The sequence below is a fragment of the Porites lutea genome, chromosome 11 (assembly GCF_958299795.1).
Source record: "Porites lutea chromosome 11, jaPorLute2.1, whole genome shotgun sequence".
Lineage (NCBI taxonomy): Eukaryota > Metazoa > Cnidaria > Anthozoa > Scleractinia > Poritidae > Porites > Porites lutea.
The window spans coordinates 3158810-3230747 of NC_133211.1; the positions used below are offsets into that span (position 1 = coordinate 3158810).

At 39.5% G+C, this 71938-nt stretch overlaps 4 protein-coding genes and 2 pseudogenes across 4 annotated transcripts; all 6 read right to left on the reverse strand.

The window, feature by feature from the left end:
* Window positions 1–3787: 3787 nt before the first annotated feature.
* LOC140952843 (neuropeptide Y receptor type 2-like) lies at window positions 3788–5627 on the reverse strand. Its single transcript, XM_073402296.1, has one exon. It carries the CDS (start codon window positions 5450–5452, stop codon window positions 4244–4246), a length of 1209 nt encoding a protein of 402 aa, XP_073258397.1. The 5' UTR covers window positions 5453–5627; the 3' UTR covers window positions 3788–4243.
* A 6411-nt stretch (window positions 5628–12038) lies between these two features.
* LOC140952740 (uncharacterized) lies at window positions 12039–14928 on the reverse strand. Its single transcript, XM_073402182.1, has one exon. It carries the CDS (start codon window positions 14911–14913, stop codon window positions 13672–13674), a length of 1242 nt encoding a protein of 413 aa, XP_073258283.1. The 5' UTR covers window positions 14914–14928; the 3' UTR covers window positions 12039–13671.
* Window positions 14929–19999: 5071 nt separating this feature from the next.
* LOC140952424 (ATP-binding cassette sub-family C member 4-like) lies at window positions 20000–27635 on the reverse strand (annotated as a pseudogene).
* A 6856-nt stretch (window positions 27636–34491) lies between these two features.
* On the reverse strand, window positions 34492–35886 carry LOC140952425 (neuropeptide Y receptor type 2-like; annotated as a pseudogene).
* A 4799-nt stretch (window positions 35887–40685) lies between these two features.
* Window positions 40686–50359, reverse strand: LOC140952426 (ATP-binding cassette sub-family C member 4-like). Its single transcript, XM_073401851.1, has 6 exons — window positions 49808–50359; window positions 47309–47691; window positions 45196–46505; window positions 44118–44688; window positions 43139–43275; window positions 40686–41814 (listed from the first exon to the last, which is right to left on the reverse strand). Exons 1-6 carry the CDS (start codon window positions 50357–50359, stop codon window positions 40901–40903), a joined length of 3867 nt encoding a protein of 1288 aa, XP_073257952.1. The 3' UTR covers window positions 40686–40900.
* Window positions 50360–56771: 6412 nt separating this feature from the next.
* On the reverse strand, window positions 56772–61323 carry LOC140952731 (isocitrate lyase-like). The gene is made up of 3 exons (XM_073402173.1): window positions 61072–61323; window positions 57941–58233; window positions 56772–57691 (listed from the first exon to the last, which is right to left on the reverse strand). Exons 1-3 carry the CDS (start codon window positions 61250–61252, stop codon window positions 56894–56896), a joined length of 1272 nt encoding a protein of 423 aa, XP_073258274.1. The 5' UTR covers window positions 61253–61323; the 3' UTR covers window positions 56772–56893.
* Window positions 61324–71938: the final 10615 nt, after the last annotated feature.

The following is a 71938-nucleotide window of genomic DNA, read 5'->3' on the forward strand; positions in this document are numbered from 1 at the left end:
CAGAAGCGGAGACACTAAACCAATCACAAAGCTTGGGAACGTGCATTGTGATTGCTCTATCCTTCGTCCGACTCCGACAATCTGGTTTTCTCTAGATCAGAAGCTTAGAGGAACGTAAGCAACGGAGTCGTAAGCGGAGTCGGAAGAAAATGGAAACGTTTTGGTTCTTCTGATGCATTTCTTGTCCAATCGCTAAGGAAGCTCGAGTTAACGTTTTTACGGCGTCTTGTTTTGTTATACTGTCCTTCCGAACCAAAAACAACTAGATTCCAAGCTAGATATTTTTCTAAGAAAACCAGAAAAAATAAAAAATCTTAAATGGCTAAGTTCACCGCATACGAACAAAATATTCCGATAATATCTTCCTCCTCTCCCAGCATACCTTGCTTGCAATAAATCGTGCGGATGAAATATGTGTCACGGGGGTTCGTGTGTGTGTGTGTGGCTGTGTGTTTTTAGCCATGTTCAAGAGCCATAATAGCCCTTGCTATGTTATTATTTTGCTGTTGTTTGTATGGTCAAACATGCGAATTGATCTGACGATGACGAACCTGGTTTCCATCGGCCTACCCTTTATAAACGAAGTCTCTGTGATCGAGAGTGGGCTCCCTCGCCTCGATCAGTTCAGACTCAGTGTTGAATAATTTCAGGGTCGTAACATGGTATATCCGGGTCCCACTGATCCCTATTTTCTTTCCTTCATTTTGATCCCTGAGACCAATTTTCCCCAAAATTTTGATCCCTGAGCCCTGATAAAAGAATTGATCCCATCCATGTTTTTTACACAAAATTCTAACTTAGGCAACTTTTTTTATCTCCAAATATAGAATATAGAACATGCTCAAATGGGTTGGTGAGAAAAACATTAACTTTAATTTTTTAGTGCTAGTTGAAGGTTCTATCAGAGCTTTCTATTCTGCTATCCCTGTTGATGTTGTAGTCTTATGCAAATTTCCTCTCACACACTGTTTGTGTTACAGTGAGGATCACGATCAATTACCAATGACAAAATACCTGCTTTACATGAAGTAGAAAAATTAAATGATGCAAGCCACAGGTTCCACAGTTTAACAGCTTTTCTGTGTCAAGCCCATTAACGGCTTTTCCTGGCTTCATAACCATTGTAGATTGTCAGAGGACATATCTTGTTGTAGGTCTTCCAGACCTACTCCTTCCAGCTTCAAATCTAATTGGCTCTGAAAAGTTGTCCGCCGGAGCTTGCTCCCCTTCCTCTTCGTGACCACCTGACGTAGGTGAATCATCTGATTCAACTGACCCCTGCATGGAGCAATGCAACTAGGCGTTGCTCTTCAAGGCAGCTCAAACAGAAGTTGTTTCCATCTTTTATTATTTGAACTTTCCCGATGATATACGCTCAGGTGAATTTCTATCGTCACGGTGGCCAGTCTGGTATACATGGGGATCTTCCTCTGACTGTTCCAGCCATGTGATCTTCCAGCAATGCGTTACCGTTATGGTGGAGATCTTTTAAAAGAACTGCAAGGAAGAAAGGATGATATACCTCTTGTAATTGTGCTTGAGAGCAACTACATCGCCTTTTGAATAGATAATCTCATATTCTTCGGCGGCGTCTTGAACTGTAGTTTGTCCTTCACTCCCTTGAACCTCTTTCAGCAGATCGACTTCTCTATATGCCGACGCATTCCTTCTGAACATACTCAGAGCAAGTAGAAGTGTACCAGCACTTTCTTTGGTCTTCCCTCTTGTTCGTTGCTGTCGTACACCCCGTCCGAATTCCTTCGCAAAGCTCTGCAATGCCTTTCTTTGTCGCTCCTTTCCTTCCGCGCTCGTTTCCTCGTCCATATCCTCCTTAAGGTTTACTCTTGCCGTGCGACTTTCGAAGCCATTCCGGTGCCTTTGGACCCAGCTTTCTCTGTGTGTAATGGTTTTGAGGACCGGTATAAAAGATAAACGAGGATTGGTAGAGCCTCTCTATTGATTCTAAAAGGCAGCTGGGCCGCCCGATGCGTATTCGTTCAGAGCTGGTGTTGTCACTCCACTAAAAAATTCAGGCTCCAAATCTAAGGTGGTGATACCTTTCGGGGCCAACCATTGCATAAGCCGAGGCCGAATAGCCCAAAGGGCAGAAAAAATTCTTGTAGATCAATATTGTCACTAAAGTCTGTAAATTTTGTACAAAACAAAATAGCCACTGCACGAATGAGGTCTGAAAAAATCTTGCATGAAAAAACTAATCCATCCCCGGCTCAAAAATCAAATAGTGGGCCCCTTACTGGTGGCCCTTCATGCTGAGTGCTATAATATATTAAATTCCTGCAGACTGCAGACTCTGCTACTTGTACCTAGTATGCAACATTCCTTTCACTAATTCAACCGTTTATTTTATAAAAAAAAAAACTAAAGAAAATAAACTATTAAGGTTTTGTTACTTTTATTTTCACCGAGGTAAATCTTTGGTGTTCCACTTATTTTCACTGATTCTACACTGTAATTTCAGACTATTTATCATACAAGCGTTTATCAGTTATACAGTAATGGAATGTGTCCTTTACTTTCCCGGCCCAATACTAGTACTGGAAGGTGAACCGATCTCGGTTTCTCATCAGAGTTCGAGATGACCCTAAAACTCCATGCAGTTAGAGCAGATTTATTAAATTGCGAGAAAGCATTTATTTTGCAACAAAGCGCGGGAATTCGTTGTACTTTTGTATTCTACTTTTGACGTCCATTCTAATTATTTAAGTACTTTTAAGAGTTAAGTTGCTGGTCAAAAAATACGAACCTTGATTTATTGTCGCCTTGTGACTTGCTTGCGGCGATGAGGCAATCGGGACCTATACAGTAAATTCCACTTTCAATGAATCGGTTTGTCTATTGTCCTGGCGGTATTGTTAGGTTTTGATCGGCCGGAAAACTCTATGCTTGGACCCTTGCCAGGAGTAAATCAGTCAAGGAAGTACTTACGTACCTTTCTCTGTCACAGGATTTCTTTTTGTCCTTTTTCTTCCCCATTTCTCGCAAAAAAAAGGTATGTATAAATCGCTTTCTCTGCCTTCTGGCGTTGACAGCGCGTTGAGGAGTTGCGTTACAAAGCGAGAAAAGTGACTTGAGATTCATATTACGGTGCCCTTAACAATAAATAAATTAAGAATATGATACCATGTTTTCGTCAAACAACCAGGACTTCGTATGACAGGAACTGCCGCCAGCCGGAAGCAAGAATAGGTAATGTACCTCGGCCAGGAAATACTGTGGACACAAACCTTATTATTTAAGCGGAAAAATATTGTGATAAGAGATTTTTAGACCGTGTAATAGACCTGATCCCTGATTCGGCCTCAAAAGCCTTGTGATCCCTGATCCCATTCTTCTGAGCCCTGAGCCCTTTCCTTTGAGCCCTGATCCCAGTCATATTTTGGGCTTTGAGCCCTGAGCCCATATACCATGTTACGACCCTGTAATTTATCAACTAATAAATGTAATTTGTGGCAAAATAATAAATTGTCAAATTATTGTTTTGGGGCATGTGTACTTTTATCGATTTACTTTTATCATCGGTAAAATGTTTGTTATTGATTGTTGGTTGCATTTTACGAGTGCATGCTTTTATCGTATTTATTCATTTATTGTAAAATGTACGGCTGAGCACGAATCTTTGTTTCGGAACTGCAGGACGCCTTCAATAGCTCGGTGCTTAAACAATAGTTTGTTATTTGCAAGACTATGTTTAATAATTTATTAACTTGTAGACTGGACGCCATAATACAAAAGTTATTGTAACAATAGAGGGTTAAAGGAAAAAACAAACAACTGATCATGAAGGGCAAAGTTTTTTTGCTCGCGTTATGTTTGTCCCATAAACCTCTTTAACTCCTGCTGAACAGGTTAAACTTCTCTCCTCATCCTTTGTTAAACTGCTGTTATTGAGTGAATTAAACAATATGCTTTCCAGACTGGCTGCCGAAGAACATTTTGCACCAAAACATATCACTAGCGTCATCTTAAATTTTAAAAATACCTAGCTTCTTTAGTTCGTCAGTCTGCGGGACACCTCGAATAATTCTACCACTCTCGGTGCCTAAACAATGAGCTTCTCACAGGTGCAGGGCAAAATGTACGACTGATTTTTCATTAAATATTTTAGCATAGAAAGGCCTTTCATTTTTTGATGTTTTAAGCCGACTTTGAACGAATGCTAGCGACAGTTTTATATCTCTCCTTATCAAACTCTTATATAGGTCTTACGCCTCAGGCAATATAGCTAAACGTATTGATTTTCACGATTTCTACAAGCTATCACCCTGATAAACGCTTTATGATAAAATCTGCTCATTAAACCATAACAGACAGGATGAAGGGCACTTGGTAAACAAGTCAAAGTAAATACAAGCCTCCTAAAAATGTGACGAGGAGGCCAGTAAAAAAAGACCTTAACTCTAAATTCTAGCAACAGAAACTGAACCTGATATGGGATATAACATACTACGAAAATCATCACTAACACAAAAACTAATTTCATTATATCATTCTCGAGTTCTAAGGTATTCTTATCGGCCGTGTTTGATACTTGGTTGCTTGGTAATAATTTTTCAGAATTAAGATACTGCATTCCAGACTGAGGATTATTGCTCTTCTTTGCATTCTTGTTTTGAGTAATGTTTAACAACTCGATTTGCTCTTGTTTAACATGGCCTGCTTGACCTGCTTGTATCACATGTGGGTCTTCTGAGCAAACAGAATGTCGAGTCAAAGATGACATCACGTTGCTCTGCTCGTTGCGAATCCTTTGAATGACAATAATGTGTTCGCCGATTTTCTTTCTGACCAACGAATACGATATAACCATTATGACAAATGGCAAAGCAAAGTTTATAACGAATAGAACCATCGAATAAACTTTCAAATAATGAGTGAATCCTTCTGGAAACACTTCCGCGCAGAAGCCAAACTCGCATTGGTCGCCCCATGATTGCAAGACACGAAAATGTCCTGCAGGAAAAGACAGACCAATGGATCCCGCCCAACAGATAAGTATAACACAGCACGTTTGTCTAGGAGTTGGTTTTGGGATCATAGGCTTAACAAGCAAAACACATCGATAGACAGCAAGAATGGTAAGGGATGCTGTAATAACAAGAGAACTTGTTAGCTGCAGAGAGGGAAGAATCTTGCACATGGCACTCCCAAGCTCCCAAGACCATGGTGGTTCATATGCGTGGAACGTGAATACTACACAAACCATGTTGATAATTTCAGCAAAAGCCAAGTTGCTGACTAAGTAATGTGCTGTTGGTTTGGTTCCTTTGTGTCTCCAAACAGCTCGACACACCACATAATTTCCAACCAAGGCGAGAGCTGCTATCAAACTGAACAAGACCGTGCGGATAATTCGTAAAGCTTCGGGTTCAGGAGTGAAGGAAACGTCGTCTGCTTCACTTGACTTATTAACAGTGTTAGTGATACAGGCCATGTTCACGAGAAAGTGGCTAAGGATCTTGATACACAGCCAAAACCATGTTCACATTTCGTTTCATTACTCACTCGTGATCTACACGAGAAAGCAAGTCATGATGTTGACGAAGTAAAAACGATTGCGAAGTAAATTGAACTGAAATTGCAATGTAAACTGACTTGTTTTTCCTGACCTGAGAAGACCCGTCGAACTATACACCGCCGTTAATAGATCTTTATCTGAAAAATGCCGGATACATTTATGTTTGCCTCTGGCAAAATGGCTTATTGTTTATGTTATTATGTGGAATTAATGAGAGGGGTTCATTAGAATTCTATTTCTATTATAATTTAGCGTTTTCAGGATAAATTTCGCAGTCAAAGATATTGTTGAAAGAAAACGCAGGGTAAAAAGGAAAGCTCAGTTGGTATCAAAGTGCTGTCAACTCTTTGGTAAGTAGAGGAATTCCTTCACCACGGTAGGCACGGTTTAGGGCGCTTTCTTACTTTAGTTAAAATTCGGATCAAAAGCACGCTTGCAATGAAAAATTTATTACTTTTGCTCACACGGGGTGTCTTATTAATGAATATATATAGTCTTTTAAATATTTGATGGCGACTTCGATGACCTTTAAAGCCTAATAAATTAAAAGAAAACATTATTTAGAGAAATTAATACAAAAAAGTTCATGGGCGCTCCTTATGGTAAAGTGGCAAAAGCAAATCACTCAGTGTAGAAAAGGAAGGGTGACTGGCTTAAAAAATCATCTAAAGTATTAAAATTATAGTTTTATCAGTTGATCAACAAAGCAACAAAGTTTCTATTAAACCATGCAACCCTCTTATCGAAGATATTAGTTAGATATTAGTTTTAGTTTAAATAATCTTCCTTGGTGCTAGGCTAAGTATATGTTTTTAATTAATAAAATCCTACGAAATTTTCAGTGTCGTTTCACCTGTTTCAACCGTCAAACCGAAAAGGGAGGGTAATTGGATTAAAACTGAAAATCATCCTAAGTATACAAATAGTTTTATATAAGCTGATAAACATGTAATATATAGATTTTGACTTCCTCACCAACACAGCACGAAGGTTTCATTTGAAACCAACTCCCTTATCTAAGATATTAGTCTATAAATGTAAACAGCTTTCGTTAGCGTTGGTGTTAGGCTGATTACTTGTTTTTAATAAATCCTACGAAAGTTTTCTTTGTCGTTTCAACCGTCATTCAGCGTAAGGTAAAGTCTTAACGTCTTACGTGAAAGAAGTTTTACTTCATTTGACAATTTTGTATAATGTGTGGACTTGAATAGAATAAGAATACGCCTTTAACCTTGTCATTGCCCTTATAAAACACATGTTTTTGTTATAGAAACGATGGCGAATGAAATAAGTCTTACGCAAACACGGCGAAATGTCCTTAAGATAGAACGACATGCTGCGAGAATTGGCAGATCTGAAATGGCTTTTTCCAATCAGATTTCAAGCGTTTGTAGCCAGAAGTGGCTTATATTTACTTAACAGCTAAAATACAGTTTTTATCGCATTTGTGGGTTTTGTCCAACTTTGCCCAAAATTTTGGACCTTTCGCGGCGGTCGTTCTTATTAATCGCAGAGCAGTGTGATGACTGTTTCAAACTGTATGAAGTCATAACAACGATGGAAAATAGCCACGTTTTTCAGTCACTCAGTAATTAAGCAATGAAAGTTTATATTAACGATCCAACCCTCCAGAATCATTTTTAAACCCCCTGGGCAAGTGTGGCGCTCAACAAAAGCAGGGAAAAAGATCTTTGCTCTTACAGGGCCTAATTTGTACATGCTGGCACTTAAGTCTTGTCTTAAGTATAAACAGTAGTTGTCATTTCTAACGGTCAATGTCATCACTGGTAACCAAGCGGTTAGCCTTCCGTCAGAGTAGACGTAGATAAGTGCTCGGGACTATGTCATGCTATTTGCTACTTTTTTAAAAAAACCAAAACGCGTCTTCGCATCAATTGCATTCCAAAAACTAACAATGGGCCAGTTTTGTTATTTAAGACTATCTTTAGGCATTGACACTGTTTCCTGTCGTCTGTTGCTACGGATGGGAAGGATGAACATGGATCCAAGTTTGAAAAACTTGGATCAACTTTTTCGGGTTTTAATGTAAAAATCACGAAAACTTTATTATGGTTTGTACTCTCTAATGAAATTTAATAATAAAAATAAAAATAAAAATAATAATAATATATACACTTATATAGCGTCTTTCTCTCAGTGATCCAAAGCGCTTTACAATTAGTAAATACTAAGAAAACAAATAATTCAAATACAACATAACAGGATTAAAAACCCCAACTGACAGGAGGCAACCAGTTAGCTATTTTCAAGCGTGACCGAAGATTTGAACTCGGGATGACCGCCGGATTACAAGTCCGACCCGCTGACCACTCGGTCACGCTGCCTCCCTGTTTGATCCTTCTTCATAACTCTACAGGTGTAATAGGTACTAAGGAAGATTCAGACCTTCAGTAAAGAGCGACTCGGTCATCCAGACTATAAGATTAGGGGGGGGGGGGGGGGGGGCGATCCCAGTCTGTTCCCCTCGGCGACAGACGTTTAAGAGTAGTCTCAGGGAGAACGAGGTTTAAAAGTTGAACTTAGGATAAAGGTTTGGGAAATGGCAAGTGTCGCCTATGATACATAGATCAGCGACGAAAGACAGTTATTATTACCTATACCTTTGTTCAGTTTTAGAATATTGTCGTGGCAAATCAGGGTTGTAGTGCAAAGGAGGACACTAAGATTAGCATACGAAATGCCCTGGGTCATTTCTGGATTGTTGTGTGATTTAGTATTGGTTTAAAAATTTTCTAAGTGTCTAAAAATGGCAATAACCAATGATGACAGGAACATTTGCAGCGACCATGCAAAGAAATTGCTTTATTGCAACAAAAATATATGGATGAGCAAGATCCATACAGTCTGACGTTTTGTTGTAAATGTCATTTGCCCCAGAGTGACTTGTGAACTGTTGTCCAACTTCCTCTGACCAAAAACAACGCCCAAACAGGGTTAAAAAACGGACCCGAACATAATAGAGCCCATAAGGCCAAATAACCTTTGAACTAGAAAAATGACTGCCGAAGAAAGTAGCGTAGAGATCAGAGTGGCAAATTTAAAGCGGAGCTCATCCTGTGCCCTGCGTACACATTGTAGTGTAATGACTGAAGTGAAAATTGACATGTTGACATTGACATGTTGTCACCTCTTTTTGTCGGTTAGGGCTGCATACCATTTTTGACCGCGTATTTCTTTTTTTATTTAGAATTTATACGGCTGAAGTATCTCTCTTTCTACTCTCTTTTTTGGCCATAATTCAAGGGCTCGTTTGCGTGCAACTTAAAAGTCAGTTTCTCTCGAAGCGGAATTATACAGAAATAAAAAAGGCCAGCTTTCAAAGAAACTGTATGGCCATATCACCAAGAATCCTTTTCTCTAAAGTCCTTATAATGTATAATTTTGGTGTAATTATTAGCCTGTAAAGCATACATACTCTGTCAACTTAGGCGTTCAGGAATATTCAGATTTCAATGTATCGAACTGAATAAGTCTTCCGGTTTAAAAAGCTATCGCTAGTTTTGAGAAATGAACCCGAATTTATTATCCACCGTCGTAAGTAGACGTTTTGACCGTTGCATTTACTCTGACAAAGGCCTGGTCGGAACTAGTGGAATAAAACGCCAACTGAGGGCTTGTTTAAGTGGAGGGAGCTAGGAAAATCCTAGCACCAGGCCCGGGTTGCTCGAAGCATGGTTAGTACTAACCAGCGTTAAATACCATGGAAACCTATACATTTTGATACCTCTTAACCAACGGTTAGCGCTAACCAGGCTTCGAGCAACCGGCCCCAGGACGATTTAACAGTAGAGAAGTAATTAAAGATTAAAAATTACCCATTAAACGACCCGCCGCCATCTTTGTTTTGTTTGTCCCCAGGACTAGGATCTTCCTAGCGAAGGCAGTTAACATGGTGCTAGAATCTTCCTGGTACTCCGGGGGGGGGGGGGGGGAGGCTATGCATATGAAAGGGGTGGGGATGCTCGTCGGAAATTTTGAATTAAACCAGGAGACCGATCTGGGCGTGGCCCAAGCTTTTTTTGACCCCTAAAAGAGACCATGTTAGAACACAGACAAATGAAAACAATGGACAAAGATTTCTTCTTTTTAATATTGATGTTATAGAAAACTTGGATTATATGAATGGAGTAAATAAAACGAATTAAAAATATACATATCAAATATATATTTTTATATTTTTTCGCATGCAACCCTAAACGAGACCTTCACGGCTAAATATGATGGCGTTTGGCCCAGAACACCCTAAGTGAGACCAAAACCCAAAATTAAAACACTCTTAAGCGAGACGACGAGAATCCCCACCCCTTTCATATGTGGAGCCCCCCCCCCCCCTCCCCCCCGCTTCCGGGCCTGGTACACAAGGATCTCTCAGCTAGGAAGATGCTAGCGCTAGGGACAAGTACAACATTTGCATGTAAACTGAATACAGGAAACATGCATTATACGTACGATGCTAGGATGATCCGGATCATGATCAGTATCTTCCTAGTGGTAGGATCTTCCTTCTTCCAAGTAAGCAGCCCCTTATAAACTTGTACACCTTCAATGGTCAGTGTAACATATCATGGACTACGGGTAGTCTTGATTTTTCTCGTAGAAAGTAGAGAGTGACCGATATAAACGCAAAGAACGCGCGAAGATGATCTTCCACCTCGTGTAGCGTCTCCTCTAGATGGGAGACTTTCCTAGCTCTAGCGTCATTCGCTTGCTGTAATAATTTTAAACCGGACAAAGCTGAACAATTCAGAAAGGTCGCGCTGAGATGATTAGATAAAAAAGACATTAAATATCCTGAAAAGGATTCCATTTGCCTCAAAGTTTCTCCGTAAACTCACCCATAATGATCAAAATACTAAATGCTCAGAGCACGCTTGTGCCAATCTGACAATTAAAAAGACATCGAGACTGGTTTATAAAGCCGGGGTCATGCATGAGTCAGACTACATGCTATTCGCTTTTTTAAGTTAAGTAAAGGAAAGCAACAAGATTTGACTTTGCGCATAAAAGCGGTGGCAGCCTGTTCCAGGTGTTCAGATCGTAGGGACGGCGTGAAGAGATGTGAGCCTCTCTCCACATTATTTTGCCACCTACCCCTTCCCTAAGCCAGCATTAACACTTACTTCTCACTTAGGGCATAGTGATGGCTTAGGGAAGGGGTAAGTGGGCGGTTTCCCAGAAACGTAAGATGATACATTATTTTTTCCCGCAATCTTACTTCCCGCCGCACTCCACAATCCGAACGCCTGGAACCGGCTAAAGCGGTAGGAAGGATATCACCTTCAAGTATTACACACACTACATGACCACTTATCATCTTGACTGTGAAACTAAGTAACTGAAAGCTTTTTAATTAGCGAAAGATGATTGTGTTTTATGGTGTGTGTGGGTTTTTTTCTTCAGCTCCTTTTTCCTAAAGTGAATCTTAAAATCGGCGCTCATTTAAAAAGGCCAGCTTTGCAGGTCATGACTTGAAGGCAGCTGCCAGTGATAATAATAAATATGTTGTTTTAAACTACACTGAATTACATCATCCAATTTTTATGGGTCTGTTGTAAATCACATGTGGTCAAAATATGGATAAAACAGATGATTTACAACGATTTACAGCATGGAGCAATTGCACTCAATTTATTTTTCAGTTCAGCTTTTCCAGTCATCTCTCTCTTTTTATTTTTTTTTGCTGCACACGTACGCGATAGAAGACGTCAGTGTCTCACGAGACAGTCCACGCCTGACAGCAGTAATAAAGATGTTCCCTTTATACTTTTTACTAGATAAAAGTGTAGCAGAAATTCTGAGCGATTAATCCCTCCTATGCGTAACATGGCAGCTCAAATAACTTTAGCATTTTCTTTTTTCTCTTACAACTCTCTCCGACAACGTATTTTGTGAAATCATTTGACCAATCCTGTTACAGTATAGTCAGTGTGATCTTGAAAATTTTAGTATCCTGTTTCACAGAGACTAAACAAAACGTACATAGGTTTTTTAACAGTTTGAAAAAGGGATTTTTTTAAACATTTTTTGTTTCTTTTCTGTACATGCAGTTTTTCCGTCTCGCCAAGATAAAACTACTCCTCCTTGCAAAAAAAAAGAACAAACACACAGAATCTCCCAAACTCCCAAACAAGGCCTATGTCAAGGGGTTTTCAAAAATACGTTTCTCAGATCTGTAGCTTTTGTTGACTGCCTGCTTATAGCCGCTGCGTCTTTGCAGCGGAAAAAATTAAATCCCCACCCTATTCAAGATACGCAAATGTCAATTTAGCCGATTAATCTCTTTATTTTTGATAAACTTCTACACTACCAATCGCTTATATTACAGTACATAAACTTCTATAAGTAAGTACCAAATCCCCAGTGTTACTTCATAATAGGAATAAAAGGTCCCCTTAAAGGGTTCGTCATGTTTATATGCACATGTATTTGAATAAAATATTGTTATTATTATTATTATTATTATTATTATTATTATTATTATTATTATTATTATTATTATCCGTCTCGGCATTCCGATCCAAATTTTTGCACAATTTCGTAATCCCGATGGTTGTTTTCGGCGTCCCGCGTCTCGTGCATCCTTTTAATCCCGAACGTCACCCCACTTTTTGCTTTAAAATCCCGAATCCCAACCTTCAAATAAGGGGGGGGGGGGGATCCTATTGAGCACCCTCGAAATAGAAATCATTTATAATGTAGACTAATGCACTGAACTGTGTGCTTGCACTGCACAACCAACAAATTACAATATGATCGAAATTTACACTAAAGGCGCTTTCCATTTGTCAGAACTGGCCGGCTGGACTAGTCAGATATCAAATGAAATCGGCTTTTTCTTTAGGGTTTTTGCTTAAAAGCCATCTCCTTCGTGCATGCTATTTAGGATCTGACTGATCTGGCCGGATAGTTTTGATTAAACGTGAAATTTTCATTAAGACATGCAGGAATGGTCTGGCCGGTCACTTCTGACAAATGGAAAGCGCCCTAAGTTTACAGTTCACTTCTAAAATGAAAAGATTACGTGAACAACGACACAACGTAACACACCGCCACTGACAAGAAACTGGACTGACAATTGATTTTTAAATATAGACAAGTTCTCATAAAAAGCACAGCGTTTGCTTTAATTCCAGTGGACGTCAGGGGCCCTATTGTAGACTGCTGTCACTTATCAGAAGTTGAAAAAATGACTACACTGTTTCAGTGACATACAATTATGTACCTTAAAAGCTTATGTACCTGTCATGTATCACAGCTTTTAAAATAACCACTAGAAAATGGCCCAGTTAGCAAGAACGTTTATGGCATATCATTTTACGGGAGGATTAAGATAGGGTTGAAGTGGTTCATGCGCCCCCTTATATCCGCCCATGTACTTCCTTTTGACTAATATGCCATGAAATATTTTCACAAATTAGATCTCCTACTCTCCGAAAAATCATCATCAATTTATCGCTTATAACAACTTATAATTAAGCTTGTTATTTCCAATTTCTACGTTTCTGGTCAGTGGCCATATACTCGGCCAATAAATGAAACAACTCAACAGTTGTTAGAGTAATCCTCATGAGGCTTAAACTGAACTAAAAGTACTGTATTAAGAACTCTCTCTAGATGCCAGTAGTGAAACCTGTATAGTCGAACACCAACGGGCGCTATAGCTATAGTGTCTTCTTAATGTTACATTTTTTCTTAAAACAAATTAATCCGATTATTTATACGGGGAGGCTCCGGCCCGAGGTCCGACCACTTAGCTTTTTATATCAGACATGGTACAGTTTTTGACAGAAATGGTACCCCCAGTTTCGTGTACCCTCTATTGACAAGTGGTATCCCTTTCACACGCCTATAGTTTAGAACTTTGCATCCCTTTTAAATGCTGTAAATGCTATGTCTTTTAAATATGAATAAATCAAAAAACCAGAACGTATTCTCGACATTTTGACAGCCACACAAAGTCCGTTAGCACTTTTAGGCCTTTGTTCGAAACGAAATGACAGATTTCTCTCCATTTCATAAACTTGAAGCGTAAAAAGGGTACCACGTTCTGGCCAAGCCTCACCTTTTAGGCCATTATAGGGGTTACCCGGGAGCCGTATCAGTAGTACCCGCTTCTAATGGGCATTTTGAGTCTTGTATTTTCTACAAGCTATTATCCTTATAAAGGCCTTATGATAGAACTTACTCATCATTCCGTAGCACACAGGATGCAGGGCGCTTGGCAAACAGCCCAGGACATAAATATGCCTCCTAAGAATGTGACGAGGAGGCCAGGCCATAAATGCCTTAACTTGGAATTCGACTAGAAGGAAATTAACTTGATATGGGATGTAACAAATTACAAAGACTAGCACCAAAGCATAAATCATTTTTAGGAGGTCGTTTTCAAGCTCAAATGCGCTGTTGTCGTTTTTCGTAACTGTCCGAACGTTTGGTGAGCTCTCAGTTTGGTCAGTGTCTTCTTTCAACGTGACGTACTTGTCATGGCTTTCCCGTTGTTGTCCTCTCTCGTCGTCTTTGATGTTGCTGGTTACAACATACTCGAGCTGTATTTCCTCATGGTTTACGCCACCTGATTGGCTAAAAACCATACTGCCTCTTTTCGTTGATTGTGGCTCCTCTGTACACACAGAATTCTGAGTAACAGTTGACATAGCCTTGTTTTGCTCGTCCCTGAGCCGTTGTTTGACAAAGATGTGTTCTCTGATCTTCTTATCGACCAGGGAATAAGAAATTGCCATTATTACAAATGGCAAGACAAAGTTCACTACGAATAGGACGATGGAGTAAATGTTCTGATAGTGTTCAAATCCTTGGGGGAATTCTTCCTCACAGAGACGCAACTCGCAGTTTTCGTCCCATGATTTTAAGACGCGAAAATGCCCCGCAGGAACCGACAGACCAATAGATCCCGCCCAACAGATAAGTATAACACGACACGTTTGTCTACGTGTTGGCTTGGTGATCATGGGTTTAATTAGCAAGACGCATCGGTAGACAGCAAGAATGGCCAGGGATGCTGTGATAACCAGAGAACTTGTAAGCTGTAGAGGGGCGAGAATCTTGCACATGACACTCCCAAGCTCCCAAGACCATGGTGGTTCATATGCGTGGAACATGAACACTGTACAAACCATGTTGATAATTTCAGCAAAAGCCAAGTTACTGACAAGGTAATGTGCTATCGGTTTGGCTCCGGTAAATCTCCAGACAGCTCGACACACCACATAATTTCCAACCAAGGCGAGAGCTGCTATCAGACTGAACAAGACCGTGCGGGTAATTCGTAATGCTTCGGGTTCAGGAGTGAAAGAAACTGAGCTGTTTGAGGCGTTGGATGCTGAAGTGGAACACATCTTTAGAAACTTTCTAGAAGATATGTGCCGACCGATATGTGACCGTGCGGATTATTCGTAATGCTTCTGGTTCAGGAGTGGAGGAATCTGAACTGTTTGGTTGGTGGAAGGCACTGCATCTTCGAAACTGAAATACGGTGAAAGCGTAGCTTTTTTGCTCTAACACTTCCGTGGTCTTTTGGCTATCTTTTTTGCTTTCCTGCGAAGACTTTATAAATAGCAAAAGTCTTACGAGCACCTGCATAAGGGAAGTAGATGTATTGAGTGGTCATTTGGTGTTAAGTACCGGATTCTTTGATCAGTGCCTCTGAGTAAAAGCTCTGTATGAGGCCCATTTGTATGCCATTTAAGATTTTACAAAACCCTTTTGTATTTTACTTTAGGGTTGTAAAAAAAAAGGTTTGTTTACTGAGATGAAATGTCATTATTCTGCATCGAAAACGCAAAAGCCCTACTATTAAGGTAGTTTTAATCAGTCGGTGCGGCGGAAGGTCTTAAAAATGACAGGATACATTTTATATTCGCTTTGCTCGCCTTCGAACAAGTCATTTAGTTGGTTGGCTCATTTGAACTCAATCAAATATCTTTTTAGACGATATTCTCTGGCTTTTTGACAACAAAAAGAACTTTCGCAGTTAGTGCAACCTTGAAAATTGGTAGAAATTCATAATAAAACATGGTAGCTTTTTACCTTTGGTTCCCTTCATATCGTAGATGCTGATGTCTCGGAAGCATTAAATATTCCTTGAATTTTAAATAGAAACCAAAGAACACAGTTTCTAGTTAACGATAGTCATTTCGTTAAAACATCTGCATATCATATTGTATTTTTCTCACCTAAGCTTCGATGACCATTGTTAAGATCATGGGAATGATATTCCCGATTTGAAAGTCAAAGCTATAACTGATGTGAAAATGTCTTTTTAATATGTTAAATAAAGTTTAAATAAGACCCCAGGGGTCTAGAAACTTTTTTGTATTGGTAATCAGAACGAAATTTGGATATGTATAAAACCTTTGGATGTGGTGTTAAAGTTGCGAGCCAATTTATATTTTACTTAAGTACGTATCTAAACTGACTACAGGTAAAATTGTTTACACTTTTCGGTCAGGGCAGTTTTGATCTTCCTCTAGTTTTTACATTAAAAATTCAGTTTTCAATTCTGGGAATTTCAAAGTTTTTTTAAATAGATGGTGACAGCATTTGCTGCCATCATAAATGACTGTTCGTGGTCTAGCGAGTCTACAATAATAGAATTGCTTCAAAGTAATTATTTTTATTTCAAAAAGCAGATCTTTCGACGCCTCCAGGACGCCTTTTAAACAGATTACTATTATTTATTCTGGAAAATTCGAGTGATTGAAAATTTTATTTGATGTGTTTCAATTGGAAATTTTTCCTTAAATGTCAAAAATCCTACCCAAATATTATAACAGCAATTGACCCACCAACGTAAACCTCTATGGTTACTTTCTAAAACCCTTGACTAAGATAACAGTCTCCTTTTTCTCCCTTAAAAAAAGAAGAAAAATAAAACGCGTAACAGGTGACCTGGGTAGAAAAATAAAAAGAAACTCCATATAATGAAAAAAACATTGAAATAACGAGCCAAAACTTCATTTCGAACAAGATTAACAAGATTAAGAACAGTACCATAGCAAAGAATTGCTTCTAAAAACAATATTTTTATTGGTCACTTTGTAATGTACATGTAAATTTACTTCCACAAACAAATCTTGTAAATAACTTTACGTGAGTAAAGAAGGGTTGGCGGAAGAAGTGTGTTTGATATGTGTCGTCCTAAAAAATGAGCACTTAAGTTTTGTTTTATACTTAAACACCTATTAATAGCAAAAGGACTGTAAGATCAGAAAGATAATCTTACGCCAAAAAAAAGGAAGAATTATACATCATACGTTAAAGCTGCTTAGATCAATTTAGACGTCTGGGAATCTGCCCACCTACCCCTCCCCAAAACCAACATGTTGGCTTAGTGGAGGAGTAGGTGGGTCGTTTCCCATAGACGCTGTCTTCAAATAAGACAGATTTTGACTGTTGAGTAGAAAATAACCATACACACAAAATTTCTCACAGATCTTTGAATTTGTTATAGAATTTGCACAAGTAGTTTACACTATTTCTACCGCCATTTTTAACGCATTAAGTTCTGTAACAAATTTTTCACTTAAGATTAACATTTTACTGATTTATTGACTACGTTAAAAAGATGAAAGGGTTCACTTTCTATAACAACTTGGCGAGAAAAATATTACTCGGCGGCGAGATGATACGTATTTTATGTTCGAATCAGATAGGTACAGTAGCCCAAAAGTAGCCTGCGTAGCAAGCGTTTCTGTACGGTTTAGGAGAAAAGAACGAGGAACGAGAGTCAAAGACCGCGAGAAAAGTGGCGCAAGTAAAAGAGCGGGGAGGGGGTGGGGAAGAAAGGAAGGAAACGCTTGCAGACAAACCCCGGGATTTTGAAAACCACCCACTTGGTCTGTCACGCCTGAGTTCACGAACCGACATTTGATGCTGTCATCAACTGTCATAATTGACCAATAAAATGTTTGGCCTTCCGTGGAGCGGAAATGAACTTTAGAGGACGCGTTTCTGTAACTAAAATATTTTTTTTTTTTGTATTTTGGAGCGCTTGGACGGCGTTAATGGTGAAATCTCAATGAATCCGAACGATCAATGCAGGCTTTGTACATTTGTCTTCTTAATCCGTCTTAAAGGAAGGACCGCGAGGGTGAATGAAGTTTTAAAATTTTAGCTCTAAACCTCCAGAAAGTTGGATTTGAAGTGGTAAAATGTGACAAGCATTCAAGTCTAGATCAGCTAGACAGAACGGCTTACCGTTCTCGCCACGGCACAGACAACTAGAGTGCTCTTGTAAAAGCATCCTAGAACAAAGCTAACCCGGCAACTGAAAGTTCGCGTGGAGAACCAAGCAGAAATTTTGACTGAGTCACAATGCAGGTCTTCCTAGTTGATGTAGCTTCAGTTTAAGGTGCAATCCATTCTTCAAAATTTGTATCTGTAAATCACTAACCGAGAGAATTTAACATCCCGCAAAAAAAAAAAAAAACACTAACGAGCTGGGCCCAGCATAGGAAACCAGCGCATTCCCTGACAAAAGAAAATCGCTTTTAGTTATTCAGATCCGGGAGACAAATAAAACGACCTGAAACCCTTATAAAGTCGCAAGAAGAGCTTTGTGTTTCGAAAGAAGTTAAATAAAATGCTCTTGCATTGGAGGGAAAATCTTGCCGACCAGAATAAACAATAACCACAGAAAATTAATATGCGTGTCACGTACCAAACATGACCTCTCAGTATGAAACAAACCTTTGATCGACACATGTCAACATTGTTCGACTAGCCGAGCCAATCAGGCGCTGCGTTCGCTGGCGAACGCAGGTTTTCAAAATCGAGGGGTTTGTCTGCAAGCGTTTCCTTCCTTCCCCTCCCCCTTCCCCCTCTTTCACTTTTTGGCTCTCGTTTCATTTCTCGCGCGGTCAAAACCGAAAGTCCCCTTCCTCGGTATTTCTTTGCCCCGAAACCAAACGGAAACGCTTGCTACGCAGGCTAGCCCAAAAGTGTCACGGCAATTTCAATTTTACTCACGGCAATTTCAATTTTTAACGGCAAATAACGCTCACGGCAACTTCGGCGGCCGACAGTGGCCACCAAAAGTCAAAACGCAAAATCAAGAGTCGATATTTAAAGTCGATCTTCAAAGTGAAAAGTGAAATCAAAAATCGAAAGTCGATACACGAACACTTATCCCAGTAGACAGTGAGTAGACAACAGAAGAGTTTACTGGTCCCAGAAAATTATTATCTAAGGACCAACTGTACTATCGCCAAGCTATTATGGCCTTCAAATGCATGACCGGTCAAGCCCCTGAATATCTTACATCCCAATTTATCACCCGTGAGCAACTTAGCGAACGAACAACTCGGAATAGCCAAAAGCTAAACATCCCTCTTTTCAGAACTGCCTCCAGACAGAGGACCTTTTATTACAGGACTGTTAAACTTTGCAACAATTTGGAATCTTTTCTTAAGTTAAGCCCATCTGTTGAAATTTTTAAACGTTCCTTAACGAGTCAGCTTTCAGATAATTTTGTAAATACTCCTTAGTTAAGTTTAAAACATTGTAATTAGTAATTAGCTAACATTGTAATTAGTATTGGATTAGGGACGGACCATTAGAAAAGTTATGGGGCCGGGGAGGGGATTTTTCGAGCCATAGGAAATTTTCAGTTTCGTTATCAAATTCCTTGTTGAATTTTTGTCAGGCCATAGCATGAACATTGGCATGCATGAATTTTTTTCCATTTAATTTTCCCTTGCGCGAATATTTTTTTTGTACTTCGCCCGCCCCCCATAAGTTTTCTAATGGTCTGTCCCTAACCTGGCAGGGTTCTATCTAGAATTTATCGTTTGGGGGAGAATTCCCGAGTGGCCGGAGCTTATTAGGCCACGAGCTTCCAAGGGGGGTCTGGAGGCATGCTCCCCCGAAAATGTTTTGAAATGAATATGCGCTGAGACGCAATTAATCTGGTGCATTTTGAGACACAATTTTGAGAAATGTTACAGTGTGTGCACTGACCTCGTCGCGTCTGGATGATTTTTCTGATACAGTTACTTATATATCTTAATGATAACAATATTTTGGGGGGAAGGTGGGTATTTTTTTCGGGGGGGAGCATCTACCCATCAAATACCCTAGATAGAACCCTGCCTGGGGAAGGAAAGGTGAAAAATTAAACCAGAAAAGTACAGATTTGTTACAAAAAGCTCCGAAATTTGTACATGGATGGAACGGTCATTTAGAGATTTTTAGCCGAGCTCAAGCTACAGAAAAACGTAGGCAATATTTGCTTCTTCGAGAAAAGATATTTCACATAAAACAGTCGTTGGGTACCCCTGAGTTTAGGACTGCTTGCTATAAAACTAACGAATGTGTGGTAATTATAACTGAACTTATTGTAGCCGCGCTCTATGGTTGATGAGTAAGCCTGCCGGAAATGAAGAAGCAAAACTAAGAAAGTAATCCCTGAGACGCAGCCAAACCTTAAAAAATTCCTCCCTGTTGCCCCATAAGTGTATTGAATGTGTCCATTTCGGCCACCTGGCCTTCTCTTAATACCAAAATTAAATCACAGTCTTTGACGGTATTAAGTCGATGAGTTATGGTGATGATTGTAGAGTTCGTAAGTTTCTCCTTCACGGTTGCCCAAATGGTCCTTTCTGTGTTTGGATCCACGTGCGCAGTTGGTTCATCTAAGATAACGATCTTACTCTGTTGTAGTAATGTGCGAGCTAACCAGATCAGCTGCCGTTCACCAACACTTAGGTTTTCGCCTCTCTCTAAAAGCTTGAAGTCAAGTTGCCCCTCGAGGTCTTCAACCAGGCGATTTAACTTGACCTCTTTAAGGACATTCCATAGCTCATTGTCACTATGTTTATTCAAAGGATCAAGATTCGTCCTAAGCGAGCCACTGAAGAGGACAGGCGATTGGCTGAGTACAGAGATGCACCTTCGCGATTCTTGCAGTTGAACGCTGTTTACTGAAACATCGTCAATGATTATTCCCCCTCAGCTTCAGGCATGAAACATTTGTGAAGCTCACGTGACCGTCACGAGGCCAGTTTATTGGGGGCATGCTTTCTGTTTTGTATCCTGGCTCTGCGTCGAGGTTGGTGTAGACTTTGACTCGCTCAAATGACGTCATAAAATTCTCCACATCCGAAAACTTTCGCACCGCGTATGAAGCTACATTTGTTGTTTCAATCACGTATGCAAGAGAAAGTCCAATCAAAGCTATAAACAAAAACAATAAAAAAACGCACTTAATATGAGTGTCAATGTATTTAACACGAAAGTACTAATTGAGGACACGTCTCCTTCTGGATACGGGACCGCCTTTTTACGTGGTCATCGGAGCCACTCGAAGGTCTAGCCGTTTGCAGGACAAAGGAAGTAACTCATTTCTCAGTTATTTCAAGACAGTGTTATTGGTCCGGCCCTGGGAATCGAACCCTCGACCTTCCGCTCTGCAGTCAAGTGCTGTATCGACTAAGGTATTCCGCCGCGCATAAATAATTTAATTTTTCCGATGTTCATCGAATGCCCACGGAATGCATGTAATCATGAGTAAGATTCATCAAGAAGTCTGCTTTACTGCTACCAGTAATAATACTTTCAATCTGTTCTTTAAGTAAAGAGATTTAAAGCATCAAGCTCGCATATGGTAGAGAGATTACTTAGTGGATTTGTCTAAGAGTCATTGTCTGAGAGAATTTGTGGGGAAACATGACTAATGCCCCATTCACACCAACTGAACATGTTTAAACCAAACGAGGTTTTAAAAAATAAAAAGGGGACATGGAAAACTGGTTTTAACACAGGATTCAAATGAGATTCAACTTGTTTTGTAATTTATTTGCTCTAAATTTGCTGGCTTTTATGAAGGAAACAATTTTAAACCGTGTTTAACTCAGTTTAAATGCTGTTTAGTAAACAGCATTTAAACACGTTTAGCTTTGATGTGAATGGGGCTTAAGCTCGGGGGGGGGGGGGGGGGGTACTCCCTTATATAGGCTATTGAGGTATGTGCGGCGCCAAAGGGTATAGGTTTTTAGCCGTTTTGGTCTGAAATAGGGTATGGTTTGTGCACCCTAGTCTTGAATTGGGTATGATTTTTAGAAGAAGCTTCTTCTTCGTCATTAGATGATAAGACCATTTCCCTTTAAGCTCGAAAATTTGAAGATTTTTGTATCCTCCTTAATAAAAGCGTATAAACATTGCCTTTAACATTGGTCTGACCTAGGGAACTGATTATAAGGCAGGTCTGAAATAGGGTATCAAATTTGATCAGGTCAGTAAAAAGGTAGGGAAAAACACAGATTTTGGTCTGAAATAGGGTAAAGGTTTCAGGAAGAGTGCCGCATACCCCCACCCCCACCCATTTTTTCTGAAAGTACCCCCCCCGCCCACCGGGAGGGCTTAAGGTAGTTACTTATCAGGAATGAAAAGAGATGGAGCACTAAATGACCTCCGGCGGAGCTAGGCACATACGTTGTACTGAGCTTAAACTACTACGAAAAAATCTTTGATCTGTTGCCGCGGCTTTTCAGCTCTCTACTGTTTACCTTGTTCCTCGGTGACAAGAACTGAAAGGGTAGCCACTGCTGCAATAAGGAATGAACTTAAGATGTCTACTCTCACACAAAGCCATCGATTGCTGGAAAGTGTTATGGAAAATACTTGATTGTGTACATCCTGACGTCTGCAAATGAGAGAAATGGCTACAATGAGTCATTAGAGACCTTACAAGGTCGAGATTTAACGTCATTTTTATTGAAGGCTATAGGTTAAGGCACCCGAGAGCAGAGTTCTAAAACTTCTAACATTTGATAACTTGTTTTAGCCACTAAGAAATCCTCAACAAATGAGGGTACTCAACAAATGTTTATACGGGGAGGCTCCGCCCCGAGGTCCAACCCTTACCCTTTTATGTACCATTTTTTCACAAAAAAGGTATTCCTTTCGTATACCTTCTGTTGACAAATGATACCCCTTTCACATACCTTGTTTAGAACTTTGCATCCCTTTTAACTTCTGTAAATGCACTGTCTTTTAAATAGGAATCAATCACAAAACTGAATAGAACGTTTTCTCAACTTTAGAAAGCCATAAAATTTATCTGTTAGCCCTTTTGGGCCCTTTCACAGGCCCAAATGACAGATTTCCCAACCCTTTTATATACTTCAACAAGTGAAATCCCTACTCTTTCATATACCTGAGGCCTGAAAAAGGTACCCCTTTCGGGTGGAGCCTCCCCGTAAAGGCCATCATAGGGAGTACCCTCCCCCCCCCGGGCTATGACCCGTCTATTGGTGGCTCTAGCTGCTGAATGGCCTGACTTGAGTTGAAACTCTTCATGCTACACTCGGTTAATCGTCTTAAGCAGCTGGCAAGCTTGAAGGTGTTGGGTTTGATTGACCGTTATGGACAGTTTCTTTATGTTCATGTGAGACATTGACAGTTAGTGTCAATTGTGATAATTTACGCTAACCAAATATGCCGGTATGACCAACATGAATCAACTTACCGATAAAATTGATCCATGAAATCCCTTTCCCTTTTTCGAGTGCGAATGGTGTCCAAGTCAGCTATAGTCTCTGAGAAGTGAGAGAAAACAGGGCTGCGACATATTGACTGCCACCTCTTCAATTCTCTTGAAGTCTTTAAGTAATACCACGCTAAACACAAGAAAATACCAATAACAGGGAAACAAACAAAAGAGAGCCAAACATTCGTGAACGCTGGTAACACAGCGGCTGTCAACATTGACAAATTTAACTGCATGGACGCAGCAAATAGGCTCGATTACCAGCCCGCTGTTCGGGAAAATGAGCCAGCACTCATCCCGTCTCTCTTCGGGGAGGATTAAAGACCGGACCCGGGAGACGGCGGAAATCGAGCCTACGCAGCAAACAGTGCAGGTAATAGTTCGTCCAAGCAACCAATGTCTTTGGAAAATCTGTTTAAAATTCGTCCTGCTGGGTTTGTGTCGAAAAATAACACCTTTGCTTGAAGAAGGCTGGATACCATTTTGTTGTGGAGGTTTTCAGCGGATCGGAGGCACATAAAGAAGAATAAAAAAACGCGAATGGCAGCGACAATCAATGCAGCGGAGACAAAACTGGCGTAGATATACCAGGTTTCTGATTCTTGCTGGGCTCCGCAACTCATCTTGGTCAAATGCGAAAGCCATAGATCAGGAGACACTATAAAAGCTTTTTGATAAAAGAATAAAAAAAAAGACAATACACGTCAAAATTTGTTAGAGCTTCATGCTTATGTCTTGTTTTCAACAGTTTTTTAAAACTTAATTTTTTAAAGAAACTATAAAATTTGGTTTTTTATTTATTCGAGCAAACACGGGTCCCCCGAAAAAAAACGCCACTCCCTGCAATAAGGGCCCTGTCCCGATCCCCAAACTACACTCTTAACTTCAAGAAAACCTTCTGAGAGCGGGTTTTATAAACTATTTGAAGCGAAAATTAATACTGACTCCAACCGCCATTATATTGTACTGAAGTTGCTATCAATTTGATTGACTTAATTCAAAACAATTATAAAATTACTCGGGTTATCTAATCAGTTAACTAACGGCAATTTTATTTGAAACTTAGTTTCCAGTAAAGAACTCAATCGCCTTGGGATAACTTATTTTATGAAACGTGTAATGTTTGTTGAGAACTTTGTTAAAAAAAACTCAGCTCACTAACCTTGCGCGCCCACGAAGAAAGAGAGAATGAAAATCACCACTGCGGGGTGTGTTCCTGCCTTGAAATGTTCCCAGTACATTGTTGCTGAAATTTTTCCAATAGCTTTCTCTTCCTCTTCGATCTCCAAATGCTCATCAAAGCTACCAGTGAACTTCTCAAAACGTGAATGCGCAATGCCATCTTCCGTACCTAGTGTAGGAGGTGTCGGTTTTTCCTCGTTGACAGATGCATCGATGACGGCAGCAATTTCTTCTCTGCCTTGCAACTCATTAAAACTACCTTTTCCAAGCACGGATCCTTCGTGGAGAACCACAACCTGGTCAGCTGCGATCATGTGTGTCTTTGCATATGACACCAAAATGGTAATTTTATTCTGCAGTAATTTGCAAATACATTGATTAAATATGTGTTCGCAGACTTTCGCGTCCACGGCACTTAGAGGGTCATCCAACAGATACACGTCTGCATCAGCGTACACTGCGCGTGCCAAACTAACGCGTGCACGCTGACCGCCACTGAGTGTAACACCTTGTTCGCCAACGAATGTTAGGTCGCCATTTGGAAATCTCCCGACGTCCTCTCTCAGTGCGCAGGCGTCAATAACTTCGGCGTACTTCTGTTTATCATACTGCTCGCCAAATAATATATTTTCTCTGAATGTTCCGGAAAAGAGCCAGGCACTTTGTGGGACGTAAGATACATTTACAGGGCATAGAACACTACCACGTGTTTTGGCCGCCTCACCAGCAATGGCGGCCAGCAGGGTTGATTTTCCACTGCCAACTTGACCAGTGATTACAGTTAGGCTTCTGTGAGATGAATCAAAACTGACATCTCGGAGAAGATACTTGTCGCCTGATTTACAGGTAAGATTCGAAACTGATAAACTTCCATCCCGTAGTTTACTTGCCAGTGGCTGCTCATCACCTGCATCACCGTCATGTAAATTTAAAGAAACCCTTTGATTTATACAGCGGTCTTTGGGGTATGACTTTCGGATTAATAATTGATTGCTTGCGCCGTCATCGTAGTCTGCGGGATCCAGGGCTACGTTATTTAAAAGGAGAAATCTCTCTATTCTTTGAAAGGAGACGAATAACTCGAATGCTAGTGGGGCACCATCAGCCAGCCTGAGAGACACTGAACGAAGAGTTTTCATGAAGGCAAGTATCATAAAGGCTCTTGAAGGCGAACGATATTCTCCTGTTAGAACAAGAGCTAGCATAGACAAAAAGGTCGCTGCTGAGCTTGCGAACAGAAAGCTACCAATGATCGACGAAAGGAAGCTCTTTTTGGTGAGCATCCAGATTTCAGTCATTCCTAGAAAGTAAACAAATAACAGAAGTTTACAGACCAAGATGACAGATTTCCCTACCCTTTTATGTACTTCAACTAGTAAAATCCCTACCTCTTCTTATACCTGAAGACTGAAAAAGGTACCCCTTTCGGTACAGGCCTTCCCGTGTAGGCCATGATAGGGAATACCTCCCAGGAGTTAAACATCATGATTCGGGAAAAAACGGCAAAGATAACTCATGTCGGGAAAAATAATCAGATGTTGATTTTTGCCATCGTGTCCCCCAGGGGTACTGTTTATTAAGAGGTAGCAACTCGGAGCGGAGCCTCCCTGTATGAAATTTTGTTGAGAACCCCCTGGGTTTCGCCTTGAACATAATGTTTAACAGCTTCTAAAGCAAACCGATGCGATTTAGCACTGTAACAGAACATTTACCATTTCCATGCATTGCATTTCTAAGCCTACTTTCCCATAATTGTCACCTCTCTGCAATGACAGGTGCAAGTGTTATATTAATTTGATATGTACGTTATATTATGATCAATCATTTAGTCCAGTTCAACGAAGTGTTCGTTTCGTTTAACCCTCATTATGCTACCACACGCTCATAATTTCCCGCGCATTTTAGTTCATTTTGCGTCCAAAGGGCGAATTTCTCTGTATTCAACGCCACCTTAACTGATTCTCATAATTTTGTCAGGGGCTTTATCGCCTGCAAACTGATATCTGCGTTGTCCCTCACTAAATCACCTTAATAAGTATGCGGTGAAATCAGTTCCAACCTCTCTCCCCTCATTCCTTTGCTATTTTTAAATTTCTTACTTACCTTCTTACTTCCTGCACCTTTTCCTTGTAGTTATCTTCCCAAGCATGTGCTTTCAATGCACGTATTCCACAGACCACTTCGCTCATTTGAGAAATACGTCGGTCCGTTACTTTAGGGGTGTTCTTACGAAGTTCAGCACAAAAGTATGAGATGATCATACAGACAGGGATTAACATCAGTATAAATAACAGTCCCATTAAAGGCTGCCGGCCGATTAAGTACAGCAGTAAGCAAACGACAGCAATAAGTTCCAAGGGGGTTTTAAAAAGTAAACTGGTAAAAGGTACAGGAGCCTGTTCAATTCTTTGGACATCATTTGATATCAAGTCAAAAATGTTGCCTGTTATTGTTTCTAGAAAGTCTTGCCGACTGACAAGAGGGATCTGCCAAAAAAATTCAGTTAAAAACAAACTATGAACAGCAGCTTACAGTATAAGTGGAATTGTGAGTGTTCTGATCAGGAATGAAACATTTTATAACTCTCTCCTTCGCATAGGCTCGTAGGAGCAAGGCGAGAGAAAGTGAATCTTTCGGGTTTTGCTCCCGACCCACTTCGGGTAGAGAAAATCCAATAATGCCTCCATCGAAACTCTTCGGAGGAGAGAAATGTTATTATAAAAGTCCAAAAAGAAGAAAGGAAAAATTCCTGTATGATGTGTGGCGCTTAGATGGTGGTGAGGAGCCAGCCCATCACTAAGGTTGTGACCTTTAAACACAAATAAATTAAAAGAAAAAATAACCCAAGTTCATGGGCGCTCCTTGGCCTTATGGTAAAGTGGCAAAAGCAAATGATTTATAGACAAGGGAGAGTGATTGGGTTAAAAAATCATCTGAAGGATAAAATTTGCAGTTTTATCAGCTGATAAAACTATAATATTTGTATTTGACTTCCTCATCAATGAAGAAACAAGGTATCTGTTAAAACCAACCCCCTTATCAAAGATATTAGTTCAAAAATATAAATAGCCTTCGTTGGTGCTAGACTGAGTATGTGAGTTTTAATCTGAACGAAATTCTTCGACGTTTTCAGTGTCGTTTCAACTGTTTCAACCGTCAATCCGAAAAGGGAAGGTATTTGGATTTAAACTGAAAATCATCCTAAGTATACAAATAGATACTGATATAAGCTGATAAAAATATAATTTAAGGTTTTGACTAGGTTTCCTTTGAAACCAACTCCCTTATTTAAGATAGTTTAAAAATATAAATAGCCTTCGTTGGAGTTAGGCCGAGTACCTTGTTTTTAATTAAATACTACGAAATTTTCGGTGTCGTTTCAACCGTCATTCCGCGTAAGGTAAAGGCCTGTATCTTCCATACACAAAAAGATTTTTACTTCGAGATAATTTTGTTTAATATGTGAAAATATATACGAAATGAATTGAACAAGAATACGCCATTGAACTTTGTCATTGCCCTTAAAACATATTTTTTTTGTTATAGAAACAATGAGAGCGTGAGAAAAGTCTAAAGCAAACACAGTGAAATGCCCTTAGATAGTTACCCTGCGAGCAGAGGCTACATTTTCGCTGTATGAGCTGGCGTGCGAAAAGTACCGGTCAAGAACAAGAAAAAACCCGTTTTTTTAAATTTATTCGTCCAGATTTCTGGACGGATTTGAACGGTTGTCGGCAGAGGCTACTTTTCGCACGCCAGCTCATACCGCGAAAATGTAGCCTCTGCTCGCAGGGTATTAGATAGTACAACATGCTGCGAAAATTGTCAGATCTGGAAGTGTGTCTTCCAATCAGATTTTAAGCGGTTATAGCCAGAAGTGGCTTATATTTACTCAACAGTTTAAATACAGCTTTTATTGCATTTGTGGGTTTTGTCCAATTTGCCAAACATTTTGGACCTTTCGCGGTCGTTCTTTTTAAGTCAGAGCAGTATGATGACTGTTTATTAAGGTGGCTCCGTAATTAATACCAGAGCATTTTGCTGTGAGAAATTTTCCGTCATAACTTTTTCGATTTTAACGCGATGGCTGCGAAACTTTGCAAAGAACAACAGATATCATCCGGCAATAATACAAAATATTCCGATTTCATTGATGGTAAATATTTCTTGAGAAATTACCGCTTAAAAGGACCCTACTGTTCAAAGAAAATCGCGTCTAGTAAAAAATTTTGCTGATATTTTCTACTGAAATTTCTGGTATCGGCTTCAATTGATATAATAAATATGCCAGAGGAATTTCAGAAAAATCGTTGGAGCAGAAGTCCGTAACTAAAAGTCGCTCAAAATTCAGCTGTGAAAATGTTTTGGAATTTCAAAAATAAATTACTATCAGGTAGAAGGAGACACCAGTTTGAATTTTCGGGACAAGTAAATTCAGCGTTTGCTAATTCTTAAAACAAAAGCCGATTGCCTATCGTGCTATTCTTTTAAAGGTACTTTTTAGTTTTAGAAGCACTATAAATTTCTCCAAATCTTGCTCTGAAGTAGAATTACTTGTTCTTCGACAGTTTTAAAATATCCCTTGAGAGTTTTGGCTCAAACTCCTGCTACATACATTTTGATGTATTGCAATGCATTTTCAACGACTTTTACTGCTGTTCGTTGCTTCCAACTCAGGAAAAAAGTATTGAGATTGGACGCTACCTCGTATCAGAGCTCAGATAGAACTCTCCAGCACCTTTGTTTATGACTACAAAATGAGCACGAGCGGCAGTTCTGCGAGGAATTCGCACCTTACCCAGGGGGGACGAACGACAATGATGACCACGCCTGTGAACCGAATAACATCACAGTGCAAAATAAATTATCGCAAAAATACTGCCCGTGAATAAATTTACAGCTCTGAAATTTTTGTCACTCCTTCCTTCAATGAATGGGTATTTTTTCTTGATTATTATGTTTTGCTCTGCAATACATGTTTATACAGATCGGTTCACAGACATGGGCATCATTGTCATTCGTCCCCCCTGGCTGAGGTGCGAATTCCTCGCAGAGCTGCCGCTCGTGCTCATTTTCTGGTCATAAACAAAGGTGCTCGACAGTTCTATATGAGCTTCGATATAAGGTAGCTTACAATCCCAATACCTTTTTCCTGAATTGGAAACAACGTACAGCAGGAAAAGCCGTTGAGGATGCATTGCAATACATCAAAATGTATGTAGCAGGAGTTTGAACCAAAACTGCCAAGGGATATTTTAAAAATGTCGAGGAACAATTCATTCGACGTCAGAGCAAAGTTTGGAGCAATTTATAGTGCTTCTAAAACTGAAAAGTACCTTCTAAAGAATAGCAAGATAGGCAATCGGCTTCTGTTTTCAGAATTAGCAAACACTGAATTTACTTGTCCCGAAAATTCAAACTGGTGTCTCCTTCTACCTGATAGTAATTTATTTTTGAAATTCCAAAACATTTTCACAGCTGAATTTTGAGCGACTTCTAGTTACGGACTTCTGCTCCAACGATTTTTCCGAAATTCCTCTGGCATATTTATTATATCAATTGAAGCCGATACCAGAAATTTCAGTAAAAAATATCAGCAAAATTTTTTACTAGACGCGATTTTCTTTGAACATTAGGGTTCTTTTAAGCGCTAATTTCTCAAGAAATATTTACCATCAGTGAAATCAGAATATTTCGTCTTATTGCCGAATTATATCTGTTGTTCTTTGCAAAGTTTCGCAGCCATCGCGTTAAAATCGAAAAAGTTATGACGGAAAATTTGTCACAGTTAAATGCTCTTGTATTAATTACGGAGCCACCTTAAGCAATGAAAGTTTATCTTAAACGATCCTACCCTCCAGAATCATCTCTATATCCCCTGGGCAAGTCTGGCGTTCAACAAAAGCCGGGAAATTAAGATCTTTGCTCTTACAGGGCCCTAATTTATACATTTATGCTGGCTCTTACGTCTGTTTCAGGTGTTCAGATCGTAAGGACAGCGTGAAGAGATGTGATCCTCTCTCCACATTATTTTGCCACCTACCCCTCCCCTAAGCCAGCATTAACACTTACTTCTCACTTAGGGCAAAGTGATGGCTTAGGGGAGGGGTAGGTGGGCAGTTTCCCAGAAACGTAAGATGATACCTTATTTTTTCCCGCAATCTTACTTCCCGCCGCACTCCACAATCCGAACGCCCGGAACAGGCTAAGGCGGTGGGAAGGATATCACCTTCAAGTATTACTCACACTACATGACCACTTATCAGCTTGACTGTGAAACTAAGTAACTGAAAGCTTTTTAATTAGCGAAAGATGATTGTGTTTTATGGTGTGGGTGGGTTTTTTTCTTCAGCTCCTTTATCCTAAAGTGAATCGTAAAATCGGCGCTCATTAAAAAGGCCAGCTTTGCAGGTCATGACTTGAAGGCAGCTGCCAGTGATAATAATAAATATCTTGTTTTAAACTACACTGAATTACATCATCCAATTTTTATGGGTCTGTTGTAAATCACATGTGGTCAAAATATGGATAAAACGGATGATTTACCACGATTTACAACATGGAGCAGTTGCACTCAATTTATTTTTCAGTCCAGCTTTTCCAGACATCTCTCTCTTATTAATTTTTTTGCTGCACACGTACGCGAAAGAAGAAGTCAGTGTGTCACGAGACAGTCCACGCCTGACAGCATTAATACAGATGTTCCCTTTATACTTTTCACTAGATAAAAATATAGCAGAAATTCTGAGCGATTAATCCCTTCTATGCGTAACATGGCAGCTCAAATAACTTTTAACAATTTCTTTTTTTCTTTACAACTCTCTCCGACAACGTATTTTGTGAAATTATTTAACCAATCCTGTTACAGTATGGTCAGTGTGATCTTGATAATTTTAGTACCCTGTTTTACAGAGACTAAACAAAACGTACATAAGTTTTTTAACAGTTTGTCGGCCAAAAGAACTTTTAAAAAAGAGATTTTTTAAACATTTTTTTGCTTCTTTTCTATACATGCAATTTTTCCGTCTCACCAAGATAAAACTGCTCCTCCTTACAAAAAAAATACAAACAAACAAAAACAAAAACACAGAATCTCCCAAATTCCCAAACAAGGCCTATGTCAAGGGGTTTTCAAAAATACGTTTCTCAGATCTGTGGGTTTTGTTGACTGCCTGCTTGTAGCCGCTACGCCTTTGCAGCGGAAAAAATTAAATCCCCACCCTATTCAAGATACGTAAATGTCAATTCCGATTAATCTCTTTATTTTTGATAAACTTCTACACTACCAATCGCTTACATTACAGTGCATAAACTTGTATAAGTAAGTACCAAATCCCCACTGTTACTTCATAACAGCAATAACGCCCCAGCTAGTGGTCTATTATCAATGCTGCATTCTGACTGGTTGAGCTACAACTAGGCTATATGTTATAGCCCACTACTAGCCGAGAAAAGCGCCGGATTTTTGGCGGCAAAAAGGATTAAAGTCTTGCTTTAAGTTGTTTTGTCTCGATATTTTTGACCAATTAGTTGGATTTTACTAAAACAATTATTCCTTAACAATTATTCGGCCTCATGCGCTATTGACTCAGAGCCCATTCTAGGGGCTCGATGAATAATTAACAATTAATGAGGAGGCTGAGTATCTTATGAAGAATTATGGAGATCGAGGAGGGTGTTATCCGTCGAGGCCGTAGGCCGAGGCGGATAACACCCTCCGAGATCTCCATAATTCTTCATATGATATGAAAGCCAAATTTAATAATTGTTTTATTATTCATTCAAAATAATTCCTAGTTTAAAAACATAGCTAAAACATGCTTACCTCCATCGATCCATCGATGTTAAGTTCATCTTCGATAGTGGACGATTAGGGTTGTTCAGCTCCGCAAATATTCTTCAAATAGCAGATGTCGCCCTTCGAGTTGTCTTCTTGCTCTTCTTGCCATGTTTTTAGCTTTTATTTCGCCAAGTTCATACTCTTAAAACGAGTGAAATGTCCGCCATTTTTGTTTCCACAACCAAAACAACTCAACCTCGTCCCCAGGTCTTCTCGGTTAACGGTGCATTAACCTGCAAAAACGCTGCATTTTTCACGTCATTTCCTCGCTAAACACAAAATTCTTCCAAATTTGGACATTAGTAACTGGTTATGGTGAATTATGCTTGTGCTTTTAGCCAATCAGAATCGGGGAAATATCTTGAATGAATAATAATTGTTAATTATTATCCATCTCGGCATTCCGATCCAAAGTTTCGCACAATTTCGTAATCCCGATGGTTGTTTTCGGCATCCCGCGTCTCGTGCATCCTTTTAATCCCAAATATCACCCCATTTTTTGCTTTAAAATCCCGAATCCCAACCTTCAAATAAGAGGGGCGGGGGTGATCCTATTGAGGACGCTTGAAATAGAAATCATTTATAATGTGCACTAATGCCCTGAACTGTGTGCTTGCACTGCACAACTAACAAATTACAATGATCGAAATTTACACTAAGGGCGCTTTCCATTTGTCACTACTGGCCGGCCGGACCAGTCAGATGGCAAATGAAATCGGCTTTTTCTATAGGGTTTTTGCTGAAAAACCATTTCCTTCGTGCATACTATTTAGGATCTGACTGATCTGGCAGGATAGTTTTGATTAAAGGTGAAATTCTCATTAAGACGGGAATGGTCTAGCCGGTCAGTTCGGACAAATGGAAAGCGCCCTAAGTTTACAGTTCACTTCTCAAATTAAAAGATTAATTACGTGAACAACAACACAACGTAACACACACTGTCAGGAAACTGGACTAACGATTGATTTTTAAATAAAGACAAGTTCTCGGAAAAAGCACAGCGTTTGCATTAATTCCAGTTGACGTCAGGAGCCCTGTTGTAGATTGCTGTCACTTATCAGAAGTCGAAAAACTGACTACACTCTTTCAGTGACATACAGTCATGTACCTTGAAACAGGGGCACCCAACGACAATTTTCGGAAAATATCTGTTGGGAAGACGATTTGAGATCTAGAATTTTCGGAACATTTGTTGTAAAATTTCTTGCTTGCCTGCCTCTACTAGGATTTTCGAACATCTAAAAAATGGTATAATTGCTCATTTTTAACGGATTTTTTACTCTTAAGAGGTCACCTAGAATTTTCGGGAGCCTTTTTTCTGGCTGAAATTTTCGAAAAGGTAACTTTTGATCCCTATAATTTTCAGATCACTAGACTTTCAGCTAGGAAATCCGAATAGATGAAAAATTTTTAGGGGATAAAAATATGGCTATATCTACCGTTGAAATACTAAAATACATTTAACAATGCTATGTTTAAGTGGTTTTGAATTATATTCTCGTTGAATGCCCCTGTTAAAAGCTTATGGACCTATCATGTATCACAGCTATTAGATATAACCACTAGAAAATGGCCCAGTTAGCAAGAACGTTTATGGCATATCATTTTACGGGATTATAAAGATAGGGTTCCAAGTGATTCATGCGCCCCCTTATATCCGCCCATGTACTTCTTTTGACTAATATGCCATGAAATATTTTCAAAAATTAGATCTCCTACTTTCCGAAAAATCTCTACAGCTTTTTTCCAAATGAAAAGTAGTCCATCAGCAATTTATCGCTTAAAACGACTTATCATTAAGCTTGTTATTTCCGATTTCTACCTTTCTGGTCAGTGGCCATATACTCGGCCAATAAATGAAACAACTCGAAAATTGTTAGAGAAATCCTCACGACGCTTAAACTGAACTAAAAGTACTGTATTAAGAACTCTCTCTAGATGCCAGTAGTGAAACCTGTATAGTCGAACACCAACGGGCGCTATAGCTATAGTGTCTGCTTAATGTTATATTTTTTTTTAAAACAAAATAATCCCATTGTTTATACGGGGAGGCTCCGGCCCGAGGTCCAACCTCTTAGCTTTATCTATCAGTCATGGTACAGTTTTTGACAGAAATGGTACCCCTTTCGTATACCCTCTATGGAAGTGGTATCCCTTTCACACACCTATAGTTTAGAACTTTGCATCTCTTTTAAATGCTGTAAATGCTATGTCTTTTAAATGTGAATAAATCACAAAACCAGAACGTATTCTCGACTTTTTGACAGCTATACAAAACATCTGTTAGCACTTTAAGGCCTTATTACAAAACGAAATGACAGATTTCTCTCCATTTCATAAACTTGAAGCGTAAAAAGGGTACCACGTTCTGGCCAAGCCTCACCTTTTAGGCCATTATAAATGCTTCTAATGGGCATTTTGAGTCTTGTATTTTCTACAAGCTATTATCCTTATAAAGGCCTTACGATAGAACTTACTCATCATTCCGTAGCACACGGGATGCAGGGCGCTTCGCAGACAGCCCAGGACATAAATAAGCCTCCTAAGAATGTGACGAGGAGGCCAGACCATAAATGCCTTAACTTGGAATTCGACTAGAAGGAAATTAACTTGATATGGGATGTAACAAATTACAAAGACTAGCACCAAATCATAAATCATTTTTAAATTTAGGAGGTCGTTTTCAAGCTCAAATGCGCTGTTGTCGTTTTTCGTAACTGTCTGAACGTTTGGTGAGTTCTTAGTTTGGTCGGTGTCTTCTTTTAAGGTGACGTACCTGTCATGGCTTTCCCGTTGTTGTCCTCTCTCGTCGTCTTTGATGTTGCTGGTTGCAACATACTCGAGCTGTATTTCTTCATGGTTTTCGCCACATGATTGGCTAAAAACCATACTGCCTCTTTTCGTTGATTGTGGCTCCTCTTTACACACAGAATTCTGAGTAACAGTTGACAGTACCTTGTTTTGCTGGTCCCGGAGCCGTTGTTTGACAAAGATGTGTTCTCTGATCTTCTTATAGACCAGGGAATAAGAAATTGCCATTATTACAAATGCCAAGATAAAGTGCAATACGAATAGGACGATCGAGTAAATGTCCCGATAGTGTTCAAATCCTCGGGGGAAATTCTTCCGCACAGAGACGCAACTCGCAGTTTTCGCCCCATGATTTTAAGACGCGAAAATGCCCCGAAGGAACCGACAGACCAATAGATCCCGCCCAACAGATAAGTATAACACGACACGTTTGTCTGCTTGTTGGCTTGGTGATCATGGGTTTAATTAGCAAGACGCATCTGTAGACAGCAAGAATGGAAATGGATGCTGAGATAACCAGAGAACTTGTTACCTGAAGAGGGGGGAGAATCTTGCACATGGCACTCCCAAGCTCCCAAGACTAGGGTCGTTCATATATGCGTGGAACATGAACACTATACAAACCACATTGATAATTTCAGCAAAAGCCAAGTTACTGACAAGGTAATGTGCAGTCGGTTTGGCTCCGGTAAATCTCCAGACAGCTCGACACACCACATAATTTCCAACCAAGGCGAGAGCTGCTATCAGACTGAACAAGACCATGCGGGTAATTCGTAGTGCTTCTGGTTCAGGAGTGGAGGAATCTGAACTGTTTGGTTGGTGGAAGGCACTGCATCTTCGGAACTGAAATACGGTGAAAGCGTAGCTTTTTTGCTCTAACACTTCCGTGGTCTTTTGGCTATCCTTTTGCTCTCCTGTGAAGACTTCATAAATAGCAAAAGTCTTACGAGCACCTGCGTAAGGGAAGTAGATGCATTGAGTGGTCATTTGGTGTTAAGAACCGGATTCTTTGATCAGTGCCTCTGGGTAAAAGCTCTGTATGAGGCCCATTTGTGTGCCATTTAAGATTTTACAGAACCCTTTTGTATTTTACTTTACGTTGTAAAAAAAGGTTTGTTTACTGAGATAAAATGTCATTATTCTGCATCGAAAACGCAAAAGCCCTACTATTAAGGTAGTTTTAATCAGCCGGTGCGGTGGAAGGTCTTAAAAATGACAGGATACATTTTACATTCGCTTTGCTCGCCTTCGAACAAGTCATTTAGTTGGTTGGCTCATTTGAACTCAATCAAATATCTTTTTAGACGATATTCTCTGGCTTTTTGACAACAAAAAGAACTTTCGCAGTTAGTGCAACCTTGAAAATTGGTAGAAATTCATAATAAAACATAGTAGCTTTTTACCTTTGGTTCCTTTCATATCGTAGATGCTGATGTCTTTTTCTCACCTAAGCTTCGGTGACCATTGTTAAGATCATGGGAATAATATTCCCGATTTGAAAGTCAAAGCTATAACTGATGTGAAAATGTCTTTTTAATATGTTAAATAAAGTTTAAATATGACCCCAGGGGTCTAGAAACTTTTTTGTTTTGGTAATCAGAACGAAATTTGGATATGTATAAAACCTTTGGATGTGGTGTTAAAGTTGCGAGCCAATTTATATTTTACTTAAGTACGTATCTAAACTGACAACAGGTAAAATTGTTTACACTTTTCGGTCAGGGCAGTTTGGATCTTCCTCTAGTTTTTACATTAAAAATTCAGTTTTCAATTCTGGGAATTTCAAAGTTTTTTTTAAATAGATGGTGACAGCATTTGCTGCCATCATAAATGACTGTTCGTGGTCTAGCGAGTCTACAATAACAGAATTGCTTCAAAGTAATTATTTTTATTTCAAAAAGCAGATCTTTCGACGCCTCCAGGACGCCTTTTAAACAGATTACTATTATTTATTCAGGAAAATTCGAGTGATTGAAAATTTTATTTGATGTGTTTCAATTGGAAATTTTTCCTTAAATGTAAAAAACCTACCCAAATATTATAACAGCAATTGACCCACCAACGTAAACCTCTATGGTTACTTTCTAATCTTGACAAGGCGCATTAAAACCCAGGGCTTACATGCATTATTTTTTGAAAGAATATAGTTTTTCTTGATTCTAAAACCCTTGACTAAGATGACAGTCTCCTTTTTCTCCCTTAAAAAAAGAAGAAAAATAAAACGCGTAACAGGTGACCTGGGTAGAAGAAAAAAAGAAACTCCATATAATGAAAAAAATATTGAAATAACGAGCCAAAACTTCATTTCGAACAAGATTAACAAGATTAAGAACAGTACCATAGCAAAGAATTGCTTCTAAAAACAATATTTTATTGGTCACTTTGTAATGTACATGTAAATTTACTTCCACAAACAAATCTTGTAAATAACTTTACGTGAGTAAAGAAGGGTTGGCGGAAGAAGTGTGTTTGATATGTGTCGTCCTAAAAAATGAGCACTTAAGTTTTGTTTTGTACTTAAAATGCAAGCAAAAGGACTGTAAGATCAGAAAGATAAACTTACGCTAAAAAAAAAGAATTATACATCATACGTTAAAGCTGCTTAGATCAATTTAGACGTCTGGGAAACTGCCCACCTACCCCTCCCCAAAACCAACATGTTGGCTTAGTGGAGGAGTAGGTGGGCCGTTTCCCATAGACGCTCTCTTCAAAAAAAGACAGATTTTGACTGTTGAGTAGAAAATAACCATACAATTTGTCACAGATCTTTGAATTTGAATGCGATGTCTTACAAGATTTTATCAACTTAATAAATGTAGATGTAGAAATCGAATTTGCACAAGTAGTTTACACTATTTCTACCGCTATTTTTAACCGGCATTAAGTTCTGTAACTTACCGATTATTTTTCACTTAAGATTAACATTTTACTGATTTATTGACTACGTTAAAAAAATTGAAAGGGTTCACTTTCTATAACAACTTGGCGAGAAAAATATTACTCGGTGGCGAGATGATAGGTAGTTTATGTTCGAGTCAGATAGGTACATTTGCCCAAAAGTGTCACGGCAATTTCAATTTTACTCACGGCAATTTCAATTTTTTAACGGCAAATAACGCTCACGGCATTTTTCGCTTCGCTCACCACCTGTCAACTTCGGACAACTTCAGCAGCCGACAGTGGCCACCAAAAGTCAAAACGCAAAATCAAAAGTCGATATTTAAAGTCGATCTTCAAAGTGAAAAAGTGAAATCAAAAATCGAAAGTCGATACACGAACACTTATGCCAGTAGACAGTGAGTAGACAACAGAAGAGTTTCCTGGTCCCAGAAAATTATTATCTAAGGACCAACTGTACTATCGCCAAGCTATTATGGCCTTCAAATGCATGACCGGTCAAGCCCCTGAATATCTTACATCCCAATTTATCACCCGTGAGCAACTTAGCGAACGAACAACTCGGAATAGCCAAAAGCTAAACATCCCTCTTTTCAGAACTGCCTCCAGACAGAGGACCTTTTATTACAGGACTGTTAAACTTTGCAACAATTTGGAATCTTTTCTTAAGTTAAGCCCATCTGTTGAAATTTTTAAACGTTCCTTAACGAGCCAGCTTTTAGATAATTTTGTAAATACTTCTTAGTTAAGCTTAAAACATTGTAATTAGTAATTAGCTAACATTGTAATTAGTATGGGATTAGGGACGGACCATTAGAAAAGTTATGGGGGGGGGGGGGGAGGAGAATTTTCGAGCCACAGGAAATTTTCAGTTTCGTTATCAAATTCCTTGTTGAATTTTTCTCAGGCCATAGCATGAATATTTTTTAGGATTTATTGGCATGCATGAATTTTTTTTCGTTTAATTTTCCCCTGTATGAATATTTTTTTTGTACTTCATACCAGTCTGAGTTCGTCCCAGTCTCATGTAAATACCCCCTAGTTCTGCTAGTTCGTAAATCGACTTTTGATTTGCAATTTTCACTTTTCTCTTTGAAGATCGACTTTAAATATCCACTTTTGATTTTGCGTTTTTACTTCTGGTGCGTGGCCACTGTCGGCCGCAGTAGCTAGGTAGTAAGAGAAGCGAAAAATGCCGTGAGCGTTGCCGTGAAAAAATTGAAATTGCCTTGAGTAAAATTGGGAAATTGCCGTGAGTAAATTGAAATCGCCGTGAGCAAATTGAGATTGCCGTGAACAAATTAAAATTTCCGTGAGCAAATTTTAATTACCGTGAGTAAAATTGAAATTGCCGTGAGCAAATTGAAATTGCTGGGAGTAAAACTGAAATTGCCATGACACTTTGGGCCGCCGTAGATAGGAGACTAACGTGTAATTTTCTTTTTCTTAAAGGAAAATAAATATACTTTGGAAAATAAATATACTTGCTAGAAATTGAAAAGCTGGACCAAACGTAGGTTTCCTCTGAAAACATTGAAAACAGTTTTAAGGCTATCCAGTATATTTTAGACCTCTAAAAATTAGTTCTCGTCCGGATCGTCCCAGTCGTCTCAAAAAATGTTCAGACGATTGGGACGATCATATTGAAACGCTACCCAGACGATCGCAAACGACCCGGACGACTGAGACGACCTCGATCGCTTGGATAGAGTTGAGTTCTATCCAGACGATCCGGACGTCCATGACTGTACATTTTGAAGCGATCATATGGAAACGCTCTCAGACGACTGAGACGATCGGGACGATCGAAGGGGCTATCCCAGAAGTCATCACTTTTATTCCAGTCAGGTGTATTCCAGTAATCGAGAATAAATTCGACCCGGATGGCGCTGAAGCCGAAAAAATAATACACAAATGTTCGCAGTGCGTATCAGCTGGCGTATGGGGCTTATTTAAATTAGAGAAAGTCCGTGACATCAAGTTTTCGAAGAGATACTATGTCTTCGGGGAACTCTTCTAGCTTCTTAATGCCGCAAAATCAAGAGAAAAAGCGGATACCAAGGTACGAGGTTCGCTCTACGAACATAAATCATTCATTTATGTGGCTTGTTTACAAAACGCGCAAAAATTCTATTGTCTGACCCAGAGACATCGCTGACGACCCCGCGTCTCTTGCCTTTGAGGCGATCGAGACGATCATATGGAAACTACCAGTCGCCCCAGTCGTCCGGATCGTCTCGAAATATTTTGAAACGACTAGGGCGATCCGGACGATCATATAAAAACCAGGCTTAAGGGGCGCCATAAATTTCTATCTGTTCGGTAGGGCAAACTGACTTTTTTCGAAATTTCAAGGGCTTCAGTATTTTTTCCCGAAAAAAATGAAAAAAGGTTTAAAGGAGATTATATTCTCCCCTCATTTTCGAATCAGAAGATTTTAGTTCCTTTGTCCAAGAAATATAGCCTAACCTGGCACGGTTCTATCTAGAATTTATCGTTTGGGGGAGAATTCCCGAGTGGCCGGAGCTTATTAGGCCACGAACTTCCAAGGGGGGTCTGGAGGCATGCTCCCCCGAAAATGTTTTGAAATGAATATGCGCTGAGACGCAATTAATCTGGTGCATTTTGAGACACAATTTTGAGAAATGTTACAGTGTGTGTACTGACCTCGTCGCGTCTGGATGATTTTTCTGATACAGTTACTTATATACCGTAATGATAACAATATTTTGTGGGGAAGGTGGGTATTTTTTTGGAGGGGGAGCATCTACCCCTCAAATACCTTAGTTAGAACCCTGCCTGGGGAAGGAAAGGTGAAAAATTAAACTTCAGAAAAGTACAGATTTGTTACAAAAAGCTCCGAAATTTGTACATTGATGGAACGGTCATTTAGAGATTTTTAGCCGAGCTCAAGCTACAGACTGAAACGTAGGCAATATTTGCTTCTTCGAGAAAAGATATTTCACATAAAACAGTCGTTGGGTACCCCTGAGTTAAGGATTGCTTGCTATAAAACTAACGAATGTGTGGTAATTATAACTGAACTTATTGTAGCCGCACTCTATGGTTGATGAGTAAGCCTGCCGGAAATGAAGAAGCAAAACTAAGAAAGTAATCCCTGAGACGCAGCCAAACTTTGAAAAATTCCTCCCTGTTGCCCCATAAGTGCGTTGAATGTGTCCATTTCGGCCACCTGGCCTTCTCTTAATACCAAAATTAAATCACAGTCTTTGACGGTATTAAGTCGATGAGTTATGGTGATGATTGTAGAGTTCGTAAGTTTCTCCTTCACGGTTGCCCAAATGGTCCTTTCTGTGTTTGGATCCACGTGCGCAGTTGGTTCATCTAAGATAACGATCTTACTCTGTTGTAGTAATGTGCGAGCTAAGCAGATCAGCTGCCGTTCACCAACACTCAGGTTTTCGCCTCTCTCTAAAAGCTTGAAGTCAAGTTGCCCCTCGAGGTCTTCAACCACGCGATTTAACTTGACTTCTTTAAGGACATTCCATAGCTCATTGTCACTATGTTTATTCAAAGGATCAAGATTCGTCTTAAGCGAGCCACTGAAGAGGACAGGCGATTGGCTGAGTACAGAGATGCACCTTCGCGATTCTTGCAGTTGAACGCTGTTTACTGAAACATCGTCAATGATTATTCCCCCCTCAGCTTCAGGCATGCGCAAAAGGGCCGCCACGATAGACGACTTTCCATCTCCTGTTCTGCCAACAATTCCCAAATTTTGTCGTCCTTTAATATTAAAGGTTAAATCCTTGAGCACTTGCGGCCCACCTGGGTAATACCTCAAGGAAACATTTGTGAAGCTCACGTGACCGTCACGAGGCCAGTTTATTGGGGGCATGCTTTCTGTTTTGTATCCAGGCTCTGCGTCGAGGTTGGTGTAGACTTTGACTCGCTCAAATGACGTCATAAAGTTCTCCACATCCGAAAATTTTCGCACCGCGTATGAAGCTGTATTTGTTGTTTCAATCACGTATGCAAGAGAAAGTCCAATCAAAGCTATAAAAAAAAAACAATAAAAAAATGCACTTAATATGAGTGTCAATGTATTTAACACGAAAGTACTAATTGAGGACACGTCTCCTTCTGGAGACGGGACCGCCTTTTTACGTGGTCATCGGAGCCACTCGAAGGTCTAGCCGTTTGCAGGACAAAGGAAGTAACTCATTTCTCAGTTATTTCAAGACCGTGTTATTGATCCGGCCCCGGGAATCGAACCCTCGACCTTCCGCTCTGCAGCCAGGTGCTGTATCAACTGAGGTATTCCTGCCGCGCATAAATAATTTAATTTTTCCGATGTTCATCGAGTGCCCACGGAATGCGTGTTATCATGAGTAAGATCCATCAAGAAGTCTGCTTTACTGCTATCAGTAATAATACTTTCAATCTGTTCTTTAAAGTAAAGAGATTTAAAGCATCAAGCTCGCATATGGTAGCGAGATTACTTAGTGGATTTGTCTAAGAGTCATTGTCTGATAGAATTTGTGGGGAAACATGACTAATGCCCCATTCACACCAACTGAACATGTTTAAATCAAACGAGGTCTTAAAAAATAAAAAGCGGACATGGAAAACTGGTTTTAACACAGGATTCAAATGAAATTCAACCTGTTTTGTAATTTATTTGCACTAAATTTGCTGGCTTTTATGAAGGAAACAATTTTAAACCGTGTTTAACTCAGTTTAAATGCTGTTTAGTAAACAGCATTTAAACACGTTTAGCTTTGATGTGAATGGGGCTTAAGCTCGAAGGGGGCGGGGGTTACTCCCTTATATAGGCTATTGAGGTACTTGCGGCGCCAAAGGGTATAGGTTTTTAGCCGTTTTGGTCTGAAATAGGGTATGGTTTGTGCACCCTAGTCTTGAATTGGGTATGTTTTTTAGAAGAAGCTTCTTCTTCGTCATTAGATGATAAGACCATTTCCCTTTAAGTTCGAAAATTTGAAGATTTTTGTATCCTCCTTAATAAAAGCGTATAAACATTGCCTTTAACATTGGTCTGACCTAGGGAACTGATTATAAGGCAGGTCTGAAATAGGGTATCAAATTTGATCAGGTCAGTAAAAAGGTAGGGAAAAACACAGATTTTGGTCTGAAATAGGGTAAAGGTTTCAGGAAGAGTGCCGCATACCCCCACCCCCACCCATTTTTTCTGAAAGTACCCCCCCGGGGGGGGCTTAAGGTAGTTACTTATCAGGAATGAAAAGAGATGGAGCACTAAATGACCTCCGGCGGAGCTAGGCACATACGTTGTACTGAGCTTAGACTACTACGAAAAAATCTTTGATCTGTTGCCGCGGGTTTTCAGCTCTCTACTGTTTACCTGGTTGCTCGGTGACAAGAACTGAAAGTGTAGCCACTGCTGCAATAAGGAATGAACTTAAGATGTCTACTCTCACACAAAGCCATCGATTGCTGGAAAGTGTCATGGAAAATACTTGATTATGTACATCCTGACGTCTGCAAATGAGAGAAATGGCTACAATGAGTCATTAGAGACCTTTAGATTCGAGAACGGGGACGACTACATGGTCGAGATTTAACTTCATTTTTATTGAAGGAGGTTAAGCTCTCACCCGAGTGCAGAATTCTAAAACTTCTAACATTTGATAACTTGTTTCAGCCACTATAAGAAATCTTATAGAATACAATACAATACAAATGTTTATACGGGGAGGCTCTGCCCGGAGGTCCAACCCCTTACCCTTTTACATACAATTTTTCACGAAAAAGGTACCCCTTTCGTATAGCTCCTATTGACAAATGGTACCCCTTTCACATACCCTGTTTACCTTTGCGTTTAACTTCTGTAAATGCACTGTCTTTTAAATAGAAATCAATCACAAAACTGAATATAACGTTTACTCGACTTTCGAAATCCATAAAATTAATCTGTCAGCCCTTTTGGGCCCTTTCACAGGCCCAAATGACAGATTTCCCAACCCTTTTATATACTTCAACAAGTGAAATCCCTACTCTTTCATATACCTGAGGCCTGAAAAAGGTACACCATTCGGGTGGAGCCTCCCCGTAAAGGCCATCATAGGGAGTACCCCCCCCCCCCCCCCCCGGGCTATGACCCGTCTATTGGTGGCTCTAGCTGCTGAATGGCCGGACTTGAGTTGAAACTCTTCATACTACAATCGGTTAATCGTCTTAAGCAGCTGGCAAGCTTGAAGGTGTTGGATTCGATTGACCGTTATGGACAGTTTCTTTATGTTCATGTGAGACATTGACAGTTAGTGTCAATTGTGATAATTTACGCTAACCAAATATGCCAGTATGACCATGACTCAACTTACCGATAAAATTGATCAATGAAATCCCTTTCCCTTTTTCGAGTGCGAATGGTGTCCAAGCCAGCTATAGTCTCTGAGAAGTGAGAAAAAACAGGACTGCGACATATTGACTGCCACCTCTTCAATTCTCTTGAAGTCTTTAAGTAATACCACGCTAAACACAAGAAAATGCCAATAACAGGGAAACAGACAAAAGAGAGCCAAACATTCGTGAACGCTGGTAACACAGCGGCTGTCAACATTGACAAATTTAACTGCATGGACGCAGCGAACAGTGCAGGTAATAGTTCGTCCAAGCAACCAATGTCTTTGGAAAATCTGTTTAAAATTCGTCCTGCTGGATTTGTGTCGAAAAATAACACCTTTGCTTGAAGAAGGCTGGATACCATTTTGTTGTGAAGGTTTTCAGCGGATCGGAGGCACATAAAGAAGAATAAAAAAACGCGAATGACAGCGACAATCAATGCAGCGGAGACAAAACTGGCGTAGATATACCAGGTTTCTGATTCTTGCTGGGCTCCCCAACTCATCTTGGTCAAATGCGAAAGCCATAGATCAGGAGACACTATAAGAGCTTTTTGATAAAAGAACAAAAAAAAGACAGTACACGTCAAAATTTGTTAGAGCTTTATGCTTATGTTTTGTTTTCAACTGCTTTTTTAAACTTAATTTTTTAAAGAAACTATAAAATTTGGCCAGAGTTGTTCGGTTTCTTATTTATTCGAGCAAACACGGGTCCCCTGAAAAAAAACGCCACTCCCTGCAATAAGGGCCCTGTCCCGATCCCCAAACTACACTCTTAACTTCAAGAAAACCTTCTGAGAGCGGGTTTTGTAAACTATTTGAAGCGAAAATTAATACTGACTCCAACCGCCATTATATTGTACTGAAGTTGCTATCAATTTGATTGACTTAATTCAAAACAATTATAAAATTACTTGGGACATCTAATCAGTTAACTAACAGCAATTTTATTTGAAACGTAGTTTCCAGTAAAGAACTCAAACGCCTTGGGATAACTTATTTTATGAAACGTGTAATGTTTGTTGAGAACTTTGTTAAAAAAACTCAGCTCACTAACCTTGCGCGCCCACGAAGAAAGAGAGAATGAAAATCACCACTGCAGGGTGTGTTCCTGCCTTGAAATATTCCCAGTACATTGTTGCTGAAATTTTTCCAATAGCTTTCTCTTCCTCTTCGATCTCCAAATGCTCATCAAAGCTACCAGTGGACTTCTCAAAACGTGAATGCGCAATGCCATCTTCCGTACCTAGTGTAGGAGGTGTCGGCTTTTCCTCGTTGACAGATGCATCGATGACGGCAGCAATTTCTTCACTGCCTTGCAACTCATTAAAACTACCTTTTCCAAGCACGGATCCTTCGTGGAGAACCACAACCTGGTCAGCTGCGATCATGTGTGTCTTTGCATATGACACCAAAATGGTAATTTTATTCTGCAGTAATTTGCAAATACATTGATTAAAAATGTGTTCGCAGACTTTCGCGTCCACGGCACTTAGAGGGTCATCCAACAGATACATGTCTGCATCAGCGTACACTGCGCGTGCCAGACTAACGCGTGCACGCTGACCGCCACTGAGTGTAACACCTTGTTCGCCAACGAATGTTAGGTCGCCATTTGGAAATCTCCCGACGTCCTCTCTCAGTGCGCAGGCGTCAATAACTTCGGCGTACTTCTGTTTATCATATGGCTCACCAAATAATATATTTTCTCTGAATGTTCCGGAAAAGAGCCAGGCACTTTGTGGGACGTAAGATACATTTCCAGGGAATAGAACACTACCACGTGTTTTGGCCGCCTCACCAGCAATGGCGGCCAGCAGGGTTGATTTTCCACTGCCAACTTGACCAGTGATTACAGTTAGGCTTCTGTGAGATGAATCAAAACTGACATCTTGAAGAAGATACTTGTCACCTGATTTACAGGTAAGATTCGAAACTGATAAACTTCCATCCCGTAGTTTACTTGCCAGTGGCTGCTCATCACCTGCATCACCGTCATGTAAGGAAACCTTTTGATTTATACAGCGGTCTTTGGGGCATGACTTTCGGATCAATAATTGATTGCTTGCGCCGTCATCGTAGTCTACGGGATTCAGGGCTACGTTATTTAAAAGGAGAAATCTCTCTATTCTTTGAAAGGAGACGAATAACTCGAATGCTAGTGGGGCACCATCAGCCAGCCTGAGAGACACTGAACGAAGAGTTTTCATGAAGGCAAGTATCATAAAGGCTCTTGAAGGCGAACGATATTCTCCTGTTAGAACAAGAGCTAGCATAGACAAAAAGGTCGCTGCTGAGCTTGCGAACAGAAAGCTACCAATGATCGACAAAAGGAAGCTCTTTTTGGTGAGCATCCAGATTTCATTCCTAGAAAGTAAACAAATAACAGAAGTTTTGCAGACCAAGATGACCGATTTCCCTACCCTTTTATGTACTTCAACTAGTTAAAACCCCTACCCCTTCTTATACCTGAAGCCTGAAAAAGGTACCCCTTTCGGGACGGGCCTTCCCGTGTAGGTCATGATAGGGAATACCTCACAGGAGTTAAGCATCATGATTCGGGAAAAAACGGCAAAGATAACTCATGTCGGGAAAAATAATCAGATGTTGATTTTTGCCATCGTGTCCCCCAGGGGTACTGCCTTTTAAGACGTTGGACCTCGGAGCGGAGCCTCCCTGTATGAAATTTTGTTGAGAACCCCCTGGGTTTCGCCTTGAACATAATGTTTAACAGCTTCTAAAGCAAACCGATGCGATTCAGCACTGTAACAGAACATTTACCATTTTCGTGTATTGCATTCCTAAGCCTACTTCCATAATTGTCACCTCTCTGCAATGACAGGTGCAAGTGTTATATTAATTTGATATGTACGTAATATTATGATCAATCATTTAGTCTAGTTCAACGAAGTGTTCGTTTCGTTTAACCCTCATTATGCTGCCACACGCTCACGAGTTCCCGCGCATTTTACTTCATTTTGCGTCCTAAGGGCGAATTTCTCTGTATTCAACGCCACCTTAACTGATTCTCATAATTTTGTCAGGGGCTTTATCGGCTGGAAACTGGTATCTGCGTTGTCCCTCACTAAATCACCTTAATAAGTATGCGGTGAAATCAGTTCCAACCGCTCTTCCCTCATTCCTTTGCTATTTTTAAATTCCTTACTTACCTTCTTACTTCCTGCACCTTTTCCTTGTAGTTTTCTTCCCAAGCATGTGCTTTCAACGCACGTATTCCACAGACCACTTCGCTCATTTGAGAAATACGTCGGTCCGTTACTTTAGCGGTCTTCTTACGAAGTTCAGCACAAAAGTATGAGATGATCATACAAACAGGGATTAACATCAGTATAAATAACACTCCCATTAAAGGCTGCCAGCCGATTAAGTACAGCAGTAAGCAAACGACAGCAATAAGCTCCAAGGGGGTTTTAAAAAGTAAACCGGTAAAAGGTAGAGGAGCCTGTTCAATTCTTTGGACATCATTCGATATCAAGTCAAAAATGTTGCCTGTTGTTGTTTCTAGAAGGTCTTGCCGACTGACAAGAGGGATCTGCCAAAAAAATTCAGTTAAAAACAAACTATGAATACTCACAATTCCACTTATACTGTAAGCAGCTGGTCTGATCAGGAATGAAAAATTTTATAACCAGGGGCACCCAACGAGAGTATAGTTCAAAACCACTTAAACACGCATTGTTATTATTTAAAAGGTAGATATAGGCATATTTTTATCACCTAAAAATTTTTCATCTGTTCGGATTTCCTAGCTGAAAGTCTAGTGATCCCAAAATTATAGCGATCAAAAGTTACCTTTTCGAAAATTTCAGCCAGAAAAAAGGCTCCCGAAAATTCTAGGTGACCTTTTTAGGTTAAAAATCCATTAAAAATGAGCAATAATACCATTTTGTAGCTGTTCAAATATCCTAGGAGAGGCAGATAAGCAAGAGATTTTACAACAAATGTTCCGAAAATTCTAGATCTCAAATCGTCTTCCGAAGAGATATTTTCCGAAAATCGACGTTGGGTGCCCCTGTATAACTCTCTCCTCCGCATAGGCTCGTAGGAGCAAGGCGAGAGAAAGTGAATCTTTCGGGTTTTGCTCCCGACCCACTTAGGGCAGAGAAAATCCAATAATGCCTCCATCGAACCTCTTCGGAGGAGAGAAATGTTATTATAAAAGTCAAAAAAGAAGAAAGGAAAAATTCCCGTATGCTGTGTGGCGCTTAGATGGTAGTGAGGAGCCAGCCCATCACTAGTGATGGGCTCCTGATAGCAGTAGATTAAAAAATAATGGGGATATTAACAACGCCGCGCGGAGATACGAAATTTCCCTTCGAGTGGTATGAAAAATATTTAACGAGTGAGGGCAACGACCTAAATATTTTTCAACACGAGATAAAACCAATCATGTTGTACTTAGTCAAACCTGCGGTAAAACTAAATGGCTGCCGCAGAAAAGTTTTACTTGGACAGACGAAGAAATAGAAGTGCTACTCCACTATCCTTTTAGATCATGTATAAAACAGAAGGTTTAGCCCTCCTTAAGTGGTGTTAGCTGTTAGCTGATGTTACGCAATGGATTCTGAAATTTAACAATTTAGAAGTGCGGGCGAGCACAGTGAACAACCTCTCAAGGGTGTTTCGGCCTGGAGTAAAGGCACTGAATAAGCCTGCGGCCTGCACTGAGCAAAAACAGCAAGCATTGGTATAAAGGATAGATATCATTTAGAAGAAGGAGAAATCTAACACCAGAAAGCCCACTAATAATTCCGAGCTCCAGCCTGATAATCGAACTCATATATAACCGTTGTATTAAAATTGTTATATGTCTGGACTCACATGACAAGACTTTCTTCATAAAATTTACTACGTATCACAGCGGTTGTGACCAGAATGGATACCCTAGAATCAGATTGTCATCTTTACGCAAAATACATGATAGGAGTCTTAAGCCCCGTGCAAACGGACGCAACATTGTTGGTCAACAACTTCCAACATTGTTGGATGTTACAAGTTGCGTCCGTTTGCACACACTGTTGCATGTTGTTGCGTGTTGTTGGGGCCACGTACGCTTATTACGCATGGTTTACAAAGACTTATGGGTTGTATCCTTCTCATGATGCACTGCAGGTCCCAACATTGTTGGGAGTTGATGCATCCGTTTGCACACTACTGCCAACATACACGCAACAATTCCCAACATTGTTGGCGCAACAATGTTGGGGGTTGTTGCGCCCGTTTGCACGCAGCCTTATAACTTAAAGTCATAAATAAGAGAATAAACGTCATGAACCCGCATCATTTGAGGCAAATTTTACTTCCGTATCCACTACACCATCAAGGGCTAACTGCCGACACAGTTAACTAATTTTGACTTACTTACTTAACAAAGCTTTGATACATTATTGAAACCGTTTTTAAAAGAGTGCTTAATCCTGATCAATCTTCTTCGTTCATAAACCCAATATTCAACTCTTTTCCTTGCACAACTTTACCTTACTCCGATTGTCCTCACTTTTCTCAAAAATCTGCCCAATAAATTCGCATAAATTGTTCTCTAGGAGGAGTATATAGCGTTGTGTAACAAACATAAGGTGTCCACCCTGATTTTAATTAAGGTATCCAGTCTAGTCACAACCGTATTATTACAGCGTTAAAGTTCTCACCTTGAGATAGATGATTCCCTTGAGGGCGCTGCTTGTCCTCATGCCTAATAATTCAAGATTATAGGCAGAGTATTGTTTGCCGAAGTAACAGAATCCAATCGATGCTAAGAGCCAACAGCACGCGTATACTAGGGAAAGATTTATCTCATTGGAACTTAACATGCTAAGGAGAAATCCGATTAAAAGCGGTTGTGTTATCTTAAAGAAGGATTCGAAGACCCAAACGCTCAAATGAAATAGCGTTACTTTGGAAACTAGTGTTCTTAAAACACATTTCCAAAGTCTGGGTTGTTTTCCCTGGGAGTTGTTCCATTTGAGTAGTTGGTCATTCCATTCTTTCTGAAGTCTCTCTGTTAGGTCACGAGCTTTGTCGTCCTCGTGAAGTGGAAGAAAATCTGATTGGTTCAGAGGCCGCTTATTCCCTTTTGAAAATATATTGTTCATCCACCAAAAAGTCAGAAGAGACAGAAGATTTGCAGACTTTGTAGGATGAAAAGACTGATTCGTGTTATCTTCATCGGTCGCTAGGGTCTCGTAACCCTTTTTTGACATTTTTCTGTTGGAAGAAACAAAAGGAATATTAAGTTCTAGACCGGGGGGATATGTTGTGGTTCAATTTTATCCTTGGTTCAAATTTTCTTTCCTTTTGTTTCAAACTCATTATCATGTTATTATCATACATTACCATGCCCAAAAACAAAAGAAAAGAAAATTTGAACCAAGGATAATATTGAACCACAACAGATACACCCTATGATGGCCAATACAGTTAGGCTCCGCCCGAAAAGGGCACCTTTTCCAGGTTTTGAATGGGTCGGGATTTCATCAGTTAACGTATATGAAAGAATATAAAATCTGTCATTTCGGCCTGTAAAAGAACCAAAAATGAAACAAGGACTAACAGACGCTTTTTATGGATGTGAAAGAGACGAGAACTTCCTGGTTTAACGATTTATTCATATTAAAAAGACCATGCATTTTAACAGAAATTAGAGGGGATGCAGTGTTCTAAAATAGGTATGTGAACGGGGTAGCATTTTTTACTAGAAGGCATAAAAAGGGGTATCTTTCTGTGAAAAATTGCTATATAAACTTAGTGCTGAAAAGAGTAGATGCAGTTTCTTCTTCAGGATGCTTTTCAATAAAACTATTTTTCCGAGGGACCAGTCTTTAAGTGATTTGTTACTCTATAGCTGGAAATTCTGAAGGTGGACATTCATTAAACCTCGCTGTAACGGCGGTGATCGGTCAACCTTCGCGGGTAACATTGCAATGTTACCCACTGACGTCATAGATTTTTTGCAATGTTGCCCCCTCAGAAATTTTGGCGGGAAACAGTTTCATTGTTAGATGTCATGTGACCTCGAAGTAACCAATGAGACAGCGCGCTGTTGAGAAGAAATTTCCAGCTGTATAACAATCCAGCTTATAATCAGAGTTTAAATTAGGCAATTTTTTAGTTCACCTGATTTATATCCGCTTAACCTGCGATCAGGGTTTTTTTTTGTTTTTTGCCCCCACATTGGCTTGTTTGCGCGACCGACCACAACCGCAATGCTACGCAGGCTAGCTTTCTTTTTCCTTCTGCCTTTCTTTTTTTTTTTCGTTTTTGCTTTGTTTTGTTTTGTTTGCTTATTTGTTTTGTCGTTGTTGTTTTATAAATATTTACCTAAATGACTGTTATTTAAGAAAGTGCAATAAACAGCAAGAAATGTATGTGCAATCAAATAGTGACGAGATAGTGAAATAATTTAGGGAATAGTTTCACGCGCGTTTTGTCCATCATATGATACAAATTCCACATCCGTATCCACCACACCATCAAGGGTTAACTGCCGACACCGGTAATTAAATTCAATAAAGCATTGATCATTACATTATTGAAAGCTAACCGTTTTTAAAAGAGTGCCTAACCCTAATCACTCTTCTTCGTTGCTAAATCCTGTATTCAACTCTCTTCCTTACACAACTTTACCTTACTTTGACTTCCCCACTTTTCTGCCCAATAAATTCGCATGAATGGTTCTTTACGTGGAGTATGACGTGGAACAACCGGATTTTAAGATATCCATTCTAGCCACAACCGTATCATTACAGCGTTAAAGTTCTCACCTTAAAGATGATTCCCTTGAGGGCGCTGCTTGTCCTCATGCAAAGTAATTCAAGTCTATAGACAAAGTGCAGTAAACAGCAAGAAAATTTGTATGTGTAATCAAATGGTGAAGAGTGAAATAATTTAGGGAATAATTAATCCTAATAATTTCCCTAGCCGTTTCCCTAATTTCACTAGTATGCCATTTGATTACCTGTGTGTAATCAAATGGTGAAGAGTGAAATAATTTAGGGAATAATTAATCCTAATAATTTCCCTAGCCGTTTCCCTAATTTCACTAGTATGCCATTTGATTACCTATTAATATCATAGGTGACGAATTACGATTGCAATCGTGGATTTTTGACATATTTATCCTGATATTATCGCATCGATCAGGGAACTCCACGCCCTCAAAAGTTTAGAGCTTAAATTTGGCTTAAGTTCAGAATTTTCGAAATGTCTCGAAAAAATGACTGTTGGAATCCTTTTTGATGTACTCTTTCGTTAGCATGAATTTCAGACGATTATTTCGAGGTCGTTTTAACTCCCTCAGTAACGTCTGAATCGACCGGCCGTTAATGCTGTCCAGTGACATCACTACTCCTTTGTTATAATAGCCCACGTTCGATCTCATTAAAATTCTAACATGACTCCGAGGCTTTAGGGTCAAAATTGGAAACTTTTACCACTCCATTATCTCGCAATTCCCAGAAGGGATTTGAGCACAAAGAATACCAAACCAAATATAGAAAAATGAACAGAAAGCCTCGAAGTCATGTTAGAATTTTGAAATATCGAACGCGGGCTAAAGCCTCGAAGTCATGTTAGAATTTTGAAATATCGAACGCGGGCTATTCATGCAAAAAGTCAAACACGATTTCAACTGGCAAACAAAAAAATATCGTCTGGAAATGTCTACATGATACAGAATTGCTTTAAATTTTTAGATTGTAATTCATGTTTAATGTTTAAACTGTCAACTGTATGCGGTACTCTGAAGGAATCTGCTCTATTAATTTCACTAATCAAACTCGATCGCAATCACACTAGAAAAGAAGCTATATATATTTGGTCTTTAACGAAGAGAAGGAAGAAAAAAAGAAAGAAATTCAAGCAAAGCTAACAGAACCATTACACTTGACGGTGGAAACTAAAATCTCAGAAAACTTCACACAAACAATGTAACTGCCGAAACCACAAAGCGGCTCTAAATGAAAAACCTACCGTGGCATGCGATCCGCTGATTATCAAACCACCGTGATCCCGCTAAAATTTCTCATAATTATACATAATTTTGCGAATGCTTGGACAATCAACCATTCAAAATCACCATCCGGTTTTCGGGTAGTGACGTCACTAGAAGGCATTATTCAGACGTTGCTGAGAGGGGAAAACGACTCGAAGTAATCGTCTGAAATTCAGGCTACTCTTTCGCGTGTTTAGGTTTTCTAAAAAGTCTTTTAATGTCCTGATATCTTCATTCACAATATTTCATGGCTTCGTCACCATCTTGGCACTGAGACGTACGGAAGTTTGCCATGGCAATTTTGTAATATCACTTGTGAAATTATAAATTACCAATCTGAATTTCTCTGCGGTTTCCTACAATTTACCGAGAAAAACCAAAGTTGCTATAAACCATTTGATTATTTTCTAAACAACGTACCCACGAGTACTAGTTGACGATAGTCTTCCTTTGATTGAGCGTATTGCGAGAAGATCATAAGTCCGTAACGAGTTTCAACATGACTGACTCGTTAACGTTTTGGCGTTAACTAAAGTTGTTCATTTCCCCCTGTACATTTTGTACATTCCTATTTTGCTGCAATATATTCTACAAAACTAAAACATTCTTTCAACGTCTTTCATTCTTTCACCAAAACTAAAACAGTAGCCACATGCAGTCACAGACTCCCTTATATTATGATTTGCGTTCTCTGATCTTAAAGCTTGAGCTGTAAAATCGCAAGGACCTTGTTAATTCATCACGCCGTGCAAAAGTTACTTATTATAAATATCCTGTAGTATAAAATCTTTTAGCATTCACCTGTCGTTCACCGTACGAGTCTGCAAAATTATCCTCCTCTGAAATCTTTGGGACTTTCTGCAGGTACCGCCAACACAGAACAAATCATGATCACTGTATGTTGTCCGCCCGAGCCTCGGGCTACTTATACAATGCTCTCTCTTTAAACAAAGGACCCGAGAGCATGATTTTCATCTTTTATTTCAAGCGATGCATGCATAATAAAAGAAGCAGAATCAAAGTGAGTTAAATTTTTTTTTTCGAGTACAAGAAATCGGAATACTTTCCCACTGCTAATAAGGGCTAACCAGACATAGAAAAGGACAATGAGGGAGTTATATTTGACGTAAAAGCAGATGATGCCTAAACCGATACGAATCACTTATCATGCATGTCTCTCTGTGCTACTCGATCAATAAATAACTTGTCACTTGGTGAGTTTTCCAATGGACGGTGCTTTAAAACCAAAACAGTTTTGGCACGAAGAGACCAACGACCTCAAGAGTACTTTTAAAGCTCTGAAAAATGTATTCTGAGCGGCCTTATAATTTCATTATCTGTAACGTAACGAGTTTCAAAATGACTGACTCGTTAACGTTTTGGCGTTAAGTACAGTTGTTCATTTCCCCCTGTACATTTTGTGCATTCCTATTTTGCTGCAATATATTCTCAAAACTAAAACATTCATTCAACGTCTTTCATTCTTTCACCAAAACTAAAACAGTAGCCACATGCAGTCACAGACTCCCTTATATTATGATTTGCGTTCTCTGATCTTAAAGCTTGAGCTGTAAAATCGCGAGGATCGTGTTAATTCACCACGACGTGCAAAAGTTACTTATTATAGATATCCTGTGGTATAAAATCCTTTAGCATTCACAAACTTGACTCTGCTGGGCGTGTCGTTTACCGTACGAGTCCGCAAAATTATCCTTCTCTGAAATCTTTGGGACTTTCTGACCGCTATCACACACACACAAAAAAAACAAATCAAGATCACCGCCCGAGCCTCGGGCTACTTATACAATGCCCTCTCTTTAAACAAAGGACCCGAGAGCATGATTTTCATCTTTTTTTTTCAAGTGATGCATGCATAATAAAAGAAGCAGAATTAAAGTCAGTTAATTTTTTTTTCGAGTACAAGATATCGGAATACTTTCCCACGGTTAATAAGGGCCAACAAGGCGTAGAAAAGATTAATAAGGGAGTTATATTTGACCTATGATGCCTAAACCGATACGAATCACTTATCATGCATGTCTTTCTGTGCTACTCGATCAATAAATAACTTATTGTCACTTAGTGAGTTTTCCAATGGACCATGCTTAAAAACCAAAACAGTTTTGGCACGAAGGAACCTACGACCTCAAGAGTACTTTTAAAGCTCTGAAAAATGTATTCTGAGCGGCCTTATAATTTCATTATCTGTAACGTAACGAGTTTCAAAATGACTGACTCGTTAACGTTTTGGCGTTAAGTGCAGTTGTTCATTTCCCCCTGTACATTTTGTGCATTCCTATTTTGCTGCAATATATTCTCAAAACTAAAACATTCATTCAACGTCTTTCATTCTTTCTCCAAAACTAAAACAGTAGCCACATGCAGTCACAGACTCCCTTATATTATGATTTGCGTTCTCTGATCTTAAAGCTTGAGCTGTAAAATCGCGAGGACCGTGTTAATTCACCACGACGTGCAAAAGTTACTTATTATAGATATCCTGTGGTATAAAATCCTTTAGCATTCACAAACTCGACTCTGCTGGGCGTCTCGTTTACCGTACGAGTCCGCAAAATTATCCTTCTCTGAAATCTTTGGGACTTTCTGGTACCGCCATCATAAAAAAAAAAACAAATCATGATCACTGTATGTTGTCCGCCCGAGCCTCGGGCTACTTATACAATGCCCTCTCTTTAAACAAAGGACCCGAGAGCATTATTTTCATATTTTATTTCAAGCGATGTATGCATAATAAAAGAAGCAGAATCAAAGTCAGCTAAATTGTTTTTTTTTTTCAGGTACAAGATATCGGAATACTTTCCCACGGTTAATAAGGGCTAACAAGGCGTAGAAAAGAAAATAAGAAAGTTATATTTGACCTAAAAGCAGATGATGCCTAAACCGATACGAATCACTTATCATGCATGTCCTTCTGTGACACTCGATCGATAAATAACTTACTGTCACTTACTGAGTTTTCCAATGGACGATGCTCAAAAACCAAAACAGTTTTGGCACGGAGAGCCCAATGATCTCAAGAGTACTTTTAAAGCTTCGAAAAATGTATTCTGAGCGGCCTTATAATTTCATTATCTGTTCTATATTCGTTTCCTAGGGCAACTTTAATTGTTAAACCTTTTCGAATTTATTAGGGCTTTCCTTGTCATTTTCTCGAGAATCTTAGACACTTAATTGTAATAGCTATGTTGTGTACAGCTCCAGGCTCAGGGCGACCTGGGTGTGCAGCTCTGTACAGTTCCCCCCCCCCCCCCCACCCAATCCTTTCAACAAAATCAGATACAGGCCGTGGCCGTGGGTTGGTTGTGCACAGGCCATCCTCTAAATATAATTGCGTGGGAGGCGAATTAAAGTTTGGTATTCAAAAGTACTATTATAAATAGAGCGGTTTTCACTTGACTGTCGAAAGTAATTGAGGAATTGGTTTGGTTTTGGTTTTACTACGCCCTTTGGTTGGCTAGTGTATTTACTTTGGTTTTGGTTTTACGACAGTCAAGTCAAAACCGCTCTAAGTAAATAATGATTTGGACGTAGCTCATCCACAAAGTGGTTTTTCGTCTACTGATTCCTGTTGGAATTGGAATTTGCCATCCCTTGCTCCCCAAGTAAAAACTTAGTAAAAACTAGAGAAAACGGTAAAAAGCCACAAATCAAACCACAACGTTCTGTTCATAACTTGGCCTTTTTTGAAAAAAGACAGGAAAGGCCTGTATTTTTTTTTTGTACTTTACATTGCAGAGGAAGGTTTTTGTGTAAATTGCTCTTCTTCAGTAGACCCCTTCATTGCTGTAATTGAGCTTGTTCCTCCATTGATTTCCAAAGAAACACGTTCAAAGTAGCCAGTTCCCACCTCTCTTTGATGCCTGTGAGCAGTGAAGCCATTTTTAGCTTCCTCAAACTCATCTTCTTGGATCTTAGTGTAGGCAGCCATGCCATTGTCCCTATAGTCACGTGCAAGCTTGAACATGGCATGGTTTAACGAGTGAAAGCCAGCTAGAGTGACAAACTGAAATCGATAACCCAGTTTTCCTATTTCTTCTTGAAAAACAGCAATCTCAGCATCGCTTAGATTTGCTTTCCAGTTGAATGAGGGAGAGCAGTTGTAGGCCAGAATTTTACCAGGGTAGCGAGCTTGGATGGCTTCAGCAAATCTGCGAGCTTCTTCTAAGTTCGGCTTTTTTGTTTCACACCACAACACATCGCAGTACGGCGCATAGGCAATGGCACGAGCAATGGCTTGATCAAACCCTGCCTTAGCACAGAAGAAACCTTCAGGAGTTCTCTCCCCTGTCAGGAATGGTCGGTCATAAGGGTCTATATCGGATGTCACAAGAGCCGCAGCGTGAGCATCTGTGCGTCCTACAATAACTATTGGAATGTCCAAAACATCACCAGCCAGTCTTGCGGCATTAAGGACCTTAATGAACTGTTGAGTCGGAACCAGAACCTTTCCTCCCATGTGACTACACTTCTTTTCTGAAGCCAGTTGGTCTTCAAAGTGAACTGCTGAAGCTCCTGCGGCAATCTGTTGAAAAATGAAAAAAATCCTGAAAACATAATCAAACCACAACTTTAAATAAAACGATCATCTTCAGTTCCAAGTAATACAGTTACTGTGATTTGAAATAACAATATATAGTGGTGCACATGATAAAATTGTGCTGATTGACTGACTGGTCTCTGCCGGCTCGGGTTAGGAGATGGAAACGGATGACATTTCAGACCAATTGCAGCGTGGAATGAATCTTAAGTAAAGTAAAAATCTTGCCATTACCATAGACTTCGTTATTTCAAATGCATTCAGTGGCCCACCAAATCCAGCTTCGCAATCAGCAACAATAGGCAAAAAGTAGTCAATGTGACTCTCTGTTCCTTCCATGTGTGCAATCTGGTCAGCTCTGATAAAAGCATTATTAATGGCTTCCTCCAGTCTCGGGGCTGAATTAACAGGATACAAGCCAAGGTCGGGATAGGTCTGAGCAGCTAAATTGTAATCAGCAGAAACTTGCCAGCCACTAAGGTATATAGCTTTTAGGCCTGCTTTAGCCATCTGCACTGCCTGGCCGCCTGAAATCACAATTTTGTTTATTTCGGTATTACTGAAAACTAAGCAGGACAAAAAATGAATACATAAATTGGACTGGCTATCACTTCCTGTTTACTTTAGCTATGTCATTTTCCCCTCCTGTTTGAAACGTGTCCAGAAATTTTACATTACCGGTACCCGAAATGTATCGTAACTGGCTGCCGGGCTATAGGTCCTATAGAAAAAATAATACAGTATCTACGATCTAAAGAGGAGTCTTGCTTGAAAATACGTAAGAAACAAATTAAGTTACATGCACTATGCACTGATCATAGGCGCGTTTAACGATCGAGTAATGTTTTATTGCCAACCTTCATATTCATCATAGTTAAGGCAAAGGGAAACACAGCAAGCCCTGATGAGCTTTTTTAAGGTTCCCCAATGATTTCTTTACATTGTTGAAAAAGAGGTGGCATAATGAGTATCAAGTATTTTTCGCTGATTGTACATGTCTATGTAATACTTTCTTAAATGCGTTGCTTGATTTTAATTCCTTCAAATCATTTGGTAAACTATTCCATATTATTGCTCCTCTATACTGAAGGGAAAATTTTCCATAATTTGTTCTTTTAAAATCAATGTGTAGTTTTGAAACTGACCTAGTATTATAGGAGTGTATACTAAGTATCATTTATTATGAAGTAGTCATTAAAAGTTTCAGGAAGTTTGCCTTAATTTATGAAGTTTGCAATAAGGTATAGATATATTTCATATATATTCATTATTATTAATATCTTGAACAAAGGCTGAGAATTTTCTCGAAAACTTGAAAAAGTCATGAGTCTTATTAATTTCTTTTGTGCTATATAAATAGATCTTAGCCTAGTTGGATATATGTGCTTGCCCAGTTGATGTTATAATAGGTCAGGTATGGATGAACCATGGTATTTTATAATTCCTTTAAATTTTTATGCTCTAAATAATATCTTGCTTTTGCTATTATCCCTGCTGTTTTTGATACCTTCATTGAAAGATATGATTGATACGAAATTTCCAACACAATTTTTCATCTGGGCATACTCCGAAGAATTTTTTTGTGATCAACTTGTTTTCTATTTTGGTCTGCAATATTTACAGTTATTTTATGTTGAACGTTTTATTTTTGCTTTTAAAGATCATAAAATTAGTTTTTCCAACATTTAATGATAATTTGTTTGCTGCTAGCCACAATGTAACCTTCTCTAATTCTTTATTGATGGTATTGTTGAGAGTTTTTAAATCTGATGGCTTGAAAACAGATTTGTATCATCAGTAAATAAAATAAAGGATAATATTTCAGAGCCTTTACATATATCGACATATATTAAAAACAAGAGCGGTCCTAGAACAGAGCCTTGTGGCACACCACACTTAATTGTTAAGTAATCTGAACTGGTTAATTTGAATTTAACAATTTGTTTCCTTCCTGGTAAGTAGTTTCTAAACCAGTCTAGGGCTTTTCCTCTAAATCCATAATACTCTAGCTTATATAGCAGTGTATTGTGATCTACTGTGTCAAATATGCCTTGGAGAGATCTGGGAAAAGCCCCATTGTATATTCACTGTTGTCCACGGCCTTAGATATCTTTGAAACAAGCTCAAGAATTGCAAAATTTTGTTGAACGTCTAAATCAACAAAACTCAGAAATCCAGGCATTGTTTGGGATACACGACAGCCTTTATTAATCATAACAACTGATACAATCCATGGCAAATAACTAGAAGGTAATATCCAGTATACAAATAAAGTACTCCAACAAATAAGAAAGACCAAACTAAAAAAAAATTAAAACAACCTCAATCGAATAATAAAAGTGATCACACTGTCCATGAATAGAACAAAACAAAACCCTAAAGGAAGGGAGGGAGGGAAATGATTGCTAGTGCAATAAAAGTGAATGTTGCTACTGCGGTGCCAAGTGAAAATGTGACTAAACTAGAACTGTACCGGTCTGTAACCCACATGTACAGTCGTGGTATTCCTGTCTATCGTGAAACTACTATATCCTAGCTAGGTACTAGACACATGGTATTATGAAATCTCTCGTGCCAAAAACCTACTGTGATGTTGTACTAGTCCTGCATCCCAATGTGACACCTTTCTTTGAGATTTAGAACCGCATCAGTCGTCTCAACTGATGCATCCCTTTTTTCCTGAATCTGTTTTGACTGTCTGTTAAGATTTTATGCTTATTTAGAAAATTTTGTCTGTACAACCCTTGGACTGAGGTTTTTTGCAATAACAAGCATTGTGTTTGAAAAATAAGTGGAAATTGTAAGCACGTTTGTACGTTTTGTGTTTGCATGTCAAGATATGTTAATTACTTCTAGTCTCCTTCGAAGCCGTTTTTAGGCTTCGCGTGACGAGCCTAAAATCGGCTGCGAAGGAGACTAATTTACTTCTGGATCCGTGCTCACTGTAAATCACTGTGTCACGGCAGTCCAGTTCATTTTGTTTAATTTTGTCAATTACTCACCCTCAATCGCTATGGAACTTAAAGTAAGCAAAGAAAATTACATGTAAATAACAAAATCAGAGATCGAGATAAACAAATATGTCTCCTTAGCATTATTTTTGAGGTTGCAAGCAGCAGGGATCAACTTTGAAAAACCGTTAGGCTAAACAGTTTTCAAAAACCCTAATTTCAATCCGTTTCAGTCTTCTTCAGTTTTGCCCATCCGTGGCATCTGTTGTTTCTGTCATGTTATTTCAAACTTCTTTTAAAGTTTTAAGCGCGGTTATTTTTATGGTTCTCTTAATTTAACGGGCATTTTGTAATTTCCTAATTTGGCTGAATTTCGGGACACAGCTCCTTTAAATTTGTCGCAATCCGCCTTACCGGTAAGCGCTCCCAAAGCTTTGATGTACGAGTCTCCTCCACGAGTCAAGTAGTCCCAAAGTTTTTTCGAACCTCGCCTCGCCAGAGTGTACTCGATTTTCAGCGAGCCTCTCAGCTTCTCTACATCTTCTTGGCTATAATTCCTCTTGATTCCTTCGAATCGCTGTTGTTTGAAAAACATTTTGGATAAGAATTGAATAGGAGGATGAGAAACTGTGAAAAAGTGTTAAAACCGTTTTGTACTGCGAGAACGCTGTTAACGGTCGTTACGCTTCTAAGAGTTTTGTCCTCTCACACTGCACATGATATAGCCAATCATTCATGCAAATTTAGAGTACTTTTGAACCCTCTTTTTTGTCTCCATTCCTTGATAATAGCGTCATGATGCCGCCGAAACGTAGCAGTGGCGGATCCAGACCTTCAGATAAGGGGGGGCCCGGTCATCCAGACCCTGAGATAAGAAGTGGGGGCCGGCCTCAAAAAAATCTTTTTTCGGCCCTTTGGGCCTCATTTTGGTCTAAAAATAAAGGGGGGTGGGCTCCCCGGGCCCCTCCCCTGGATCCGCCACTGCGTAGGAACACTATCTCGTTGTTTTTTACGTGTTTATATTTCTCAAAACCATTAATTAGATTTTGGTTCGACGCTCGAGACGAAGCTCTTCAATCCGCCCATGTACGCCACTCGGTTTCAAATAGGTGCAGATCGCCCCCTTGATCTTTCTTAGGACAACCCTGATATAAAAAAAGCTTTTAAAACGTTTTTCTTTGCGCTGGTACAGGAATTTTTACCAGCACAAGGCGAGGCGCCTTTTTTTGTGAAGAAATTTGGAGTGTAAAAGCATCGGTTTGAAGAATTTCGGCATGTGCATGTTTGTGTAAATTTTCCGCACGCTTACGGTAGTCCAGGGGCACCCAACGGGAATATAGTTCAAAATCACTTAAACATAGCATTGTTAAACGTATTTTAGTATTCAAACGGTAGATATAGGCATATTTGTATCCCCTAAAAATTTTCCATCTGTTCGGACTTCCTAGCTGAAAGCATGATGACCCGCAAGCCTTGGATACGTGTACGACGGTCATCTGAATTGACCGATTGCGCAATATAAAACAAAGGAAGTGTTGACAACATAGTGCAGGACCGAAGGTCGGAAACCATGAAAAACCCCTGGAACTTATTACTCGCACGTCAAGTTGCTAATTCATTTGACATTTTATTCCGACAGGAGCAATTAACGCAATCAAAATATGCTTTTGTCCCCAAACGATAACCGGAACCTCCGTAAATACATCTTCGATTCTTTTTAAAAATTTTCAAAGAGAGCAACTTCAGAACACCCGGCCACTTTACTTAAATTTATTTACATTGTGCGGGCCGCGCCGAAACGTTTCTTTGCAACTACCACGTAAAACCAAAGTTTCCAGGTGATTAAAAGCAAAAGGACGCGCGCGAGGAGAACGCGACACCACAAAAATATTGTTTTCGAAATGTAACCGCATTAGCAGAGATTCTCCGCTAACGGATCGCAAAAGCATTGTTCTAAATAAATATCAAAAAGAAAAAGAAAAGCCTTCTTCCGAATAAACGGTTACGTACTGTGCTTTCCATTTTCTAGGACGTACTAAAAGTGCCGGAAATGGGAATTTTGCCACGCGTGTTTTATTTGTAACGAGAAAACAAATCTTTTACTAATAAATGCCGAAAAATATAACTGGCGGAGGGTCTCCTACAAGAAAATCTCCTATTAAAAAACACTCTAAGACACACATATAGCTTTTGTAGCTTGTAAACCACTTAATTTTCCAGTTATTGCGCAAGTGATTTCATAATACCTTGGTGTCTAACTCACAGAATCACGGGCGCGCCACCTAGTGTTTCTGTTGCTTTAAAAATCGAACTTAGGAGTTTAGAACACCATGGCATTACAATAAAACTCGCTTACTCAAGCTAAAACATATTAAACTTTAAATTTCTACTTGGTACGCAAGTGATTTCATAATGCCGAGGTGTCTAAACTCACAGAATCACGGGCGTGCCACCTAGTGTTTCTGTTGCTTTAAAAATCGAACTTAGGAGTTTAGAACACCATGGCATTACAATAAAACTCGCTTACTCAAGCTAAAACATATTAACATTTAAATTTCCACTTGGTACGCAAGTGATTTCATAATGCCGAGGTGTCTAAACTCACAGAATCACGGGCGTGCCACCTAGTGTTTCTGTTGCTTTAAAAATCGCACTTAGGAGTTTGGAACACCATGGAATTACAATAAAACTCGCCGTACGCTTTGTCTTTTTTTAAAAAAATAGTCACCCTTGAAACATGTTAACAATGATTTCCACTCCCATACCTAATTTTCTAAAATCCGGCAATACATAGCTTTTTCTTGACTGAATAAAGAGTTAAATAGCGGAAGAGGCGAGATTTGGTAATTTTTGGCGGGCTTTGGACACGTTTTGGCGGGATGACGATTTCACTATTCGACCGAATCCATTTGATCGCTTGGTCTCTGTGTTTTCTGCCTCTACTATGACATCTTCATCTAGTAACAATAGTATTCCGCAACCTGTCGTCATTAAATAACCGAAATTTTTTATGTAGCCCGTTTGCACACGCTTTACATCATTAGCAGCAGATCATGCATAATAGTCACCAAACAAATGCAGACGGATTAGAAGATCTAACGTTTTCAACATCAAAATGCCTACCAGACTGCCGATGAATATTACTACTTACACGTTTGTCGTAATATCGTTAGGCTCAGAAACATTTTGAAGGCATAGGAAGACCGTCTTCTTCTCGTAATGTGATAAATCGAAAGACGCACACACCGTCCTTTACGTTCATCTCAAGAATGCAAAGCCGGCTTTACATGTATTCGATCAGAGGTCAAATCATAATGTCACACTACTTCCATATAAAGAAAAAGTCAATTATTATTTCCATTGTTTTGGTTAAATTTTTAACTATAGTGCGTTGAATGTACAAGATTCCATCATACGAACACAACACACCAGCGCTTGCGTGACACGCGATTCACTGCGGAAACTGCAGTTTAGCAAGCTCACGCCAAAGAAATTCGTTTAATCTGCCCACACAAAGCCTCGGAGATCAATGATTGCAATCTGCTTTGGCATCCATCTTTCCTTTACGATGAGTAGTATGCTGTGTGTTCAAGGAGTGCGGGTTTAACATAATAAAGATTTTGAATCAACGCTTTTACCTAGCAACATTCGCCCGATTCTATTTGTGTTCTGCGACCTTCAATACGTACATTCAATACAATATGGAACTACGCTACATTTTACTGAATACTGGAAAAGACCAGAAAAACAACGCTTGAGTCGTAGGCCACGCGCGATTATTCTGGATAACTCGTGAGCTAAGAACGCAAATCTCTGGCTTATGTTAAATTGTAATCTCTTCTCAATTACTCTATCGCCAGATGCCGCCTTAATCTTGTTAAAAAAATTGACGCTTATCGAATGACTGACCACTGATGATTGGACCAAACGGTAAAGAAACTAATTGCTTTTCGCAGTAGGAAGCTTATTGCTTGTCACTCAAACCCTAGCGTCCTTAACAACGCCAGCGTCCTGTGGTGTACAAAAAAAAGTCGTATGCGGGTCCTCATGCTAGTGATTCGAAAATTATAGGGATCAAAACTTACCTTTTCGAAAATTTCAGCCAGAAAAAAGGCTCCCGAAAATTCTAGGTGACCTTTTTAGAGTAAAAATCCGTTAAAAAATGGGCAATTATACCATTTTTTAGATGTTTGAAAATCCTAGGAGAGGCAGGCAAGCAAGAAATTTTACTACAAATGTTCCGAAAATTCTAGATCTCAAATCGTCTTCCGAACAGATATTTTCCGAAAATTGACGTTGGGTGCCCCTGTTAGTCCTTTGCTAACTTTTTGAATTTTTCCATCATTTCGATCATGACCACGGGAAAGGAACGTGACTAGTGATTAGTTAAATAGCTTATAGGATAAACAACATTTCCCATCGATCATACAAGGCAGATTTACGATTTACACTGTTCAAGTAATATTCTGGTAGTGGAATTCCTAAGATTAAGGTGACTCGACCCAGTTTTTTTGGGGGGGTACCACCCTACTTTGAAGCTCTCTGGTATCTCCACCTTTACTTTTATCGTAAGTCTAACACATAGAATGGATAACATATAGATCAATCTACAATATAACATAAAATTTTTGGCGATCGGAGTAAATGTCACGTGGTTATAATGCCACGCCCCTTTGAGGTCTGAGTCGAAAATCTGCTGTTGCCGGCATTTTTTCGTGAAAATCTCTCGGCTACACATAGTGCGCATTAGTGCCTTGCGCTGAACAGAGTTTCACCAAAATCGCATTGACCCAATTTGAGAAATTCAGCGGTTTCCAAATTTAGGTCATAATTTATGCGAAAATGATAAGCAAACTTTACACGGATTATATCTAATAAACTATGAGATTCATCTCTGTATTTTGGGCATCCTTTTAACAGATGGGTCCTTGCAAGTCAGCAAAACAATTAAGGGCCTTGAAAATGCGCGCGATTTCGAGCAAAGCAAACATGTAGAAGTTCTATTGTTTCTAGTCTGTCATGATACAGCATTCTTGTTCAGCACGCGTGCAATGACCGCGCTTGGTTGACTTCCGAATACTCAGTGAGATATGATAATTTTGGTACAGTGAGACAGGCCATCGCGTGATACATAGAGGTTTAACTCACAATTTTTAATCAATTCTCGTGCTTCTTGCGCCTTTGCAAAAAAATCAAGAAGTGCTACACACTAAATCTACTTACTATTAAAAAAATATCATTTTTCATAGGTTTAGTGCAAGCCAATAATTAAACCAACTCGTGACGCGAATCCCTTCTATTTTCTTATACTAAATTATCATATCTCGGTAAGCATTGGGAAGTCAGCCAAGCGTGGTCATTGCACGCGTGCTGAACAAGAATGCTGTATAATGACAGACTAGAAACAATAGACAACTCCCAAAGCACAAACTCAGCCAAAACGCTAAAAATCTTCAATGTTTACTCAAGTTTGGGCTTATAGAAGGTAATGTCACAGTTTTTCAATGACCATGAAATTCAGAGTGCGGGTAGTTAGTTAATCAATTGTGGCCCTGAAAAATTTGAAGGAAAAAAAACTACGAGTTTTTAAGAAAATGCTTTTTTCGTGAGATTGACTCTTAAACGCTAACAAACGTCAACAAATTGCGAAAACTATAATTTCTACATGTTTGCTTTGCTCAAAAACGCGCGCATTTACAAGGCCCTAAAGCGTTTTGCTGACTTGCAAGGACCCATCTGTTATGAGGATTCCCAAAATACAGAGATGAATCTCATAGTTTATTAGATATAATCCGTGTAAAGTTTGCTTATCATTTTCGCATAAATTATGACCTAAATTTGGAAACCGCTGAATTTCTCGAATTGGGTCAATGCGATTTTGGTGAAACTCTGTTCAGCGCAAGGCACTAATGCGCACTATGTGTAGCCGAGAGATTTTCACGAAAAAATGCCGGCAACAGCAGATTTTCGACTCAGACCTCAAAGGGGCGTGGCATTATAACCACGTGACATTTACTCCGATCGCCAAAAATTTTATGTTATATTGTAGATTGATCTATATGTTATCCATTCTATGTGTTAGACTTACGATAAAAGTAAAGGTGGGGATGCCAGAGAGCTTCAAAGTAGGGTGGTACCCCCCCCAAAAAACTGGGTCGAGTCACCTTAAGGTTTGCAACCCTTCCCTTTTAGGAAAACGTGTTTTGTGACGTCATTGACGAAGCAATGTCAAGTGTATCTTTTCAGCCCCATTTGTAGTTTTTTTTTTCAGGATAACTGATGGAAGCAAACCGAACTAAATAGCATTTAACAAAATCTGCATATTTAATTAGCTGGTCTTGCCTTAAGTGACCTGATCATTAGACCCTAGAAAATTTATTACAATTCTTTCGGTGTGTTAGGCTAAGGTGAAGGAGTCGAGACCTTTTTCAAACCGACAACAAAAATGTTTTCTAAGATTTCCTCTGTGCCAAAGCTTTTGAGCACTAGACTGTTGTCCTATGCCGTCAAGCCCTTGGTCTCAGAGCAAAACAGAGTGGCAATCATGTCTAAAAAGTCCTACAAACTGATATACTTTAGAGCAAGAGGACGTGCAGAATTCATTCGCCTCGTTTTCTTAATCGCTGGAGTGGAATTCGAGGATCACCTTGCTGATTTTCAACAAAACTGGCCTTCATTGAAAGCAAGTAAGCCAATGCCCATAATCTTTTTTGTGCAATACTTGCAAACATAGGGTGCATATACCGTGAAGATTGGAAGGGTCCTTCAAGAAGGGTATGGTTAGCGATCTGGTGCAAAATTCACAAGTTTCATATTCATTCATCAGACTCATATTTAATGATTTCATTCTTGCTCACGAATATGTCATTTAACATGTACACAAATTCACTTTCAACGACATATTTCTTAGTTACGAATACATTCATTCACATTCAAAACATATATTCATTTACATTCCGAGTCTTTTAATTTTTCAGTCAAGCGAGGTCAAGCGTACCCCCCTAAGATTCCATTAATGAATTTATTATTCGAAAGTTGTGCGTCAAAACAACGTACCAAGCGCGCGATAAAGAAATAGTCGAAGTGCCGTGGTGTAGCACTTTATGACAAAGTTTTAACTGGATTGAACTTGTTGCTATCTGATGTACACCTGTACAGTCTATGTTTGCAATCGCTGCCTAACGAATCACTGGGTTACACTGTACTTACGGGCGTTTGCCTCGCGCACTCTTCAAAGAAAACAAAGCTATATTCCGATTCACCAAAAATCAAGCTTTGTTTTCCCTAAAATTTTGACACTATATTGGGCCGCGAAAAAAGAGCAAGAACAAGAGAACAAATTTGGCTTTCATGGGTTTCAACACAGAGGTGCAGTAAATTATCAGCACAATGATAGAACACAAACATTGTCATCTAACTCCTGGCACAAGCCATGTAAATAAAGCATATAACAAGAAATCGTCGTCAAATGGTCTCGATAAGTAAACTATACTTAACTTTGCGAAACAAGTTTATCGCTTGTATTTGTGTGTTAAGCATCGAAAAAGCGAAGAGTCATCGCATGACTGATTAGGTAGCAGAGGTAAGAATGACGGATTTCACTAGTTCTATGCACGATTTTTCGCCCAGTAATAAATTTAAAACTTCATTTCTTACCTTACAGTAGTCGGTTCTTTTACCTTACATTCACCAACACTAGGAAACGCGAACAAAGCGATGAAATCCGGCACTCTTCTTTCACAAGTAGCAAGCCGCACGATGCCGCATTAAGTAAAATCCACTGATATGCACTGCATTCTCACTACAAGTATAAACATTTGTCGTGGGAAAAATACGACGAGGAGGAAAAGATGCCCGATCTTCGCCTCGGCAATGTATTCCAGAAAGTGGACTCGAAGTGGGAAGAACCTTGTCATTTTCTTAGAAGCCCTTTGCGCGCAAACTAATTTATTCTGGTGCGAAATAAAGATTAAGAAAATGTATCTTAAATCTAATGCACGACAAGAAAATTTTCGCACGTTCGAGGAGAACGACATATTAAATGGGATATAAAAGTTGGATTATCTGCCCGCGAAGAAAACATCTCTGCGTGGGATTGTACTTCCAGTGAAAAGCCTCTGTGTCCTCTTATGCGGGGATTTGGAAGTGCGGGTAAAACTAGACGTCAAGGCTAGAAAATAAACAATAAACGACAGCAATGGGGTGAGAGAGAAAGAAACGTTTTTACCCTGCATGTGATCCTGTCAACTCGCGCGAGTTGTAAAACCTATGCCACTCGTTTCATGGACAAGTCTCATTTTGTTGCATTAAATGTTGTTGAATAAGTCACCGAAGTGATGCGCATAAATTTCTCAATATACCCCGGCCGTTTAGATCCTAAGACGAGGACAACTACGAAAACGAGATTTTCTAAATACCCAAATAGTGCGCGCGCGTAAACCGAGGTCATTGGTGGGAAAACGTGGTAGCTGCCGTCAGTCTCCCAAAGGTTTCAGCAAAAATGTCGCAGTGACAGAAAATAGTTATCAAATGTTAGAAGTTTTATCACCTTGCGATCATGGAAGATCCTAACTTCCTTCAATAAAAAATGTTAAATCGTGTTAGTTTTTCTGGTGAAAGCTTTCCGAAGTGTCTATTTTCTGAGAATACGAGTAAAACAATTAAGTTAAATCACCTTCTCGTAGTCGTGCTCTTCCTTAAAACCAAAGGTATCTAATGTATGTCTTCTAGGTGGCATTGCCCCATTTGGTCAGCTCCCTTTACTGGAAATAACAGATGATAGCAGTCCAAAGCCTATTCTCCTCTGTCAGTCTGTGGCCATTATGCGATACCTGGCAATTGAATTTGGTAGGTGCAAATAGTTATCGAAAAAAAAGTTAAATAAAAAAAAAATCAAATAAAAGATAGCTAAAATCATTTCAAGATTTTTTTTTCCACGTAAAAAAAAGTAACATGCTTAGAATTTATAAATACTTAGTAAACACTGAGTAAAAGAGTAGTTCTTTTCAGTTAATTATAACAGTCACAATTATGGCGGACGTGACGTCATTTGACTAGAAACGCTCTATAGAAGTACCTATTAATGGCCTACACTATGAAACAGCTCACCATTCTCTGTTTAAGGTCTGGCACCCGAAAGTAACTTAGAAAAAGCTTTGGTGGATATGGTTGTGGATGCAGTAATGCACATCAGGGCCAAAATAAGAAAGTGCAGATTTACAACTGATGCTACACTTAAGGTACATTCAAAATCATGCTAGTCATTGTGCTGAACATATATAAGTCAATATATAGATTTCTTATCTGCGAGTTAAAGGTTGCCCAATCTGAGGGAATCCGGAGTCCGGAATCCGGATACCGGGAAATTTTTGCTTGTGGAATCCGAAATCCAACAAATTTTTGCTTCGGAATCCGGAATCCTGGAAAATTTTTGAATCCGGAATCCGAGTAATTTTGCTTGTGGAATCCGGAATCCGGGAAATTTTTGTTTCGGAATTCGGAATCCTGGGCTTTGGAGTATGGAATAGAGCTCAAGGAATCCGGAATCCTACTAACGATTCGAATCCGGAATCGGCAGGTTCCATTGACAAAGTATTCGGTCAGAATCCAGTACCTGGAATCCGAAATCTATGGCCTGGGACTGGCTCGGATTCCCATACATTTTATGGGTTGGTAAAGGGCTCGTCAGTTTTTTTTGCAACATTTTCAGTTGTTATTTCTGCATCACAAGAAATCTTATTTATCATAACGATTTCGACATTGCTGATCCTAGCAGTACGCAGGACGCATGTCATACAAGAACCTTGTATATGGCCCAACTCGCCCTTCGTAGCTCAGTGGTTAGAGCATCCGACCGGTTCAATTACTGGCGGGGACTCATATTCTTTTTGTCCTATGTTCATGACATTCGAGCCCTGGGGAACTCCAGATTTCAATACTTTAGAATCAGATAAGGTTCCTGCAATGTTGACACACTGTCGGCGGTCTAACAGGTTGCTTTTGAATCACAGTAATGCACGAAAGAAAACCTCAAATGGTACTTAAGGTAACAATTTAAGCTCCAATATCCATATTTAAATTTTTCAAGCTGAACTCCGTACATTTCCTTAAGGATTACCGTAAACTGCCGCTTATAAGTCCATCCGCTTATAAGCCCCCCCCGGTTATAGGTCTACCTACCACCTACGTTCAAACCTGTTTTGTAACAAATCAGCGTGTTGTAAGTTGTGTGAATACTGACCCTAAGTGGATAATGATGGGAGTTACTTGCTGCAAAACAAGTTTGCCTTGGGCCGGTAAAACGGGCAACATGTGCAGATTTTATTGGAAAAAATAGCACTTTTCTTTACATTCTGCAACAACTTGATTTGTCGCAAGACTGGCTTAATCCGAGGGTAGTAAAACGCCCAATATCGCTATTCAACTCGTTTTACAACAAAGTTGCAAAACAAGTTGCACTTTTTGTTGCTCGTTTAACTGTACCAAAAGCCATTATGGCTCTTGACCCTATCTCACACTTTAAAGGGAAAAACAACACTGCCGGAGGTCATAGCAAACTTTCTCCCCATTCTCCTATTTCGTGGACTCCTACACTAGAAGCTGATTCATTTCACTGATTGATTTCGCTGATTATTCTCCAATAGTTAATTAAAGATGTGAAGCCTGAGGTTTGCGTTGTAAAAGCCGAAATAAGGCATCATTTTTTACACCAAGGAGCATAAAATGTACATGGAATTTTCTTTCAGGAAAAATTACTAAAAGAATTTCAAGGAGCTCTGCCTAATGATCTCAAGAACCTTGAAAAGATTTTACAGGCCAATAGTGGTGGAAAGGGGTATTTTGTTGGAAAAGAGGTATGCACTGCCCATTTTTTTCAGATTATTTACTCAAGGCAGTCCTGAGATAAGGGCGGGGCCCCGTCTCCAAAAAAATTTTTTTCGGCTCTTCGGGCCTCATTTTGGTCTAAAAATAAGGGGGTGAGCCGGGCCCCCCGGGCCCCTCCCCTAGATCCGCCACTGCAAGGTTTCTTTACCCCCCTTTTTTCCACCAGGAAATAAAGTAATTTTAATTTTCATTGGACAAAAACCTTGTACCAGAATAATTTAAAGAATATTGCATTCTTTTTCACATTTTTCGGGGGTTAGGGATGTAATTAGTTATCTGCAATAACACCAAAGAAAATTAAATTTCTTACGGGAGCCCGAGAGATAATTGTCAAATTTCACAAAATGACATCTTACACATAAAATTTTCAAAATTTTACCTGTGTTTTCAAACTTAG

What these genes read in the sequence shown, in the direction of transcription:
- LOC140952843 (XM_073402296.1), bottom strand. Translation starts at nt 5,452, where the DNA reads ATGGCCTGTATCACTAACACTGTTAATAAGTCAAGTGAAGCAGACGAC.
- LOC140952740 (XM_073402182.1), bottom strand. Translation starts at nt 14,913, where the DNA reads ATGTGTTCCACTTCAGCATCCAACGCCTCAAACAGCTCAGTTTCTTTC.
- LOC140952426 (XM_073401851.1), bottom strand. Translation starts at nt 50,359, where the DNA reads ATGTCAAAAAAGGGTTACGAGACCCTAGCGACCGATGAAGATAACACG. An exon ending in AAGGTGCAGGAAGTAAGAAG is followed by an intron (nt 46,506 to 47,308) that starts GTAAGTAAGGAA and finishes TTTACTTTCTAG; the next exon opens with GAATGAAATCTGGATGCTCA. An exon ending in TTTCTTCGTGGGCGCGCAAG is followed by an intron (nt 44,689 to 45,195) that starts GTTAGTGAGCTG and finishes TTTATCAAAAAG; the next exon opens with CTCTTATAGTGTCTCCTGAT.
- LOC140952731 (XM_073402173.1), bottom strand. Translation starts at nt 61,252, where the DNA reads ATGTTTTTCAAACAACAGCGATTCGAAGGAATCAAGAGGAATTATAGC. An exon ending in AGCTTTGGGAGCGCTTACCG is followed by an intron (nt 58,234 to 61,071) that starts GTAAGGCGGATT and finishes TTGTGATTTCAG; the next exon opens with GCGGCCAGGCAGTGCAGATG. An exon ending in TTGAAATAACGAAGTCTATG is followed by an intron (nt 57,692 to 57,940) that starts GTAATGGCAAGA and finishes ATTTTTCAACAG; the next exon opens with ATTGCCGCAGGAGCTTCAGC.